Source organism: Melanerpes formicivorus, unplaced genomic scaffold (genome assembly GCF_026170545.1).
Source record: "Melanerpes formicivorus ecotype bairdi unplaced genomic scaffold, bMelFor1.0.p_v2 SCAF_29, whole genome shotgun sequence".
In the NCBI taxonomy this organism is placed as follows: domain Eukaryota; kingdom Metazoa; phylum Chordata; class Aves; order Piciformes; family Picidae; genus Melanerpes; species Melanerpes formicivorus.
In genome coordinates, this window is record NW_027142381.1 from 8,267,893 (window position 1) to 8,336,968 (window position 69,076).

The 69,076-nt window shown below is 53.4% G+C and overlaps 1 protein-coding gene across 1 annotated transcript; it reads right to left on the reverse strand.

The window, feature by feature from the left end:
• Positions 1 to 2,844: 2,844 nt before the first annotated feature.
• On the reverse strand, positions 2,845 to 30,516 carry WSCD1 (WSC domain containing 1). Its single transcript, XM_068154883.1, has 9 exons — positions 29,979 to 30,516; positions 20,927 to 21,574; positions 16,616 to 16,730; positions 15,717 to 15,901; positions 12,229 to 12,350; positions 8,647 to 8,791; positions 6,786 to 6,950; positions 5,940 to 6,140; positions 2,845 to 4,657 (listed from the first exon to the last, which is right to left on the reverse strand). Exons 2-9 carry the CDS (start codon positions 21,351 to 21,353, stop codon positions 4,305 to 4,307), a joined length of 1,713 nt encoding a protein of 570 aa, XP_068010984.1. The 5' UTR covers positions 21,354 to 21,574; positions 29,979 to 30,516; the 3' UTR covers positions 2,845 to 4,304.
• Positions 30,517 to 69,076: the final 38,560 nt, after the last annotated feature.

Consider the following 69,076-nt stretch of genomic DNA (forward strand, 5'->3'; position numbering starts at 1 on the left):
CTCTCCACTATGGTCCACACCAGAAAACTGTTGTCCCTTTCAACAACTGCAGGAGCTTGCAATTGCCCAGCGTCTCCTGCCTGCAGCCCTCAGTGCTTCCCAATAGCTACCGCAGAAGGCAGCGGCAGGCAGGCAGGTGTTACTCACTCTGCTGGGGCAGGACCTGTAGCAGCTCTCACTAAGGCTTTGGTGCGCCTGGAACCCCAGAAAAATCCCACCTGCTGTCCTCAGAGTGGGCTGGAGCCAAGCTGGTGGCTGCAGGTTATCCTCTCCAGGGCAGGGAGGGGGTGAGCAGGCTCCAAAACTGGGGAGGGAGACAGCTCCGTGGTAAAGGGGCAGGGGGCAGGGGGCAGGCTGCTTGATGACATTAATTAGAACTGGCTTAATGAAAAGCCTTTGTGCCTGGCACACCATCTCAACCACTGCATGAAACATTTTGTGTTAATAATGCACTTTAGTTGGATCTCAGTTATTGGAGTGCTTGGTGCCCTTTCACGTGACCAAGAGCAGCCTTTCGTTACAGCTTGGCCAAAAATACACAGCCCCAGCAAAGGCCATGCCCTGGGTGTGGGAATGAGAGACGTCCTGAGGTGTGTCCTGCATTTCCTCGGATGTTTGCATGGGAAACAATGTTCTGGTGACACTTGAGAGGCCTGCTGACTGCACCTGGCCCGCGGTGTTTGGCTGGTAGGCTGAGCGCTGCAGCAGGAAAGGCTGCTGAGCCAAGACCCGTTAATTGAAGCTAAATAGAAGCTGTAAGGAACAGGAGCAAATGCTGAGAGAGAGATGTTTTTGCTGCTCTGAGTAGGAAGGAGGCTAAAAAAGGCCTTCCTGGGAGACATTGTGGTTCAAAGGGGAAGAGCTGCTTTACACTCCATTATAATTTGTACATCTGGAAATTTCTTGGAGTAATTAAATGCTAATATAAAAGGGAGATTCAAAGGGATAGCTTCCCTTAAAGATTGCTTGCAGCTCCCCAGGGTCAAAAGTAAATGATTAGTAATGTAGTGGAGAAGTTGGATCCTTCTGGCTGAATAAATGTCACAAGTGAGAAAAGTGGTAGCTCAACTGTCCAGATCTGAGCAGCTCATTATGGCTGAGGCCTTTGAAAGGCACATTAGGTTCCAGGGAGGTGACACCTCAGGTCTCACGCTGATAATCCATCCTTTAATTATTTTATGGAGGTTAATGTTGCTGTAGTAGAGCAGGAGCTTGGTCTTAGCAGTGAATAATAGGGTTTAGTAGGAAAGAGTTTAACGGGAAATGAACAAAGTGGTGCAGCAGGGCTGAGGTGCAGATGGAGGCTGCCGGTGACGTCTGTGCTTTGCCAGCAGGGCTCTGAAGGCTTTGTTCTGCACTGGGCTTCCAGGAAGCAAACCTGTTTCCTCTCTTATTCTGCCTTCTGCTCCTGGGCACCCTTGCCTTTTTCAGTTTTCCTTTTTTATTTCCCCCCTGCCCTCTCCAGAAGAGTGCATGAGAGGAGTGTGTGGATCTCTGCCTGAATAACCAGCCCCGGCTCTGGGTTCTGGACCTTGCCTTCGACAGGAGAGAGGAACTTGCTGTCCCTGTCTTCAAGCCAGGTTTGGCTTGTGCCATCACAGAGTGTCTGTAAAATGTGCCTGGTCTGTAGGGAACATGTCCACTAGGGTCTTTGGTGAGGCTACCTTGAGCCACCAGGCTTAGTGCTGTTGGGGTGCCTGGGGAATGCTGCTCAGTGTAAAAATCACAGATGCATAAATCCTAGAAGGGACCTCAGAGATCACCTCCCTGCCATGGGCATGGATGCCTCTCAGCTGGACTCAGCTGCTCAAGGCCTCATCCAGCCTAGCCTTGGAACACCCCCAGGGAAGAGGCAGCCACAACCTCCAAACCAGCCTGAAGTAACCAAGCTGCCACTCAGCGACAGGATGGAGCTTGGCCAGGCTGCAGAGCGCAGCAGGGCAGACCGGAGCTGTGGTTTAGCAGAGAATCTTGATTCCTACTCGTTTGTTGTGCCAGTTGTTCACTTGGAAGGACTCAAGTGTTCATCTCCCCTCCTTTCTCAAACGGAGCATCTCTGCTTTGTTCTGGCTGCCTGCTTATGACTCATCATAGCCTTAACTTCCTGAAGCAAATGGGAAGCTTGAGGGAATTGCAGGCATGGTTCTGCTCCTAATATGCTGCTATTGAATACAAACTAAGAGAGATGTACGTGGAGTGCACATCAACGTGGCTTTTAATGGCATGAGAGCTGCCTTCTTTCCCCCCCACCCCCCCCTTTTTTTTTCTTAACTAAACATCCTGGTTAATTAAAGCTCACTGTGCTAAGCACAGAGCTCATGGAGTGCAGGGAAACCTGCCTTGCAGGGAAATTGCTTGGTGGGTTGGTTCTTTTCCTTCACCTCCCCCCTCCATGATCCATTAAAATGGGGCAGCAATGATGAAAATCTAACACCCAGCAGCAAGCTGCTGCTGTGGGACACTCCCCACCACAGCTTGCTGGTTGGAAGGCACTGTGCTCTGTGTGTGTGTGTTGGGTTAGAAGTGTGGCCACTTGTGCTATTTAAAGCCAGCACTTCTCTGATGTTCTTCCCACCTGCCCTTCTCTGGACTTGCAGCATCCTGACTCAGTTGCTGCTCTTCAAGCTCTGCCACCTGCAGAACCAAAAGATCCCAGCTTCCCCTGAGAGCCAGCTCAGACAACCCCCATCCTGTGCCACTTCCCTGTGGCCCCCCAAGGGGCTTTGCTGCTGGGGATTGGGATGGGGAATGAGAGCCCCCAGCGAGGCTTGTGCCAGCCCCAGGGCCCCGAGCAGAAGGAGAAGCCACACGTGGAGCACAAACAGGGAGAGACTCAGGCCAAAGTGTGCTCTGTGTCCTGTATTTTTTAAAGCACCAATGATACACAATCAGAGGGAGTCCTGCTCCCTTTACAGAAACGTTTTGTTTTATTCAAACTAGGCCTTTCAATCAAGTCTTTGAGGAATCCTTTATTTCACACCAACAAAAGCATCTTGCAGCAGGGCAGCCCCTTTGCCTCTGTGGTTTAACCACCTCAGACCTGCTCTGGCAGCTCCTGCCTGCAGGCAGAGCCACAAGGCCATCCCACACTGTGCTCCCACCACACACAGAGCCCAGCATGGGATGGAACAAACCACAGGAACCACAGTGAGAAGCAAACCACACTGCTGCTGGGGGTGGCTCTGCAGAGCAACTGTAAGCAGCTTAATGCTTTTCAGGCTGGGCTGCCAGTCTTCCTCCATGGGTGGCAGGTGGCATCCTGCCTGTGCTGGGGCTGGCAGGGCTGGGGCTGATCCCCTTTGCCCTGTGACCAGGCTCATGTCACTGCTGCCTGGCCACAGCTGCTTCTGGCACCAAGTGCACCAAGCATGGCGACATTTGGCCCCAGTGTGACCCACCATGGCTCTCCTGGTGCAGAGATGGAGCCACAGAAACCTGTGCTGAGCACAGCATGGAGGCCAGTCCCTCCTCTCCCACCCCTCTGGGGCCAGGTCCTGGGCCTGTTTGGGACTGGTGACACACAGGGGTTTGTTTTCTCTCTGCTGGTCCCCAGCCATGCACCTGGCTGTGGGGGGATGCTGTGCCCCCACCTCCCAGCAGAGCTCATCCGGCCCTGGCCATGCTGCTCCTGCAGAGGTGCCTGGGGGTGGTCCTGGAGCACTTTTCTGCTCAGCATCCCAAGTGCCTTTGCCCAAGTGGTGCTTTTCTCTCCCTGCCCCTCTGGCACCGCTGTGGCAGGCGACCCAAGCAGCAAACCCAGCAGAAGGAAGCTCCTGGGCTGCAGCAAGCAGCTGAATTTTTTAACAGCTCTGATGGAAATGGTTGATCAGTGCCCAGACTTCTCCCCTTCCTCTGGGTACACCCATTTTAGCAGAGCCCCAGCAGTCCAGGCAGGTGTCTGTGGTGGCAGCAGGGGCAGAAGGCAGGGTGGGTGCCTGCTGCAGGGGCAGGGCTGCTCCCTGTGAGGCTCTGTGCAGGGAGGGGCACAGGCAAGCAGACCCCAACAGCTTTTTGCCTTGGTTTTAGCATCCCAATTTCCATCCTTCATTCCTTGCCTCCCGGGGCACTTAGTGCCCTGAAGAACACCCAGGAGTGGAGGGAATTTGCACTGCTCAGCAGCCTCCACAAGCATCTTGGCTTTCACAGCTGTAAAGCTCTGGGCTTGGTTGGGTTTTTTTTTCTCTTTTTTTTTCCTTTTTTTCCTTTTTTTTTTGTTTTGTTTTGGTTTGGTTGTTGTTGTTTTTTTGTTGTTTTTAGAAAAAGATGATGTTTACTTTTCAACACAGCAGAGTGCTGCCAGGTCATCATCTTGGCACATACTCTCTGGGCAGCCCTGTGAAGTTTCTTTCCCTCAGGGCCTCATCCACTGTCAGGATGTAGCTGTTGATCAGATCTTTCATTTCCGGGGTGAATGGCTCAAAATCCTTCTGCTTAGCCCCAGACCGTTTGAAATTCCCATCCCTGTTGTTCTCCACGCAGAGCAGTCTGTCCTCTGTCACCGTCACGTTCAGGAACTCCACCATCTCCTTCAGCTTGGGGATGAGGCTCTGCTTCAGGTCCTCGTAGTGGACGACCAGCAGGCGCTTCCCGTACTTCAGCCAGTCCAGGACGTGGGAGGCCCACCACGAGGCGTAGCTGTTGACAAAGTCAGGCCACTCTGGGGACAGAAAACAGGACAGTGGCACCCTGGGAGCCACGCTGCCTCGCAGCAGCTTCCCGGGCTCCATCCTGCGCAGCCCGGCTGGCCCTGCCGCGCCGGTGCGGCCGGCTGGGGGCGTGCTGAGGCGCGGCGCGGCTGGCTGCTGGGGGGGCAGCAGCTCGGCTTGGCAGCTCCAGGCGTGGAGACAGATGGTGCTCAACCCTGCTGCCCCCCAGTCACCTGGACCAGGCAGGCTTCAGAGGCCTTGCCAGGAGGCTGGATAAGGAAATAGGATTAGCAGGGAAGATTGCTCTGTTCCTGGCAGACGGGAGGGATGTGAGGTCAGCTACCAGGACCATGGGGACAAAATTGACTGAATTATTTCCCCACCTTTGCCTTGGGCACTGATGACACCTCGATCCCTATTTGCTCTCTGGGATAATTTAATTTCCTGAGGATCAGGACAGTTGTAGCTAAAGCTTTTGGGCTGGACAAAGAGAATTTGTGGCTTCAGTGTAACAATTTGTAGTCTGCAGCGCAGGAAAGCCATTCCCTGCAGAACGTCTCTCTTTTCTAAGGGCTACTTTGTCTGGGTTTTGATGAATAGGTGTTGAGTTGTGACTGATGAAAGATGATACTTGGGAAAGAAATCTGCTGTGACAGAGGAGGCTTCCCCCCAGCCCTGTGCTGTGTGGTTTGCCATACACAGCTCTAACTCCGAGGTAGTGCAGGAGGAGAAATGCAAGAGCCTCTGCTCTGCTGCAGTGGGGAGGTCACAGCTGCCCCATCCAGCTGGCCAGGGACATGCACAGTGTGGGGCTGGCACCTTCTGAGGTCTCTGCAGGAGTTCAAGGACTGCTGAATCTCAAGTCCCCTTACTGCCATTACCTTTATTTATCTGCAGTGCAGTAGCACCTGTGCAGTGCTGTAAAATTCCTCTCAGGGCAGGCTGTGCTCCACTGGCTGCTCCACATCTTGCATTGGATTTCTCATGCCTGCTGCAGGGGCAGGTTTTCTCCACCCCACACAGGCTGGTGAATGGCTATTGCACCTGGAGGTGTTTGCTCTGCCACCAGCACCATGGCAGCAGCAGTACCCCTGCTGTGCCACCCTCCTTTCCCTGGTGGTGGATGCAGAGCAGAGCCACAACCACTCCTATGCTGCAGCTCTGAGCGCTTTTGGCACCGACCTCAGCTGCCAGGGGGCTCCTGCCACTGCAGGGCCACGCTCAGGCCTGCCCCTGGCACGCTGTGAGGGCAGGGTGTGAAGCCTGCAGGGGCAGCCCGGGGCCCAGGCTCACCTTTGCTGCGCCAGGCGCGCTCGGCGGCATAGCCCAGGTGCCCGGCGTACTTCCGGTTGAACTCGGCCACCAGCGACTTGTAGGGGTTCCTGATCAGCAGGATGGCAGAGTCAAACATCTCGATCTCCGTCCTGCCACTCTCGTGGGTCTTCACACAGATGGTCCTCCTGCTTCTCCAGTGGTCTTTTTCCCCTTTAAAACCTGGTTTACAAGGCAGGGCTGTTGGCTTTTGCACCGGACTGCACGCCTGTGCCTGCCGCGCTCTGAGTCCTTCCCTACAGGGCTGCCAAGCTGCTGTGAAAGTCCCACTCGAACCAGGGGTAGGGCCAGGGCATGGGGCACGCCTTGGGAGCTTGGCTTCCCTCCCCTGGGGATGGCTTGCTCAGCACCTCACTGCAACAGGGCTGCTTCTCACAGGGCCAGGGCTGGGTGGCTGCTGAGTGATGCAGCTCCTCGGGGTGCTGACCTCTCAGGAAGGCTCCAAAGTTCAGCCCTTGTGCGGCTGTGGGATCTCACCCTCAGGGGTTAGTGTCGACTGCTTTTCATCAGCTGGCCCTCAGGACCAGCTTCATGGCTGGGAGTTGTGCACATGCCCAGCAGCATCAGCACAGGGGATGGGCACAGGGCTCAGGTGGAAGCCTGGCTGCAGGCTGTGAAAGCAGCTGCCAGGCTCAGCCTGGTACTGGAGCTGGCCCTGTCCTGTCTGTGCCAGGTGAGACCATGCTCAGGTCCTGTCCCATGGGGACAGGCTGTGCCGGCTCCAAGCAGATGCCAGGGGGAGTGAATGAGTGAGCAAAGCCTTGAGCCTGCTGTGGACTCTGCATCCCACCCCTCTGGACAGGCTACCTTTGTTGTAGAGGGCTCCATCGAAGTAGTAGCTGCCGGTGTAGTAGCCTGTGGCGTGCTCGATCAGGTGCCGAGCCCAGGTGTTGCCAGCCCCAGGGAAGCTGGACAGGGCAACAAAGACTTTGGACTTGGTAGCCAAGAACTTCCTGTCCGTGCAGCGAGTGTCTGTGAGCACAGAGGGTAAAGAATCATAAGAGTGGCTCAGGTTGGAAGGGACCTTAGAGATCGTCCCCTCCAACCTCCCCGCCATGGGCTGTGACACCTCTCAACTAGCCTCAGCTGCTCCAGCCCTCATCCAGCCTGGCCTTGAACATCCTCAGAGAGGAGGCAGCCACAGCCTCCCTGGGCAGCCTATTCCAGAATCTCACCACCCTCCTACTGAAGGACTTCTTCCTCAGCTCCAGTCTAAACCTGCTCTGCCTCAGCATCAAACCATTCCCCCTTGTCCTGTCTCTAGACACCCTCCTGAGAAGTCCCTCTGCAGCCTTCCTGCAGGATCCCTTCAGGGACTGGAAGGCAGCTCCAAGGTCCCCCTTGGAGTCTTCTCTCCTCCAGCTCCTTAACCCCCAGCTCCTTCAGCCTGTCCTCATAGCAGAGCCGCTTCCAACCCTTGGATCATCTTTGTGGTCCTTCTCTGGGTATCTCACTGTTGGCACAGTGACATTCACTGATTCCACTGACAGCTTTGGGTTGCAGGGTTTATTGCTGCTTTTTTTCTCTCTTACAAATACAGGATATCAATTCAAGCCCAGTTGTGTGTCAGCTGTGTCCCAAAGTTAGTGCAGTCAGGAGAGCCTAAAGAGCCTCCCTTCAGAAGAGGTTTCTGCTGGCTTTGTGTGTGGCAAACCCCTGCCCTCACCAGCAAGTTGTGATGCAAGCCCCTGGCTGCCCCCTCTCTAAGGGTTATTTCCCTGGCAGGCTGGCTCCTCAGTGAAACCCTGACCATGCCATTACACCTAGAAGCAGTGAGATCTGAAAGGAGCTGGGCTTCAGCTACAGCCCTGTGCTGCTGCTCCTCTCCCAGGGGCCGGGCAGCCAGCAGCCCACACTGCATTCCTCTCCCAGAGGGGTGAGACGTCTGCTTCCCACCCCTCAATCCTAACCTTATCTCTTAGTGTGCCAATAAAAGCAAGGATAGGATGAGAACCAGTGCTGATCCTCTGTGATGACTCAACAAGAAGCCAGGAAATAAATTAGGAATTGCTCTCCTCATTCTTCAAAGCAGCCTCTGAATGAAACCATGGCTAGAAAGTTCCAGCACAGTCCAAGGGAGGTTGTCTTCTGCCACTACTGATCTACACAGATGTGGGAAGTAGTAGCAAGCTCATGAAAGCAGGTGTTCTTCTTGCATGATCTTTTCATGTGCTAGTGTCTGCAGTCTACCTCTGAACTGGGAGATGGAGGGGGAGGAAAAAAGGGTGTTGAGTCAAAGCAGCAAGCCAGGAAAGCACTGCATTTGTTTAATCTTGAGCCTGTGAGGAGCTTCTCTCAGGCCTGGGCACATCGCTGCGTGGAGCAAGTTGCCGCTGCCACCTAAGTGGTTTGCTGGATTGGAGCCTTGCTCTCTGCTTTGTTTTCTGGCTTTGAAAGATGCACACAGATGACTCTTTTAGAGGAAGATGGGTGAAGCAAAATGAGAGTCTGCAGAGCTGCCTTGGTGGTTGTGTGCCCCAGGTGTGTGTAAGGAGCAGAACCGGAACCAGACCATGGGGTCCCCAGGGTGCTGCATGGCTCGGGGTATGCCCGCCCAGGCTCTGCCTTGTCTCACCTGCACAGCAAGTGCACTCCTGGGGCAAGGGGGTTGTGCTGCTTAAAGAGAGAAGGGGAAGGTGCCCACCCATGGGTGAGGCTGGGATCCTACCTTGCACAGGTGTCTGATAGACCTGGCAGTACCCAGCCTGGCCGGCGCTGCAGAGCTGCACATCGGCACCGTGGCGCAGCGGGAAGCGCCCGGTGGGGTACCCACAGTAGCACTCCTGCCCTGGGATGACTGCCAAGGGAAACTCCTACGGAGGAGAGAAAATAGATCAGTGCATGGATGGCACAGCAGCAGCAGCAGCAGCCCAGGGGTGCTGCTGTGCAGACAGAAATCGATCTGCGCCCAGCCGCTGGCGAGATCAAAGCTGAGCCTCAGCTCCTGCTTCTGACGCTGCTGCTGCCTCTGCACACAGCAGGCTCTTAACAGCTGGGCTTCAGACAGAGGCCTTGGAAAGCTGGAGAATTCCCAACATTCTGGGTTTTTTCATTACTCATAATTTTATAATAGTCCTGCAGCACTGAGCTCATAATTCCACCTGGAAAACCTGTCCTCATTTACCCCCCAAAAGCAGCCTGCTGAATTGCAGCATCTGTTAAACTTCCACTTCTCTTCCCCCAAACTGAGGGGGCAGCTGTCCAAGGCTTTGCCTTATGCAGCTGATTTTACCAGAGGTTGTGTGAGGGAAACTTGCCCTTAAATGTGAAGAATTTAAGCCAAGAAGGAAATTTAGACCCAGCAACTGCTGCAAGCATGTCTAAAAATAGAAAGAAGTCAAACCATGGCAGGAGGATGTCAGCCAGCCTGACTTCTCCAAGGTCTGCAAAGCATCAGTGTGTGGAGTGGGGCTGACAGAGGGCCTGAGAGCTGCTCTGGTCACTTTTGGACAAGCTCTTTAGAAACATGATGCCAGGTCCTCCTGGCACACCCATCCCGAGGGATGAGGGCAGCCAGAGGGCTGCAGTGCCTAAGGCTGGGTTACGAGGTGGGTTGCCAGTCCCCAGGCTCTCTCAGGGGTGCTGGGGTGTGCTGGTGTGCAGGGCCTGTAGTGATAGGAGGAGAGGCAATGGCTTCAAACTAGAGAAGAGTAGATTCGGCTTGGATGTTAGGAGCAAGTTAGGAACAGGTTGCCAAGGGAGATAGTTGAGGCCCCTTCCCTGGAAATAGGAAAGGAAAGGAAAGGAAAGGAAAGGAAAGGAAAGGAAAGGAAAGGAAAGGAAAGGAAAGGAAAGGAAAGGAAAGGAAAGGAAAGGAAAGGAAAGGAAAGGAAAGGAAAGGAAAGGAAAGGAAAGGAAAGGAAAGGAAAGGAAAGGAAAGGAAAGGAAAGGAAAGGAAAGGAAAGGAAAGGAAAGGAAAGGAAAGGAAAGGAAAGGAAAGGAAAGGAAAGGAAAGGAAAGGAAAGGAAAGGAAAGGAAAAGGAAAGGAAAGGAAAGGAAAGGAAAGGAAAGGAAAGGAAAGGAAAGGAAAGGAATTAACCAGGATGGAAAAGACCTTCGAGATCATCAAGTCCAACCTCTCACCCAACACCACCTAATGAACTCAACCATGGCACCAAGTGCCTCATCCAGGCTCTTCCTAAACATCTCCAGTGATGGTGACTCCACCACCTCCCTGGGCAGCACATCCCAATGGCAAATCTCTCTTGCTGGGAAGAATTTCTTCCTCACCTCCAGCCTAATCCTCCCCTGGCACAGCTTGAGACTGTGTCCTCTTGTTCTGCTGCTGGGTGCCTGGGAGAAGAGACCAACCCCCACCTGGCTACAACCTCCCTTCAGGTAGTTGTAGAGAGCAATGAGGTCTCCCCTGAGCCTCCTCTTCTGCAGGCTAAGCAACCCCAGCTCCCTCAGCCTCTCCTCACAGGGCTGTGCTCCAGATATTCAAGGTGAGGCTCGACAGGGCTCTAAGCAGCCTGATGTAGTTGGGGATGTCCCTGCTGATTGCAGAGGGGGTTGAACTGGATGACCTTTGGAGGTCCCTTCCAGCCCAGCCTATTCTATGATTCTGTGACCAGCACAGCCAGAGAACAGCTGAGGGACACCTGGAGCTCTTTCAGAACAGCTGAGGGACACCTGGAGCTCTTTCAGAACAGCTGAGGGACACTTGGAGCTCTTTCAGCACAGAACATCCCATTCCACCTATTCCACATCAACACTTTCTGCCTTTTAAAAGTCTTTTGGAGTCTGAGAGCACCTGACAGGACTGCTGAGCAGCTTATCTCTCCCTCTTCCCCACGTGTTCCTCCCCTGATAAGGAGTCAAATCCAACACATGTGCCATCTGTGCCCAAACAGCCAACATTTGCTTAGTGAATGAGAGATGACATTGTCAGGAACTATTTACAGATTCGATCCAAGGGCAGAAGAGTTCAGTTCCTACCTGCAAACAGAAATTCTTTCCTTTACAACAAAGCAGCCTTCCTCTGTCTGAGAAATCAATCAGCATCCTGGCCCTCAAACACAGCCCAGAATAAAGATGTACCTGGTGCCTCATGCCAAGTGGCACCTGCAGGCACCTGGCTTCTCTGGAAGGCTGGAGGTTTGGTGAGGAGCCCTAAGGAGCCACTGCTCCCCTGCTGGTCCCTGGTGCTGGTGGCTCTGGTGCTCTCAGCTGGAACTCTGCTGCATCTCTGGGCACTTACTCTGAGTCCTGTCCTTTAGAAACTCATTTACAAATTCAGAGCTCCAAGGCACTACTCTCTCTGCTCTTCCCTCAGTAGATTAACATTTAAAATAAGGAAGGGGAAGGGGGAAAAAAAGAAAGAAAGAAGAAGAAGCAAAGATCAGCAAATTTGCAGATGACACCAAGTTAGGGGCAGATGTTAGTCAGTTAGAGGGTAGAAAGGCTCTGCAGAGGGACCTCGACCGACTGGACAGATGGGCAGAGTCCAACAGGATGGCATTCAACAAGTCCAAGAGCCAGGGGCTGCACTTTGGCTACAACAACCCCAGGTAGTGCTACAGGCTGGGGTCAGAGTGGCTGAGAGCTGCCAAACAGAGAGGGACCTGGGGGTGCTGATTGACAGCCACCTAAACATGAGCCAGCAGTGTGCCCAGGGGGCCAAGAAGGCCAATGGCATCCTGGCCTGCATTAGGAATAGTGTGGCCAGCAGGAGCAGGGAAGTCATTGTGCCCTGTACTCTGCATTGGTTAGGCTGCACCTTGAGTCCTGTGTCCAGTTCTGGGCCCCTCAGTTTAAGAAGGACATCGAGAGACTTGAAGGTGTCCAGAGAAGGGCAACAAAGCTGGGGAGAGGCCTTGAGCACAGCCCTGGGAGGAGAGGCTGAGGGAGCTGAGGTTGTTTAGCCTGGAGAAGAGGAAGCTCAGGGGTGACCTCATTGCCCTGCACAACTCCCTGAAGGGAGGTTGTAGCCAGGTGGGGGTTGGGCTCTTCTCCCAGGCAAGCAGCACCAGAACAAGAGGACACAGTCTCAAGCTGTGCCAGGGGAAGTTTAGGCTGGAGGTGAGGAGAAAGTTCTTCCCTGAGAGAGTCATTGGAATGTGCTGCCCAGGGAGGTGGTGGAGTCACCATCCCTGGAGGTGTTCAAGAGGGGATTGGATGTGGCACTTGGTGCCATGGTCTAGTCATGAGGTCTGTGGTGGCAGGTTGGACTCAATGATCTTTGAGGTCTCTTCCAACCTTAGCGATACTGTGAGACTGTGAAAGATGTGAAAGGAGAAACTGTCCTTACTTTCTTGGAGCAGAATTCAGAGCACATCTCCACCGTCACATTGGGCTGCAGCAAAGAGGCTGGAAAGGTGGCTGTTAGATTTTCTGGAGCTCTAAAGCATCCTCGATAGATCACGTTCCTCCCTGCAGGGACAGCAAATAGGTTTCTCTTGAGGTAAAAAAACAAAACCAATGCCCATAGTATCCTGCCTCTTTCACAGAGAACAGTGTTGGGCTGAGGAGGTAAAACCATAAAATAAAATAAAATAAAAATAAAATAAAATAATGAAATAAAATAAAATTAAAATAGAATAAAATAAATTAAAATAAAATAAAATAATAAAATAAAATAAAATAAAATAAAATAATAAAATAAAATAGAATAAAATAAAACAAAACAAAATAAAATTAAATTAAATTTAATAAACTAAACTAAAATAAAATAGAATAAGATAAAATAAAATTTAATAAAATTTTAAAAAATAGAAGAAAATAGAATAAACTAAACTAAACTAAAATAGAATAAAATAAAATTTAATAAAATAAAATAAAATAAAATAAAATAAAATAAAATAAAATAAAATAAAATAAAATAAAATAAAATAAAATTTAAGAAACTAAACTAAAATAAAATAAACTAAAATAAAATTTAATAAAATAAAATAAAATAAAATAGAATAAAATAGAATAAACTAGACTAAAATATAATAGAATAAAATAAAACTTAATAAAATAGAATAAACTATACTAAAATAAAATAGAATAAAATAAAATTGAAATAAAAATAAAATTAAATAAAATAAAATAAAATATAATAAAATTAAAATAAAATAAAATAAAATAAAATAAAATAAAATAAAATAAAATAAAATAAAATTTTTAAAGAATCAAATAACCTTCCAGAAGAATAAAACAAATTCCACCTCCCAAATGCTGTAGCCATAAGAGGAACAGAACCAGAGGAGCCAGGAGATGAGGTGGAGAGCCTGTGGTACTGCAAGGAGCCCAGGCCTTTAGCTCTGTGTGACCACTGAAAGCAGGGCTGCCAGCAAAAGGCTTTCAATTAAATTCCACCAGTGGAGGGCATTGCCATTGTCTGCAAGTCCCAGCTTTCTTTTGAGGAGATGCCTCCCTCTGAAAGACTTCCAAAGCCCCGATAAAAATCTGCAAAGCTTCCCATGATCTGCGCCAGGAAAGAGAAAGGATTCAAAGGAGTCCCAAAAGCCACCCCGGGGACTTGTCCTCCTGCCCAGCTGCTGGCTCCCTGAGCTGCCCCTCTCCTCTCCCCCCTCGCTTTCTTTTCAGGCCAAGGGACTTTGCTGCAGCTTTCAAAACCTAAACCAGGCTTTTGTAAGCTGCTCAGGGAGAAGAGCTCCCTTCAAGTCCTTGGCAGCAGCCTCTGATCTCACCTGCTCCTGTATAAACACCACTGAGCTTGCCAGAATTGCTCTGGTTTGTGCATCACTGTGACTGAAGCCAGGACGTGGCCCAAATACTCTTTCCAAGCAGCAACACAATTTTCCTTCCTGCCTAAGGGAGAAATGTCCCTGCCAGAGCAAGTCAAAGCCCCAAAGCCACCATGGAACTCACTGCCCCGGGTGGGGCTGTGCCCTGGCATCGTGTGCAGCTGGACTAGGGGTGGTGACAAAGAGAAGAACCTCGGGTGGCTGATGAGGCAAGGACAAAGTCTGTGTGTTGTAGGACACTTCTGAGGACTGTGGGCTCTAGGAGAGTGGAAAATGCCTTCACTTCATCCCTCTATACTGACTCCCTGCTGTGACAGGATTTGCTGAGCATGACCAGCAGGGAGGAAGGTGGATTGGGGAATGAAGTTGGGTCTTCCAAGTGCCACTGGCTACCTTAAACCCCTCACCAGAGCTGCTGTGGGAAATATGTTGGATGATAGCAGAGAAGAGGCGCAGTCTGGAAGGGAAAATTTGGTTCTGCATAAATTTCCTGGCAGAAAGGCCCAGATTCTCCACTGGGAGCCAACACCAACCTAAGGAGGAGCAGCTCGTGGTGCCCAGGAAGCCAGGCTGGGAAGGGAGAGGTGAGGGATGGAGAGGGGAACTGGCAGGCCCATGGCTGAGAAGGTTCAAATGGAGATGCCACTGGATCTGCTCTGGGGAGGTTTTAATGGAGATGCCACTGGATCTGCTCTGGGGAGGTTCAAATGGAGATGCCACTGGATCTGCTCTGGGGAGGTTCAAATGGAGATGCCACTGGATCTGCTCTGCACAAGCAGAGGCCTTAGTGAGCTCTGCTCTCTGTACTGCAGAGTAAGTCAGGGATGCTGCTGCAGGTCCAGAGTTACTTTCCAACCCTCTTGTTCATCGTGATTAATGCTTCTGTTGGTCCCTCAGACAGCTTGTGTCAGTGGGATTCTTCAAACAGTCAAAAATCAGGTGTTACAAAAGGCAAACAAAACACAAATCTAGCTCCAGGCTAGATTAATTTGGTGACTAATTCATTAATACTTGAGAAGAAAGAGGGGAAAAAAAAAAAAGAAGTGGTGGTGCAGCCTTTTCCTGTGCAATATGGATATAGATTTTATGCTGAAGACTTAAACAGTGATGCATGTCTTGGGAAACCTGCCAACGTGCCTGTCAGCCTGACACTAGCAATTTAGGTCTGTGTACCTTTGATATATAATTTATATGTAGGTAGGTGGATTTTTGTACAAACCTTGACTTGTCTTTAAGAAGAAATGAAGTACCATCAATACTGGCACAGCCTAAGGTCTTGGTGCTGCTTCTCAGCAAATAACATCTGTAAGGTCTGGTGAGCCTGCCAAAAGTAAAGGCTGCTCAGCTGCTTAGATATTTTATGTGCTTTGTGTTGGCCCAAAGCTTTATCTCCCATGGTAGCTAATTGAAGGACAAGCAGAAGAAGTGTTGTCATCTACAGATGAAAGAAAAATCCCAGCTGTCACCAGGAGTCCTTGGAAGAGCAGAACTCTGTAGTGCAGCTTCCCTCACTTAGAACAGAGTTTGCTGTGTCCTTCTCGCTGGCCTCTACTCGCTCTCCTGCTGCAGCCACATAGAACTGGCTCTGGTTAGGGTCGTTCCCAAGCCCAGGGTGGTGTTTATACAAGGGCTTCTCTGCCCTCCCACTGTGAGGCACCCACGTTCAGGGCTGTTTCTTGAACGCAGGCAGTTTTGTTCCTCTGCAGTGGAAGCAGAAGGGGGTAGACTTGCAGATGAATTTCTGCTGCTGTTGCAGCCACTGCACTGGGTTTTGTTTCCTCCCCGGCGACACGTGGCAGCCCCAAGGCAGCGCTGCTATTTCAGGGAGGGAGCCAGGGACCCGACCAGCAGCAAACGGACACTGTGCCCCACGGGCACCTTTGTCCTTTGCTGTTTCCAACTGCGGTGACAAAGGGAGCGGGGCGAGCCGCGGGGCCAGCCCGCACCGCCACGGCACCTCCCCGCGGGGCGCCCGGGGGAAAGCGGCAGCCTCTCTCCGGCCGCCTCCCTCCCGCCGCCCCGCTCTGGCTGCACTCTCACTTACGTCTCCTGGTTGCTGCCCGCAGCTCCTCCACCCTGTAGACCGAGAGCCGGTTGACCCCTCCGCAGACGGAGCCCTTCTCGCCCTTGCATTCGCTGTTGCACTCCTCCGGCTTGGCGGCGCTGGCCGGCAGCTGGTTCCCGCAATAGCATTCGGCTCCGTACGCCAGCCCCGCCAAGGCGTACGCCCTGCGGGAGCAAAGCCGGGCACCGTTGGCATGGCTGTCCTCTCGGTCCCCCAGTTTACACCAAACAAAGGCATGAGCCTGTCCCTGTGTGTGGCTCCAGACACAGGCAGCCCTGGGGACCAGCGTGGCCTCCTCCAGGTCAGGCTTGTGCCCTTCCTGCCTTTACCCACCCGGTGCCACAGCCATGATGGCCCTGTCGGTGGAAGTGACCCCAGAGCTACCCCTTTGGGTCTGGAAACTGTCTAGGCTGGTTTAGAGCAACAGAGAAGAAAATCCCCTCCCAGAGGTTCTGTTAATTGGGTGTTTGGGGTCCAGACAGGCCATTGCCAAATGCCCCAAGCCAAGGCAAAGCCACTGCTGGAACAGCTGGCACAGGGCACTCTGCCCCCACCCGTGGCTGGCTCCCTGCCTCTATGCCAGCTCCAGGAGCAGGCACCACAGGTTGCCAGTGCCTCCTGTGACCAAAGACTTGGGCTAGAGGGCAACAGCTGACAAATACCTAACAAAATAGTGATTTTTGCTTGGTGCAACAGGTCCTGGACCAGAGCAGCGCTGAAGCAGTGACTTTCAGCCAGGCATTGGAGCTGAAGGTATCAGACCATCCCTGCTCTGGCAGGTGCTCCGTGTTTAACCTGTGCATGCTTTTGCCAGTCCTAATTCAGTTCCACTGACTGTCAGAGTAGAGAAAACATGGAGTGGAAGGCATGCCACTCACCTCTCGGCACAGGCTTCCTGGCAGTGGGACACTGTCATTTTCCGTAAGTCGTAGAACACAGCTCCCTTCAGCGTCCTCTCCCTCGAGTCATCGCTGAAGCATCCCACGTAGGTGCCTGTGTGCATGCCAGAGCAGAGATGGGGAGAGGGCAAGCCACCCAGCAGCTACCCAGTGCCATATGTCTCAAGCAGGGCTCTGCTAGGTCTGCCAGAACCTGCCAGACCCCAGGGTCCTGCTGCTCTGCAGGCCGGGCTGTGGGACCACCCCTCTGTAGGCACAGTCAAAGGGGCGAGCTCAAAGATCCACTGCAAGTGAGCAGAAGGAGTATCAGACTCAGCTCTTTGCTTTGGGTTATTGGGGGCACTCCTGCCTTTGCAGAGCCTGCAGCCACCCTGGAGCCCCCATTGCAGCTCCATCTCTTTGGTGGCAAAGTGTAGAGGATTTCTGAGGTGGGGGAGGAGAGAGACTTCCACAGGTGAAGGAGGAGGGAGCCTTCCACAGGTGAAGGAGGAGAGAGCTTTCTACAGGTGAAGGAGGAGGGAGCCTTCCACAGGTGAAGGAGGAGGGAGCCTTCCCCAGGTGAAGGAGGAGGGAGCCTTCCCCAGGTGAAGGAGGAGGGAGCTTTCTACAGGTGAAGGAGGAGGGAGCTTTCTACAGGTGAAGGAGGAGGGAGCCTTCCACAGGTGAAGGAGGAGAGAGCCTTCCCCAGGTGAAGGAGGAGGGAGCCTTCCACAAGTGGAGGAGGAGGGAGCTTTCTACAGGTGAAGGAGGAGGGAGCCTTCCCCAGGTGAAGGAGGAGGGAGCCTTCCCCAGGTGAAGGAGGAGGGAGCCTTCCACAAGTGGAGGAGGAGGGAGCTTTCTACAGGTGAAGGAGGAGGGAGCTTTCTACAGGTGAAGGAGGAGGGAGCCTTCCACAGGTGAAGGAGGAGGGAGCTTTCTACAGGTGAAGGAGGAGGGAGCCTTCCACAGGTGAAGGAGGAGGGAGCCTTCCACAGGTGAAGGAGGAGGGAGCCTTCTACAGGTGAAGGAGGAGGGAGCTTTCTACAGGTGAAGGAGGAGAGAGCCTTCCACAGGTGAAGGAGGAGGGAGCTTTCTACAGGTGAAGGAGGAGGGAGCCTTCCACAGGTGAAGGAGGAGGGAGCTTCCTACAGGTGAAGGAGGAGGGAGCCTTCCACAAGTGAAGGAGGAGGGAGCCTTCCCCAGGTGAAGGAGGAGGGAGCCTTCCCCAGGTGAAGGAGGAGGGAGCCTTCCACAGGTGAAGGAGGAGGGAGCCTTCCACACAGAATAAACTTGGAGAAATCTCCTTGGATTTCTCCCAAGTTTTCCTGAACCCCCCTGGTTGATAATGAGCTGATGCAAGAGGAAATATTTTACACAATCAATTTTCTGTGGGTATGAGGAGTTCTATTAAAGCTATAATGGAAAGATAACTTCAGTCTTAAGTAGGCAGCACTCTGCAGCTATCACATTGATCTCTCTCTCTCTCTCTCTCTCCAGTGCAAATGACTCTCTTAAAATATGTTTTGCTTTACTTAGCATATGAAAGATAAATATTTTCCTTAGACTGCATCCTGGGCTAGGCCTCCTTTTCTGGTTGGTTGTTTTTTTCCTTGTTTTGTTGTTGTTGTCATGAACAAAATACTCTAAAAACACAGTCCCCATTGTTGGGGTTGGTTTTTGTTTGGCTAATATATTTGGAAGGATGATGTGGAGTCCCCCACCCCCACCCCCACCCCTGCTGCTATACAGCAGTTGAGTGTATGTGAGTATATTTTATCATTAAAATACGAAGGAAGAAAGGAAATTTGATTCTGGAGGAGCAGCACTGAGATGATAACACAAGGAAATGAAATAACGAGCTGTGGACAGGAAGAGAGTATCATGAGAAATGAAAACATAAAGCATTGTATTAACAGTGAAATAATCCACAAGGGAAAGAGGGGGGGAGGGGGGAAAAAGAGAGAGACTTCAGGCTATTCCAGGAGAGGGTTTTTTTTTGGAGGCAGGTTAATAAATCAGACACTTCAGTGTTGCAAACACCACAGCAGATCTCCAGACCTGCTCGCTGGTAATTTGCAAACATGCAATTAGAAGATTCCCAAGCTGTGAATGCACACCCACAGCACACTGCCGAGGAGAGGGGAGTCCCACACCTGCAGAGCCTGCTGCAGGCTTGCCTTGCCGTGGGGAGGCTTTGATTCAGAGCAGTAGCAGCAGAGCGCTCAAGGTGTGGGGCCCAGAGCTGGGCGGCCGGGGCGGCCCGGTTGGCACACCGGTGTCACCCTGCTCCCAGCATCCCTCCCACGCTGCTGCCGGCCCTGCAGCAACATCTCACAGGTGTCCTCTTGTGAGGACCCACCCAAGCTGCCACTCCTCTGCAGTGTGGAGGTGCAACTCTCAGGGCATCCCATCGTGTGCCCTGCTTTACCACCTGGAGAAGAGCAGCCTGAGAGGGGGTCTTATAAGTGCACGTAGGGTGGAGGTCATGAGGATGAGGGCAGACTCTCCTCAGTGATGCCCAGTGACAGGACAAGGGACAAGAGGGACAAACAAGAACCTGGGAGGTTCCACGTGAACAGGAGGAGAAAACTCTTTGCTGTGAAGCTGCTGGAGCCCTGGAGCAAGCTGCCCAGGAGTATCCTTCTCTGGAGAGATTCCAAACCCCCCTGGCCTTTGTGATCTGAGCAAGCTGCTGTGGATGCCCTGCTTTAGCAGAAGGGCTTGGACTGGATGATCCTCAGAGGTCCCTTCCAACCCTGTTCCATGATTCTGTGATTCCATTCTATGATCACATTGCTCTCCCTTGCATCTCCCCAGGCAGCACCTCACCTGGGCCCCTCCTTCTCACATCATCAGCCCCCACTGGGCAGCTGAGACCAGGCTGTCTGCTGAGTGAAGCAGCAGTGCTGCCAGAGAGCTGGCAGTGCCTGTGTCCAGCCCTTCCCAGTGGGGACAGGGATGGGAATGGTGACAGAACAGACAGCCCTTCCCCAGGGCTTTCTGCTCCCCTACACCAGACAGTCGCTGGTGTGCAGGATGCAGTAGCTGCCACCTCACGTTTCATGCTGGTGCAGGGGCTGTTCTTCGGCTCTGAGCAGCCAGGCTATGTGCTAGGGGCATGTCATGAAAGGCAGTGGGGTTCTCTGGGAGACATCTGCACTTTGCAGCCTGTCTCCTCAGCTACCAAAACCTGCTACTGATGGGATGTTTTGAAGTGCCAGTGGAGCACTCTTGGGAAGCTCCAGCTTGGCGCCTCAGGTAACTCCAGCAGTTAGCCTGACTCATGCTGTGTGACTCATCTTCCACACACCATCCATCACCCTCCTGTTCCCCTTTCTGACAATTCCCTCAGTGGGAGGCAAGAGCTGGCACCCATTTTGTGGGATTTTTGCAGAAGGTGCCCCTTTGTTTGGGTAAATTTATTCAACAAACTAAAGAGCAGCTTAGCAATGTGGTGTCTAGTCATCCAGATCCCATTCCTTTCTCACTCTCAGTGCAACTTCTCAAAGAACAGCTCTTCTAAGAGGCAGTGGATCAAAGATTGCAAGCTGTGGTTTGATGCTGCAGCCCTGAGAGCACAGGCAGTCACCTAGCTTGAGACCTCCTGCTGTGTTGGGCTCCTCAAGGCGGCTTGTCAGTGGTAGAAGCCTCATCCCTGGAGGTTTTGAAGGCCAGGCTGGATGTGGCTCTGAGCAACCTGATCTAGAATCATAGAATTGTTAGGGTTGGAAGGGACCTCAAGGGTCATCCAGTTCCAACCCCACTGCCAAGGGCAGGGACACCTCACACTAGAGGCCAAGCTGGATGAGCAACCTGATGTAGTGTGAGGTGTCCCTGCTCATAGCAGGGGGGTTGGAACTGGCAGATCCTTGGGGTCCCTTCCAACCCTAACAATTCTGTGATTCTGTGGCTGTGTGGCCCACACCTTGTCTCCCTAAGGGCAGTGGTCACAGAGGGCAGGCCGGGGGCAGCAAGTGTGTTTGCAATAGCAGTATTTAGTATAGGAAGCTTTAGCAGCAGAGAGGCACTTCTGGGCTTCAGAGAGGCTGTGGTTTTGGATGGCTCATCTAATAAACCCCACTTTGAAAGTGTTCCCTGTTCTGAGAAAGAAAATCAATTAACCAGTGTTCATCTCTGCCTGCTTGAAGAGAAGATAATTCAAATTAGGGAAATGTATTTCACTGTCTGGGCTTCCACTTAATCAATAACACTTTTGTGGAGCAGGTTACAGCTCAGGGAGGTCAGGACTGGGCTTTAGGGCCGTGCAGACATCAGAAGAGGTTTGAAACGGGGCAGGGGCCTGTGCCTTACCTTTGTGCTCGGCAGTGTGCTTCATGGCTTTAAAGCCCACTGTCTGCATGGGCTCCTGGTCGCTGATGAACCTGTGAAACCACCTCCTCCTCAGCTGCCTGAGCTCCAGGTTGCGGGAGACGAGCCACCGCGGGCTGTGCCACTGCTCCAGGGCTGGCTCCTGCAGCGTGTCCATGCCCACCAGCAGCCTGGCACCGTGCCGGGGGCTCTGCAGCGTCCTGGGGTCTACCATCCCGACCCCGGCCGTCCCGTCCAGCACCGGCAGGGCCTGATTAGCAGAGGTCCCACGTGAACCTTGCTGGATCACCAGGCGGGTGCGCTGCAGCAGCAGCAGGCTGCCAGCCATCAGGTAAGCTGCCGTGAGGAAGAAGAGCAGGAACTGGGTCCGACGGAGAAACTTCTGTAGCCTGAAGAAAGCTTTGGCCATGCCCTTGCCGAACCCGGGCCCTTCACGCTTCCCGACAGGCCCCCGGATCTCCTCCCCTAAGTTCAGCCCATCCCTTTGGTGCCTTCTTGCCGGCTGGTGGTGGCAGAGCGAGGCGCTGGTGTGGCGCTGCCGCTGGGCTCAGGCGCCCGGCTGGCCGCAGGGCTCCAGGCGCTCCCATGGCGATGCCATCCTCGTGCTCTGCCCAGCGGCGATGCTGACACCTGCAAGGCCAAGGGGGGAGGTTGGCTCACACCCAAAGGAAACAATACCCCTCAGCAGGGTGACCTTCCCACCCCCCACCCCCCCAGCTTCTGCTGCTGAGCGGTTCTCCATCTGTTGTTTCTAGTGATGCCCTTTAGAAGCTGTAATCCAATGGGAATGATTGATGAAGCAGAAGCTACTTTCACATCTTCAGCTTTACTTCCTCCCCCCCTTTTTAATGTTTTTTTTTCCCTTTCTTTTAACTTGGAACACCCGAGAAAAGCCTTTATGGAGAGGTTATTCCTCTGGAGATGCTCAGGAGAAAAGTTGTTTCTTCTGTCAACAGTCAACATCTCCATCCTTTGCCAGGGGCTGGAGCAGGCAGCCGCGGTGCAGGCATCTTTTGGGGAAGGTATTATCAAATTCCTTCCTTTCAGCTGAACAGTAGCTAAGCTACCAATGCAGATCAGAAGGAAACAGCAGAGCGAGCGTGTGGGGAAGAAAGGAACTGCATCAGCTCACAATAGCTAATAATTGTTAATCTCTTTGCAGCACAATCAAGGCAGGCTTTGTGCTGGGAGGGGATCTGGGGCTCCTGAACTGACAGGGGTGCTGTCCCTGTTGCCTTAAAGCAAACCGCAGCCCCTGGCTGTTTGGTTTAGTAGCTTTCTGTTTCCCAGTGTCGAGGCGAGGATGTGCAGGGGCAAAACCCAGCCAAGGCTGTGACAAAAGTTAATTTCAAGTTTTCCCAGCCATCTCTTGACCGCTTCTGAGCTTGGCAGAGCTCAGTTGTGCTGTTGTATACCATGATGGGATTGTCTGGGCAAGAAAAGCTCCTTTGTGCTCGAGGGAACCTTTAACCTCCTGCAGCAAACAAAAGCTGGCATCTCCCCACAAGTTCCTGCTCTCCCAGTCAATCACTGCTCTGTGGAGCCAGACAAGTGTGGAGAAAAGATGCAGAGCTTTCCAGAAAAGAAAATGTTATGGCTCTTGCTTAGCTTTGCAGTTGGGGCACACTCTTGAAATCCCCAGTCCTGGCAAAGAGTCACCCATGCCCTGCATTCCTGGCTGCAGCATCTGATGTAGCTTTGTGGGTAGCCACCAATGCCTCCCTCTTAAGTAGGTGCTACCAATTAAGTCCTCTTTTCCTTCAGCTATATCACAGTAGCACAACATCACTATGGTTGGAAGAGACCTCGAGGATCATCAAGTCCAACCTGTCACCACAGACCTCATGACTAGACCATGGCACCAAGTGCCACAGCCAATCTCTTCTTGAACACCTCCAGGGATGGTGACTCCACCACCTCCCTGGGCAGCACATTCCAATGACCAATGACTCAGTGAAGAACTTTCTCCTCACCTTGAGTATAAACCTCCCCTGGCACAGCTTGAGACTGTGTCCTCTTGTTCTGGTGCTGGTTGCCTGGGAGAAGAGACCAACCCCCACCTGGCTACAACCACCTTTCAGGGAGTTGGAGAGAGCAATAAGGTCTCCCCTGAACCTCCTCTTCTCCAGGCTAAACAACCCCAGCTCCCTCAGCCTCTCCTCACAGGGCTGTGCTCAAGGCCTCTCCCCAGCCTCGTTGCCCTTCTCTGGACACCTTCAAGTCTCTCAATGTCCTTCTTAAACTGAGGTGCCCAGAAATGGATTGTAATCCAATGGGATTCAGTTGTGCAGCTTCTTTCTACCTCAAGCAACAATCAAAGCCAAAGCTCAAGAAACTTCTAGGCTAGAAATCTACTGAAGTTCAGCTGGGTCTTTGCCAGCTGAGCCCCAACTCCTTCTGGGTGACCTTGCAGCTTCAGTTGCCACAGGGGGCTGGCACAAGGCTGGGTGGTTCGAGGACCTGATTTAGGTGCTTTTTCTGCTAAAGCTCATGCATGCTGCTCTCAGCTCTACAGGGCTGAGTAATATTCCAAAGCTATTCTGTGTGTCCATCTCCCCCTCCTCCCAGAACTTGGGGGAGGAAGCAGGTGCCAGGGGCTGGAAATGAAGGAGACTTCCTCCGCTGCAGAAGACAACACAGCTGCCTTCTGCTCAGCTCCCAAGCCAAAGCAAATGCATTGATTTACACCAGCTGGAGAGCTGACCCTTAAAAGTTAAATTATTGAAAACTCTCTGATCAATGTTGTGAGCACTGAGGAATTACAGTGGAAGGGTCAGGAGTAGCTCGGCAGATGAACAGTGAATTAGTCATAATTAGATAGTGCAGGTTGTTACTGCGCTGATTTATCTGGAGAAATCCTGTCTGTCACACAGGTACTGTCTGACTCACCAGCTGTTCCCACCACGGGGCTGCTGGCAATCTGAGCTACTCCCACAAGAGTCCAGCCTAGAAGAAAGATGGGAGGGAGGGTGCAGCCGTTCAAGGTGCTGACCGGGCAGCGGCCGAGGCGAGGAGGCAGCCGCCTGCCTTGGTGGCCGATGCCCAAGTATGCTGCTTGAGTTCTCCCCTGTGGTGCAGAGGGATGCCCCCTCTAAAATGCTGCTGCAGTGCCTGGTGGGTGAGATGAGGGTGGCTGCAATCCCACAGACACTCCAAAGTTTAAGGCTCTTCTCCACTGCCCCCTGGGATAGGCCAAGGGGCAATGGATAGAAACTCCAGCACAGGAGGTTCCACCTCAACATGAGGAGGAGCAACTTCACTGGGAGGGTCACACAGCACTGGAACAGCCTGCCCAGAGAGGTTGTGGAGTCTCCTCTGGAGACTTTCAAGACCCATCTGGATGCGTTCCTGTGTGCCCTGTGCTGGATGCTATGGTCCTGCTCTGGCAGGGGGGTTGGATTGGATGATCTTCAAAGGTCCCTTCCAACCCCTAACATCCTCTGATCCTCTGATTTTTTCCCCCCTACCAGCAAGATGAGGCTAGGCAACTTGATCAGACTTGCAGTCACCTTTGCCCAGCTGTAGCTCAGGGTTTCCCAGCTCTTTGGGTGTGCTCACAAAGGGATCAAGTCACAACATTAAGAGGTGCTTTGAGCCACAGCTTGACTGGAGAAGGCCATCCAAGCTGTGTAGCTGAGCTTGGGAGTTATGCCTGAAACTACATCAGTGCCACTGTGTGCTTGAGCAGCTCTCAGTTGGTTTCGCTGTGATTGCAGTGATGCAAAGTGCAGCAGCTTCAAGCTGCATCACCTCCATCGGGAGGTCTGCCTGGGCAGTGTGTGGTGATACCTCCCCGGGGCCAGGTCTGGCCACTGCCTGCCCAGGGTGCAAGGTGCTGCCTCCCGTGCTGGCAGGATGAAAACCCTGCTGTGCACAGGGGAACTGCCCAAGATACCTGAGCCCATTTAAGTGTGCAGCAGGCTCTGCATCCAAACACCAAGAGCCGTTTGGGATCTGCCTTTCCCTCTTTCCCAGGGAGAAGCTGCCCTGGGGGCTCTAAAGGGCTAACTCTGCCTTTGGCCAGGGGCTAGGAAAAGTTTGAGGAGCAGCAGCAGCAAGGCAGTTTTACTGCAGTCAATATGACAGATATAAATTACCTCCAGATGCATTCACCCTCAGTGCAGTTGCCATGACAGTACATTGTAGTAAAACCCAACCAAATAAATAAGCAGCCTCTCCGCCCACAGCAACTGCTGCAAATCAGCAACTCAAGAATTAAATGTTGCTTCTTAGTAGGGGAGAAGCAGCAGAGTGCTGCTGCCAGAAAAGAAAAATAATGGCAAAAAAAAAAGAAGAATTTGGTGGGTTTGGGGTTTCCCTCCTCCCCCAAACTGCTTCTTGCAGTATTGTCAAAGTATGCCTAAAAGAATCGAAGTGCGTCACTTAGAATCATGGAATCAAGAAGGTTGGAAAAGACCTCAGGGATCAGCAAGTCCAAGCTGTCACCCAGCAACTCCTGACTAACTAAACCATAGCTCTGAGTGCCACATCCAAGCCTTTTTTGAACACCTCAAGGGATGGGGACTCCACCACCTCCCTGGGCAGCACATCCCAATGGTTAACAACTCTCTCTGGGAAGAACTTTCTCCTCACCTCCAGCCTAAACCTCCCCTGGCACAGCTTGAGACTGTGTCCTCTTGTTCTGGTGCTGCTTGCCTGGGAGAAGAGACCAACCCCCACCTGGCTCCAACCTCCCTGCAGGGAGTTGGAGAGAGCAAGGAGGTCTCCCCTGAGCCTTCTCTTCTCCAGGCTAAGCAACCCCAGCTCCCTCAGCCTCTCCTCACAGGGCTGTGCTCCAGACCCCTCCCCAGCTTTGTTGCCCTTCTCTGGACACCTTCAAGTCTCTCAATGTCCTTCTTAAATTGAGGGGCCCAGAACTGGACACAGGACTCAAGGTGTGGCCCAACCAGTGCTGAGTACAGGGCAGAATGACTTCCCTGCTCCTGCTGGCCACACTATTCCTGATGCAGGCCAGGATGCCACTGGCCTTCTTGGCCACCTGGGCACACTGTTGGCTCATGTTCAGCCTACTATCAACCAGTACCCCCAGGTCCCTCTCTTCCTGGCTGCACTGCAGCCACTCTGATCCCAGCCTGTAGCACTCCATGGGGTTGTTGTGGGTAATATGTGTAGAACCTGGCACTTAGATGTGTTAAATCTCATGCCCCTGGACTCTGCCCATCTGTCCAGCCTGTCAGAGTCCCTCTGCAGAGTTCTCTTTCTGAGGATGAGGATGTTAAAAGGGAAGAAGGAAGGAGGATATGAACTAATATCTGGTGATGGCAAATGTTGCATTCATCCTTTTCACACATTTCACTTGAAATGAGTGCAGTGAAACGGAAAGCAAAGCAAAGTCTTCTGTTCCTGTTTATCAGTTCTCACAGCCAAAGGGGGTTTTAGCACTGTATTAATTGAGAGTTAGTGAAAGTGATCGTTGAAAGGAGTTTGAGGAGGGCAATGTTCAACAGCAGAAAAGATCTCCAGGTGAAGAGAATGAGGGAAAGGTTAACACTGTGACCCAAGAGAAAGGAAATCGTTGGCACTGGGGAGCTTCACTTCACTTCTCCAGGTTGCCCAGGGAGGTGGCTGAGGCCATCTCCTGCCCTGGAGATATTCAAGGGGAGGCTGGACAGGGCTCTGGGCAGCCTGATCTAGTTGGGAATGTCCCTGCTGACTGTGGGGAGGTTGGATTGGATGACCTTTGGAGGTCCCTACTGGCCTGGACCATTTGTGGTTTAGTTGATTAGATAGAGTTGGGTGATAGGTTGGACTGGATGATCTCAAAGGTCTTTTCCAACCTGGTTATCCTATCCTATCCTATCCTATCCTATCCTATCCTATCCTATCCTATCCTATCCTATCCTATCCTATCCTATCCTATCCTATCCTATCCTATCCTATCCTATCCTATCCTATCCTATGATTCTGTGATCTCCACTGTCTCTGCAAAGGCAACATCTTAAAAGGACAACCCCTCTGACTCAGGCATGACTTGCTGGCTGTAGCCACGTTTCCAGACCACTGTCCCAGCGTTGGGGAATCCTCCTGAGCACTGCTGCAGGGAGTTATTTGTTGATTCAGGGTCTGTCAGGACTCACTGAGAAGTTGCTATAAGGAAGAGCAAACCAGTACCTTGCTCCCCAAAGGATCTCACATCTGGGACAGATGTCAGACCAGGCAGCTGCCTCAAGAGAGGTGGAAAGAGAAACAGAAGGAGGATAGTAAAGTTCTTGGGAATTCACTCTTCCAGCTAAGGAGTAGCTACAGAGTTTCAAGGGAAGGCTGAATACTTTCAGTGATGCTGTGGAAGCTGGGAAAGACTGAAGACAGCAAAGCTCAGCCCCTGACTTGCAGGTGAAGAGTTGCTCAGTTGAGGGCTGTCCCTTCATAGGCTGCTGAGTGCAGAAGCTTGGGGCAGGGCCGCAGCGATGGCTGCAGCTCATCCCCAGCTGCTCTGGTCCGAGGACCAGCAGGATTCTGCACATTCAGAGCTCTTGGCACAGAAGTAGGATTGTTGTCTGTTATAAACTGAAGGGAACTGGATTCACAAACACTATTTTTAGGGGAAATAAAACTCACTATCCCTCTTCCATGCTTCTCCTCTCTTTTGTCAGCTCTCCTTGAGGACAAATGTCAGTTAGGACCTAGCTGAAGGACTTGGCTCGCAGCCTTCCTTTTGGATACAAGCTGCCATTTTCTGCAGGCTGTTTGGAAACTCCAAGCCAGCATCATGCTGCAGGAATGAACATAGTAAAAGTCTTGAGGAGCTGCACATTTCGGGTTGGGATCCTGTCAAATATTTGCAGTTCCCTTCAGTGGGATGGCTAAGAGCATCCTGAGTAACCCAGAGTAGCTGCAAAGGTCTGTCCTGGGATGGCCAAGAGCAAGATCTGGCCTTACTGAGACTGAGAGAGTTGGGGCTGCTCAGTCTGGAGAAGAGAAGGCTCTGAGGAGACCTCATTGTGGCCTTCCAGTATCTGAAGGAGACCTACAAGAAAGCTGGGGAGAGACTTTTGAGGGTGTCAGGGAGTGATAGGACTGGGAGGATGGAGCAAAACTAGAAGTGGGTAGATTCAGATTAGATGTCAGGAAGTTCTTCCCCACAAGGGCGGTGAGAGACTGGCACAGGTTGCCCAGGGAGGTGGTAGAAGCCAAATCCCTGCAAGTTTTTAAGGCCAGGCTGGATGTGGCTGTGAGCAACTGCTCTAGTGTGAGCTGTCCCTGCCTATAGCAGGGGTGTTGAAACTGGCTGAGCCTTGAGGTCCCTTCCAACCCTGACAACTCTGTGGTTCTCTGGTGCTTGCTGTCTGGGCTTTCAGAAGCTCTTCTTCCCACTTGTGAAGTTTTGCTTGCTAGAGGATGGCTCTGTGCCGGCTCTTTGCACCTGCCTCCTCCTCACGAGCAGCTCCTCCCTGACACAGCACTGCTCTGAGTGTCACTGCAAGCACAACACAAGCTCTGCCAACACACCAGAGCCGAGGCAGAAGCACCACAGTTCCTCCACACACTGCAGCCTGAGAGCTTTCCAGCAAGTTTACCATCATTGCCTGGGACAAAGGTGCTTGCTGCGAGATGTGATCAGGCTGCAGAGTTCTCTTTGATGCTGATACTGGGTTAAAGCTGTCAAATATTGGTGAACTGTGATAAATATAGCAGGGGCTGGGGGAGAAAGCCCTCATGGACAGCAGAAAGATGGAGAAGAACTCTGTAGTCCATAAACTAGTCAGATCAAGTTGCAAATACCCAAGTTGGAAATCCAGGTGATAGCCACTGTGGGGAGTCTGAGGGGGCTGACAGCTGACAGGTAACTCAGCTTTGGAAGTGAAAGAAACTGGCAGAGAACAGAGCTGCAGCCTGAGGCTGGAGAGTCAGTGCCAACTTGTGCCAATTTGGTCACAGCAGCTCTTTTCACTAGATATTTATTTAGTTTTTGGAGGCCAATTTTGCACACAGGTAGGTGTAGAACTCGGCAATAATTCTGTTGGTGAAGGCAGCAGCCTGTGGTGAGGGATGCAGAGGAGCATGCAGGAGGCAGCTGGCCCAGGAAGGTTTTGTGAGACCGAGTGCTGGCTTGGAAAGTGCTCAGTGATGGTGCTTCAGGAAGCACACCACGGTGACAGGGCACCTCTCCCATTAACTGCACCCTTTGTACTTAGCTCGGTGACAAAGAAGTGATCAGGAGGACTGACTAAGCCACTCTGGATGCCCATACCTGTATTTTCCATACATGGAGATGCATTCTGTACAGGCAGGGATGGGTGCTCTAAAGGTAACCTGCAATCTGCTGTCACCATCCCCTGACACGCTGAGCCCTATCAGCAAACTGCACCCTTGAGCCTCGAAAGTGTTTTGATCGATAGTACCACCGTTTGTGCACACTGTAGGTCCCTTTGATATTAAGAACTCAGCCACCCAGCAAATGATGCCTTATCTGCAATTCCTAAAAAGCCCAGCATGGTTCTGTGGCCAGAGGCTGAAGTTTTGCAAGAGACTGTTGTAGAAAATGTACCAGGGATTGATTTCTGCCTCAGCCCACGGTAGCCAGGGATCCCTTCCTGCCTGCTAGGAAACCTACTGGGATTAAAATGCCACGCAGATCTGCATCTCAATCACGGGTATTTTAAACACTTCTGTCACGAACCCCTCAGCATCCCCATTTCTGCAGCACCCAGCTGTGTTTATCCAGCAGGATGCACCTCGGGGGCTGCTCAGGGCAGCGGGCACCCTGCCTGCCCAGCTTGTTCCACACACTCCCTCCTCGTCCCTGCGACTCTCCGAATGCGGTGCTCGGGGCCTCGCCGAGGGGACACCTCCCGAGCAGACCCCAGCCGGGGGAAGCAGCGCGGCCGAGCTGCCGAGGGTGAGCGCAATGGATCGGGGCTGCGGCGGGAGGCGATGCCCAGCCCCAGTCGCCGACTAAAAGTTGTCTGGCGATGCTGTCAGAGCCGACTGACAAACAGCCTGCAGCGGTGGATCGTGCGGGGGGAAAGAGGAAGAAAGAGGAGGAAAGGGGAGGAAAGAGGAGCAAACTCACCGTTCCGTCACGGCCGAGGAGCTCCCGCTGCAGCCAGGCACAGCCCCAGCCAGTCCAGCGCGGCGCGGCAGCGGCTGCAGCGCATCTCCGGCGCCGGTAAATCCGCTCCCTGCCCTTCCCGCTGATCCTCCTGCTGCCTCCCGGCTCCAGCGTACAGCCCCAGTCCTGCCGGGATCGTCCCTGCCGCCGCTGTCGACAGACCTGCCCGGCCCCGCACACGCTCCCGGCTCCCCGGTGCCCGCGGATCAGCGCGGCGGGGCGCGGGGGTCCTGTGCCGTGCGGGGGCTGCCGGGGGGGCCTCGCTCCATGGCCTCCAGCTGCCCCGGCGCTGCCGAATGCCCGGGCCGGGCGCGCACTCGCCTTCCGTGAGGCTCCGATTGGTGCAGCGGAGCCGGTCCGTTACCGACTGCTGGGCGGTAGGGCTCCGCCGCCGCTTCCCGAGCGCTGCGCTCGCCCCGGCGCACGGCGCGGCCCCGGCTGGGGGCGGAGCGGCGGCGGGAGGCCCCGGTGCGATCAGCAGAGCGGCTGCTCCCGGGGCGCTATCGCCGAGCCGCTTCCCACTGGGGGCAGAGCTCTCGGGAGCCGCTCCTCGGGATGCGCGAACCCTTCCCAAGGGCCAGGGGGGCCCGGGAGAGCGAGGCTCCCGCAGCCTCCCGCCACCGGCCCGGAGGTTTCGGGCAGGAAATTGTTATTCCGGGCACAGGTGGAGAGAAGTAAATTATTTATAAATGCCAGAGCTGGAAGGCGCTTTGCTCGGTGTCCTCAGCCTGTGCTGCGCTGCTCTGTCTGTGCTGCTCTGCTCTCCTTTCCTCTGCTCTCCTCTGCACTGCTTTGCTGCTTCGCTGCTTCGCTGCAGCCACGGACTCCTCTCTGCTGCTGCTTCCTGCGGAGATTGACCTGTTTGTAATGATTCTTTATTATGCTTTGGCATCTGCATTTAAATGGCAGTAGGCTGCCCACCGGGAGCTCCGTGTGGTTTTGAGGCTCCACATCGCCTTTCCCTCTTTATACGATGCCTGAGGACGTTGGTCTCTTGGAGACAAAATTGGGATGCAGTTGTGGGGACCTTGGTTTGCCTCCTGCCCTGAGGAGGGGGAGGTCAGCAGTGTCAGAGCCAGCCCTTGCCTGGCTGTCAGGAAGCAGCACTCGGGGGTTTTCTTGGGTCTGAGATGAAAGAAGGAATTCGGATGCCAGGTGGGCACTGACCGTGTTTCCCTCCTCTGCTGCACCAGGACTCTGGCTCTGGCTATCCCCCCGCGGGGCTCGGTGGTTCTGCGTGCCTGGGGCTCTCCATACAGAGGAACCTGCCCCGCAGTGCCAACCAGGGCCTGAGTTACACGTGGCCTTCCCTTCTCCACCTAGTTTAAAAGAAGACCTGTTGGTTCATTTCAGACCTCTGCAGACGTGCTGGTGAATTTCACAGTCCCCTAGTCACGAAGCAGGTCTGTATTAGAGATGTACCCCCAGACGAGGTGGAGACCACCAGGACAGGTTCCACAGACTCATCTGACTTGTCACCACCTTGCAAAGAAATAGCACAGGGGTGCTGGAAGTGTTCAATCGTTACTTGGTGCCGACATTAAGGGGTGAATTTCACCACCATAATGACAACTGCAAATCCATTCAGCCACAAGACATGCCTGTCTTTGTCTAGCAGAAAGCAAATTGCAGTTGCTGGCAGAAGATCCTTCTATCAACAGTTTTGCAGTGGCTGCAAATAGTTTTCCCGTGCAGGGATCCAGGCAGGAAATGTAAAGAGTTGCAGCACTGACATAATCCTGAAGATCCTTAGTGAGAGGTGAAAATGAGCAGCTAAAATATTCTTGCTCTTAACAAATGCTTTCCTGGGACTGAATGTATTGGCAGGAGTGTAATTACACAGCAACCCCCCGACTTTTGGTGAAGAGAGAACCCCGAGCCTTAGCAATCTAACATTCAGCCTGTAAAGCACTGATCCCAGGGTTGTGTTTGCATCCTGGGGAGTTGTGCCCCCCCCCTTTAGGTTGCAGCCCACCCAACCCTTATGAGTGCACACAGCTTTAAGGCTGCAAAACCCAGAAAGTAATTTAATCTGACTGAAATGAAATTAATCAAGTGTTTAATGTAATGACATCTTTAAATGTTGTGCTGGACTGGGGCCTAAACCAATAGAATTACAGCAATGGGCCCAGGTGAAGCAGGGGCAGAAATGAGCAGCATGATCAGGGGGAAAGCGATGCTGAGAATGCCCCAAAATGCCCCCAAATGCCCCAGTTTTGGGGTCTGCTCTGCAGTGTGTGCCCAGGATGCTGATGGCTCAGCCAGAAGCTGTGAAGACAAAGCTCCCTGCCCAGCGTTGTGGCAGCAACAGATCCTTTCATGGCTCCAGAAGTGGCCTGGGGGGTGGCTGAGTTCCCCTGGGAGCTGGGGCAGTGCCATAGGGCAGCTGGGCTGGGGGGGTGCCCACGAGCTCAGCTCTGCAGCCTCTGGGCAGCTTCTGAAGGCACTGGCAGACCTGCATGGCACAGCGAGTGCACCCGGGGAGGTGCTGGCACCTTGATGCATGATCTGCTTTCATGGGTTTGACCTGAAAACAGCCACTGCCCTGCAGGGGCTTGGAGGAGCTCTGCCTTGGTTTCTGTGTTCAGGCAGAGCCCAGGCTGCCAGGTTTCACCCAGCACCAGCCCCGCTGTGCTGAGCTCCCTCTCATGCCAGCTGTGCTCAGGGTGTTGTGGACAAGTTCCACGTGGGAACTTGCAGAGCTCGCTGCAGCCATGGGCAAGACCCCTGCTGCCACAGGGTGACATGACCCAGGGGGTTATGGGCTGTGGTGGCCATGATCTCTCCACTCCCTAATTTCCCATCTGGTTAATAATTCAAATAGTCTCCCACTCCCTGGGGAATGTTTCTGTCCCTCACAGGGAGCAGAGGCTGACCTTGTGGCATGCACTCTGCCACTGAGGTGATGACCTCTGTTCAATCCAGCCTGACTGGAGGGGAGGTTTGCCTTTCCATTTTGTTCCCAGTTGCAGTTTAAAGTCCTTAAAGAGAGATATCTGCTCCGTGTTTGAAGCTCTGGCACAGGCTTGAGTATGGCAAAGCTGAGCCATCGCTCTGGGAGGTGAGCTCTGGAAGGCTGGAAGGTGGTTGTGAGTAATGAGCCTTCAGCATCCATCTGCATTAGCCCCTGTGCCACCCCCTTGGACAGGGCTGCTGGGGGAGGAGGAGGAAATACGATGTGCTGCATGGAGAGAGACAGGAGTGGTGTGGATTGTGAAGGATGATGTGTGAGAGCATTTCTCATGTTTTCAGACTCAGACCTACAGGACATTACTCTTGTTTTACCCACACTATTTTCTCATCTGGGCCACCCTGTTGCCCACAAGAGTTCTCCCTTGACAAGCCTCCTGTCACTGCCTGTTGCAGCTCCTGCTGAAATAAGAGGGAGATGGTTCCGATTGTGGATTCAAGGGATGAGCTGGGGTTTCACACGGAAAAAATAGTGTAGGAATAAGCAGGGGGAAGGAGAGAACAGAGGCACAGCTAGGGAACCAGAGCAGGTCGGCATGGTGGTTGTGTTACAGCAGTGCCTGAGGGAGTGAGTGGCGGCTGGAGGCATCCTGCACCTGGGAAAAACCCTAAGCACTTTCTCTCTCTGCTTGATGGTTCTCCTTGATTGTTGCCCAGAGATGGTGAAATGAGTGCCATTACATTTAGAATCCTGTTGTGGGGAGCAGTTCTTGTGCTAAATGACTCGAACTTTCAGTCACTTCAGACCTCAGGCTCAGTTGGAAAGGGAAGGGCAGCTCAGGAAAGCGACCCTTGACGCTGGCAAACCCCCGGGTGGTTTCCCAAAGGAATGCAATACAGCAAATAGCTTTCTTGTCCTTTTTTTGTTTAATAATCCTAAATCCTCAGGGATTAGCCATCCCGTGCAATGCTACCTCCCCTTTTGCGGTGCTCTCATGAAATGACAGAGCCGAGCAGCTGCTGGGGGCAGTGCCTGGCAGCATTCTTCCCCCACAGCGCCTGGTTTCATACCGTCCCCACCACGTGGGGAACTCTCAGCTCTAATACAACTGTTGGCAAGAGTCCAGCTGATTTCAGAGCACCCAACGCGTCAAACACCATGCACAGAGCCTCTGGGGGAGGCTGTGGGTCAGTGAGGCATCTCAGGTTCCTGAGGCATCTCTCAGTTTGCTTTAGCGTCGTTTCATGAGAGTCAGGCCAAATGCTGTCCTCAATTCAGTGGCTTCTGTGCGTGAAGTTGCAAGCACAGAGAGCAGCAGAGAGCAGCAAAATATTCTTGCTGCAAAACAGACAATACATTAGAATGGAATGGAATGGAATGGAATGGAATGGAATGGAATGGAATGGAATGGAATGGAATGGAATAGAATAGAATAGAATAGAATAGAATAGAATAGAATAGAATAGAATAGAATAGAATAGAATAGAATAGAATAGAATAGAATAAACCAGGTTGGAAAAGACCTTTGAGGTCACCAAGTCCAACCTCTCACCCAACACCATCTAATCAACTCAACCATGGCACCAAGTGCCTCATTCGGGCTCTTAAACACCTCCAGGGATGGGGACTCCACCACCTCCCTGGGCAGCACATCCCAAGGGCCAATCTCTCTTTCTGTGAGGAACTTTCTCCTCAGCTCCAGCCTAAACCTCCCCTGGCACAGGTTGAGACTGTGTCCTCTTGTTCTGGTGCTGCTTGCCTGGGAGAAGAGACCAACCCCCACCTGGCTACAACCTCCCTTCAGGGAGTTGGAGACAGCAACTTCTCCCCCAGCAAATTCTCCCCCAGAACTCCTGCTCCTGTGCCTGTTCTGCCCAGACAGATGCTGAGGTGGTGCCAAGCTGCAGGGCAGCGCTGCCTGCTTTAGCACCGGGGTTAGGCTGCTCCACCTGATCAGACAACGGTGGAGTGTTGGTCAAAGTGGTAGGAAGAGGCTGCCCAGTGTGGGAAGTTGTAACATTTGGCTTTCACAAGGGGAATTGCTGGGGACTGTGGGGTTTGATCTTTGGGCTGGTTGGTTGGTTGTAGTCTGTGTTCTGTGGGGTTCCATTCTCGTGCACTGGGAGAGAAAGGTGAGGCACCGACTTGTCTGAAGACTGAAGTCAGAAGTGCAGGTTTTGTCCCAGCCCTGATGGAGAGGGGTGGGAGCATGCTGGGGAAAGGTATGAATGTGTCTGTCTGACGTCTGTACAGGTTCAACTCGTGCTGTTATGGTGCCTCTAGCAAAGCTGCTCTGCGCCCAGCGCTGCTTTGCCTTTATTTTATGACAAACTGGTTGTGTTTAACATTTAGCAGCGAGCTGGTTTCTCACACCAGGGAGTTAGCTGAGGCCCCATCCCTGGAGATACTCAAGATCAGGCTCAACAGGGCTCTGGGCAACCTGATCTAATGGCGGATGTCTCTGGACTAGATGACCTTTGGAGGTCCCTACTGACCCAAACCATCCTGTGAAGGTGCAGCGCAAATCAGCCCCCCTGGGTCTGGAGCCTCCGGCTCCTTTCCCACCATCACTGCTGCTAAAGTGGGTTGTAGTTTTGGAAGCAGCTGTCTGGAACTCCCCTTGGGGCTTTTTGAGGTCTGAAAGGCCAGGTGCTGTTGCCAGTAATAAGGGTTTGAAAAAGCAGCCACTTAAAAGATGGGTGAGCAAAAAGGGCAGCACAGATGAGCGGCTTGAACACGTTCCTAGAGCCCAAACGGAGGTGAAATCACATTCAGCAATATAAGAGATGTAATAAAGGAAAGCCAAGTTAATTTCCAAACTCAGGAGGGATTTGAAAGGTGCATCAGGGAGGATTGCTGTGACCACAGCTGCTCCTGCTCTCAGCTCCCAGTTATTAAAGGCTGAAGTAAGCTGTGGTGAAGGAGCAGGAAAATATGATGAGTTTTGCTAGCCTAAAGGTCAGGGTTTGTGAAGATTTTGTTTCTTTCTTTAAGATGGCATCAGAGGAAGTGGTGAGAGGAAGCCTCCAAGCAATATAAAGTGGGGGCTGTTCTTTGCACTGCCTGTAATTGGGCTGTGCAGCTCCTTGCTGCTTCAGTAACCATCACCTGGCACTGGCACAGAAACGTGGAGCCGGTTGGATTCAACTCCACGTGGGAAAGGTTTGTGGAAAGCAGCTCCCCTGAGCACAGAGCTGGCTCAGAAGTGGGCATGGAGGGAGTGCTGGCAAAGCAGAGGGAGAGGAGCAGCCTTGCAGCACTTGTGCAGGGCTTGCCCCCCCCAGCCCAGCCCTTTCAAAGCCGGTGAGCTGGTTGATGCTGCCTTACTTCAGGCGTACATGCTGTTGTGCTCTGGTTTTTGTCATGTTTCATTTACACTCTCAGGAGTTCCACAGATAGTTCAATATTTTTTGAAGGAGTGCCAAGTGCACAGATGGCAACTGCACATTCTGCTCCACGGGAAGGTACTGCCACTGTGGCTAGCAGCCCTGGGAAAAAGAAATGCAACTGGTGGGACAAAAATCAGATGGTGAGATGACTTCTCTGGGCTGTTGATGAGGAAGAAGGCAGCTAGGAGAGGATGGAAGGGGACTGGCTGCAGGCACTGGGCAGAAGAGGCACTGGAGCAGAAGGTCTGGGGGAGAATTTGCTGGGGGAGAAGTTGCTGCCTACAACTACCTGAAGGGAGGCTGTAACCAGGTGAGGGTTGGTCTCTTCTCCCAGGCAACCAGCACCAGAACAAGAGGACACAGTCTCAAGTTGTGCCAGGGGAGGTTTAGGCTGGATCTTAGGAAAAGGTTCTTCCCAGAGAGATTGGCTATTGGGATGTGATGCCCAGGGAGGTGGTGGAGTCACCATCCCTGGAGGTGTTTGAGAAGAGCCTGAATGAGGCATTTGGTGCCATGGTTGAGTTGATTAGATGGTGTTGGGTGAGAGGTTGGACTTGGTGACCTCAAAGGTCTTTTCCAACCTGGTTAATTCTATTCTATTCTATTCTATTCTATTCTATTCTATTCTATTCTATTCTATTCTATTCTATTCTATTCTATTCTATTCCATTCCATTCCATTCCATTCCATTCCATTCCATTCCATTTTCTATTCCATTCTATTTTCTATTCCATTCCATTCCATTCCATTCTAATTTATTGTCTGTTTTGCAGCAAGAATGTTTTGCTGCTCTCTGTGCTTGCAACTTCATGCAAAAGCCACTGAACTGAGGACAGCTTTTGGCCTGACTGCTATGAAGCGATGGTGCTGCAAAGGAATTGTTTCTAGATGGCTGCTAAAGGGAAATCTGCTGAAAGCCCCACTCAGAAATTCAGCCCCAGATGAAGAGCAGCACTTCTGGTTGGGGATGTGTTGAGCTTGTTGCAGCGTGTGTGCAGAAGCAGGTGGGGTACCTGCAGCCTCTGAGGTGACCTGGTTGTGATTTGGGGAGTAATGGCCTCAGTCAGGGGAGCTGGTGTCTGGAGCAGCACAGCCACAGGGCACAGCTGTGCTGCATGTCACTGGGTGTTCCAGGGTCTGTGCTCTGCAGGGAGCTGCAATAAATGGGCTGCATTCTTTTGGGCCTCAAACTCTCCTGTAGTCCTCTTTGCTCTGCCCACATTGTTTCTGTTGGCCCATGGTGCCCACCTTCCTTTGCCTCAGTAGAACTTTAAGCTCCTGGGGTGGGCACATGCCAGGGGGATGCACTGCCCCTTTGCTCTGTGGGGTGTCTCCATCAGGGCCATGCCTGAGCCTGGCTGGACTCACCACAGCCCCTGGGTGCTGGCCCTGCCCTGGCCCGAGGAATGGAGCCAGGTAACATTGGCAGAGCGTGGGCTGGGCTCGTTGGGCATCCTGGGCACGAGTGGGCACACACAGAGGTGTGTGAGGGCAGAGGAGCAGGGGGGAGCTGCGTGTCTGCAGCCACACTGCCTGGCGCCAGCGCTTCCTGCCGCTGAGTGCCTTCAGCTGCCCCTCAGCTGCGTGTGTTCCTTCCTGCCTTTGTGTCCCTGGCTGTGGGATCCCTTTGTGCTGGGCTCAAGGGAGATGGACAGGCCCTGGCCAAATCAGCTTCATATCTTTGTCCTTCCTGTTTGAGTGGTGTTCAGCCTCAGCAAACACATTTAGCTTAAAGTGCTGGTGTTTCTCTGAGTGCTGCCTTTTGATGTTCTTGACTGGTATTATCTTTTAAATGCAGCTGCTTGCTGAATAGAAGAAAGGGCAAGGCACCTGCAGCTTCACCAGCGTCTTGCTATCATAGCCACTGCTGTCTTGGTTTGGTATGCTGTGGGTTGTGCACCACACCAAGCTCCTGAGGTGTGGCTTCCCCCCACATCCAGCCCCAGTGCTGGATTTCAAGGGGTGTTGCACTGGGGCTGCCTGGCCAGGCTGTGTGAAAGAATGATGTGGATGGCAAAGCCTTGCAGTGCATTAATGCCAAAGCCACACCAGCTAAAGCCTTCAGCCAGGTAAGCCTGCTTTTTTTTGCTGCTCAAAGGCTTGGCCTTTTGATGAGTCCTTTAGTTTTAGTGGACCATAATAAACCTGAGGGGATGGAAAGTCACCTGAGCCATAAGCACTGAAGGTCTTCAGTGTCTGCCTGTCTCATAAAGCAGCAGCAGCAGCACCTCTCAAACCCCTGCAGCCTCCCTGGCAGATTGCATGGAGGAAAGTGAGTTTGTCAGAGCATTAGGATGGGAGGGCTGTGTCCCATGCTGGCTCAACCGTCCTTTACCCTGGATGACAGTCAGTGAGCTGTGGACAGGCAGCACAACCTGATGAGATTCAGACAAGCCAGGATCCCCTGCAGAGCTCTTTGCTGACTGGCCTGGCGGTTAGCCCTCACCCACCACCTTCCCCAGCTTTGAAAGGAGACGGGTTGCCCGGGGAGGTGGTTGAGTCACCGTCCCTGGAGGTGTTCAAGAGGGGATTGGACGTGGCACTTGGTGCCATGGTCTAGTCATGGGGTCTGTGTTGATAGGTTGGACGCGATGATCCTCGAGGTCCTTTCCAACCTAAGTGATACTGTGATACTGTGAAGTAGTTGAGTCATGGCAAGCTAGCCAGTGCAGTTTTCCATGGCAAAAGCTGCCCCCTTCCAAGTGCATCACAAACAACAAGCATGGCAAACCCTCAGAAGTGAATCCAGAGCCAGGGGTGAGGAATGAAGCACAAGGGCAAGAGCCCAGAGCAAGGCCGGGAGATGAGTGAGAGAGAAAGTGAGAGCTGGAGGTGCTCAGTTCATTTCTCATGCAGCACCTGAACAAGCAGCTGCTCAGCGATGCTCAGAAGTGAGTTTCAAGACTCTAAAAGCTGTTTGCACAGTTGCTGGTGGCAATGCAAAGAGGGTGAGAGATGTTTGTGTGAGAAATAATAGCAGCCCCATTAGCGACAGCGAACGGCACGAGGAGGAGCAGCGCAGCCAAACCTTTCTGTCCTCCTGCCCACAAATCACTTTGCTGTGTGTGAGTGGTGGGCATCAGTGACAGGATTCTGGGCTCTGTGGACAACTGCTTTATGTCCCCAGTCCTGATTTCCTGCGTGATGAGCAGATGGAGATTGGCATTTTTGGTCTTGGCACCCTCGGCTGTCTTGTACCACATTTAATCTCTGTCCTCTGCTAATGCTTCAAGCTGAGATGTTTGAAGCCAGAGCTCAGCTCCAGACAGCTCAGGGCATTTGGGGGACACAAAAAGGGAGGATGTCTGGAGCAGTGCAAGGCTGTGAAGGTTTGGGGCCAGTTCCCTTTCACCAGATGAGTGGAAATAAAACCCCTCAGCTCCTTTGTACAGCTCGGATATGAGCTCAGATTTCTGCCAGCTCAACTCATAGCCTAAATTAAGCACATGTTGTGCCTAATTCTCATTTAGAACAGTAATGGAGGTAACAAAACAGCTTGTGGATTAGGTAAGTGCAATGATATCCTTGTCTGGAGGTACCAGGATAAAATGCTGAGGAGCTCTGGACCCAGCCAGAGCTGTGATAGCTTTGAGCTGCTCCCAGGACCAGCCTTGCAATGTTGGGTCCAGGGAGGATTCCTTTTCTTCTTCCATTGTTAGATCCCAGAGCAGTACAAACCCCTGCAAAACACTTCAGTGTGTGTGCAAAGTGTTCACTTTGGAGTTTTGCTTCCCTTAGTTTTAGTAACAGACAGTAAAGAATGCTCAAGGTTACACCCACATAAAACTGCAGCTCTTCTGCTGCACTCATTTGGTTTATTGCAGCTTTTCCTCTCTCCCTGTTCCTCACCAGACTCTCTCAGCGAAGTGCATCCTTTGCTTTTCCATCCTCATCACTCAGAGCTGTGTCTGGAGCAGGGGCTGAGAAGTGGCTGCTTCCTGCGCAGCATCCTCGGCTCCGCACCCTACGGCCTGAGCCTGCTCTGCCCGGGGCCCTCCCAGCGCCGGGGGAGGGCTGCAGGCTTTGCCCCCTCCCCGAACTGGAGGTGCCGCTGGCAGCAGAGCAGGGGCTCAGCTGTTGCTTGGTAACTGCAGCCACGTTTCAAAAATGTCCCCTTTTGCAGCCAGCTTCCCAAACTAACAAGGCACAGTTGTTCTTTCAGGAGCGTTTGCGTTTTGTTCTTTCTGTGGGGAAAAAAAGGGAAAGGGGGAAAAAAAGGCAAAAAGAGCCTCTTTCAGCCCCAGCCTTGCTTTCCTTCGCTGCTCTCTGTCCTCGCATCTGGTCCCACAAAGCCGAGCAGTGTCCCGTGCCCGGGAGCGAAGCTCTTTCATCCTCCTCTCCTTGGGCTCCAGCCGCTCTCGTTCCTGAATTCCAGCCCGAGCGGAAGGAAACTGCGAGGAGCTTCCCACAGCCTCTGTGCTTCTCCTGCCTCTGCTCCTCGGCGAATTTTCCTCTTCTAAGGGTTATGCATCGTCCCTCTTGAGGGAGGACGAGTCGTTAGGAGGTGGGACTGGTGCCGCGGGAGTGTTCAGGGTCTGTTGTCAGCTCTCGCCAGGGTTTGCTGGCTGGGACACGAACTGAACTGCTGCCATCTGCTCCTCTTCACCGTAACGGGCACCTCTGTGTAAGCCACTGCATCACTGCCCCAGGTGAGCCTCCGTGAGGAGGATCAGTGGGCTTGGCTTTAATCCTCCTGCTCCTGCCCGTGGAGCACCTCGCTGTCGGGGGCTGCGAGTGCTTTGATCTCGGTGGGAGCAGAGCAGCCACCGTATGCCACTCACATTGCAGCTATTCCCAAAGACACAGAGCAGAAATGTTGTCAGTAATTAATTGCCACCCAGTCTTAAGTTTTTATATGGCATCAGTATCAGGACATCTTCCACATAATTGCATTTACAACGCTGGTAATAAATAGCAGAAGATGATCACTCAATCCTGCTCCCTTGATTAGCAATTAGGAACCTTCCAAACTCTGCCCACAAGGGTGCAAACTCTCACACCCATGAAATTGCTGGGGCTGGAGAAGTGGCTCTGCAAAATAATCAGAGATAGAAACCTACATCATCAGAGCAGCGAGGAGGTCTGCTTGGTGTGCTCATGCAAGGCAGGTTTTGCAGGGTTTAATGATGGTTCCACAAGCTGTAATGTTCCTTGGCTCTTCCTACCTCTGCAAACATCAAATGCTGCTGCTGCTGGTTTGAATTTCAGCCCAGCCTTTAGAACAGGATGTCACAGGGCAGCAGATGAGAAGGAGCCACGTTACCAGCGGGAGGGAGTAGCAGCGAGGTACCTTGCCTGTGCTGCTGGCAGGAGAGTGTCTCGTTGTCTTGGCCAAATCCAAAGAGAGCCAAAGCAGGCTGTGAGCATCCTGATGGCCTGCAGGCTGCTGCAGTGCTTGCTGGGGAGGTGTAGCCATGCATTTGCAGTGTGTGGGACACCCAGGCAGTGCTGTCTTGCTCCCACTTGCAAACATCAGGGCTGAGCCTATGCGGGGAGGGGGGGGGGGGGGGGTGGGATGGGGCAGGCTCTTGGTGCAGATTCCATGCTGGCTGACTGCTGGTCTGAAGAGGTTGGGGGAAGGGCCCAAGGTCGTGCCCTGTGCACAGAACCATGCACCTTGCCAGCCTGTACAAGTTGCAGCAGTTCCAGTGTCAGTGGTGTACTTCTCTAGAGACTTTCAAGACCTGTCTGGATGTGTTCATGTGTGACCTGCTGCAGGTGATCCTGCTTTGGCAGGGGGGTTGGACTCAATGATCTTTGGAGGTCCCTTCCAGCCCCCAACATCCTGTGGTTCTGTGATTTTGTGCTATGAGAAGGCTCCTGAGCACAGGGGCACAGCCCCTTCCCAGCAGTGCCCAGATCACTGACTGGCAGCAGCTCTGGTAGGAAACGTTGGGTCCTCTCCTGTGTTTTAAACAGCCTACGTCTTGGGCTCAGAGGTCAGCTCCAGCAGTCGTGCTAAACCCATCTGAATCGCGCTAAAGTGCATCTGAAGAGCTGCATTCAATTTGTGCCAACTCCATCTGCTTAAAAACTGAGCAGGCAGTGCCTTAACGACCCTTGATGTGCCCTGTCACTTTTTATTTCCCCACCGCCCTCCTGTCAGCTAGAAATACACCGCAGCTGCAGAAGGAGTGGCTACCGGTGCGGGGGACACGGCTCTGAGCCACGTCCCCAGCCTGAAATGTCAAAGCAAACACAGCCAGCTGAGCACCACGCTCAGTGTGGTGCTGGAGCCAGGGATGCCCGTGCTGGGCCCCGCGCTAGGGCTGGTTTCAGATGGCTTTGTCCCTTTTGAATGTGAGCACCGAGGCAGGTCCTGAAGGATGGCTTAGGACTACCGGTGAGCTGTTTCAAGTGCCTGGAGCTGTCTTGGCTCTTTGGAGGCCGTCTCAGGGATGAGATGTGTGAAGACAGCTGCCCTGCAGGGTGGTGGCCTCCCTTTGGTGGTGGTGGATGAGGATTCTGTAGCATTAGTGGCTAAAGTCTTCTTTGCTGTTTCTTGCCACTCCTTGCCCTGTTTGTCCCCCTCTTAGGAGACACTCTGCTAACGTGTTTGCTTGTGGAATCTGCCAGAAGCTCTCAAAGAGGTGAAGTGGGCTGAGGGAAGAGATTTTTCTAGAATAAACTGCAGGAGAAGAATCTTTCCCTTGGTGCTTTCCTTGGATTCTATTTCCTTCCTTCCTTCCTTTTTTCCCCCTCTTTTTTTTTCCGTGGACTTCATGGTGAAGAACAAATCCATACAGACTCTCCATGCATCAAAAAAAATGCCAATACATGAACCAAGAGTGCTGCTCCATAACACAATTAAAAGCAGGTATAATTCCAGCAGCATCAATACTCTCTGCTGCCTTACAGATGCAGGCACCAGCAGCACATTTATAAACAGCTGTCAGAGCCCTTCCCTGAGGCAGAGGGAAGTGGCATCCAGCACAGCCTCCTCGCTGAATTTGTCCTGATTTTCACAACTGTGTATGCACAGCACCCAGCACAGCTCCTTCCAGCAAACACCATCTTGTGCTTTAATGCTTTGCTGGGCACTGGGCTGGAGGAGGGACTGCCCACATGGTCTTCAGCCATGCCAGGAGCTGTGATTAACACCTTGGACACCACCTGCCAGATCTTTCTTCATCCACTTGTGTTTTCTTGTGTCCCCTTCAGCTCAAGCCCCTTCTACCCCTGACCCTCTGTGCTCTCCATCAGACCTGGCTGGGCTCTGACTCTTTAATTATCTCCGTGTGGCCCCATGCCCATCCCTAAGATTATTATTCTTTACAGCAATCATTAGGCTCATTGAGGTCTCCTCACTTGTTTTTCTACTGCAGGATGGGGCAGAAGGAGCCCTCTGAAGCTCTCTGTCCCCTTGGCACCGTTACCCAGTCACATTTCCACACCGATGCACAGCTCTCCCAGAGCAGCGTTCAGGACATCTGCTCCTACTCCACGCTTTGTAGCTACCTTTTGTTCACATAAATATTAACCATGGTCAGTTGGGTGTGGAAACAAAAACCTCAGCCTGTATTAGTCATGTTTTTTTTTGCTGATGTCCTCAGCCAAGCCAGCTAGATACACAGAATGCTGAAGAAGAACGAGGCAGGGGAATTGCAGCCTGGCGATGAAAAGCGGGCAGGGAAACAGGCTGCTTGCAGAGTGACACAGAGAGACCCAGGGGAGAGAGCTGGCAGGATGAGCTGGGCAACGTGGGCACTGGGAGAGCTGGGCACAGACACTCAAAAGCTGGGATGATGAAGCTGGTGTGACAACAGAGCCGGTGGCAATCACCTGGAGAGGAATCCGTGCTGATAAATATCGCCCTGATAACAAAGCCAGCCCGGGCAGAAGGTGTGCTCACCTCCTCCTTCAGCAGCAAGGTCAGAGCCCGGTGTTTGCTGCTGGGTTTTGTTCTGCCTGTTTGCTTTAAATGCCTGCTCCTCCGTTCTGGATGGCTGCAGCCACCTGAGCCTTTGGTTGCCTTCGTGTTTCAGTGAGCTGGGCACCAGGAGGCCGTGAAACGTCTGTCGCCTCTGACAAGCGTAAAGGGGTTGGAAGTAGGTGATGGGCAGGTGGTCGTCTTGATTCAGCTCTGCACCAGCGGAGGGAACACCACCGACTCCCTCTGCCTCCACTCCCCCCTCCCACACCCCCTCAGCTGAAAGAGAAATCAAAGCCATTTGCATTTGCAAACCCCAGCCAGGATTCCCTCCCCTTCCCCATATTCCGGATGGATGACAAGAGCTTTCCTGCCGCTTCTCAGGCGGATAAGGCTCTTCAAAACTTAAGCACCGCCGCACTGAATCAGAAAGCCAACCAAGAAGCGCAGACTCTGGGGCCGGGAGGGCGGCAGGCAGGCAGCAGCGGAGTCCGACGGCAGGCAGCTCCGAGCCGACGCCTGCGGAGCGCCGGAGTCAGAGCTTCCAAGCCCACACTTAGTGTCCTTTTAGGGGCCGCTCGTTCCTCAGAGTCTTTCATGTGATGTGACAGGGAACGATATTTACGATGCTTTTAGCTCCATTTGGGACTTCTCTCTCTTTTTTTTTTTCCAGTACTACTTCTGGGATGTAAATTATTTAAAACTCATCAATTTAGCTCTTTCTGTGCGAGAGATGAAAAAGCTTAACCCAACAACAAGGAAAAAAAAAGCTCTCCTCTTCGGGGCAGCCTTAAATCCTGCACTATATATTTTTTTTTGCTTAATTGAACACCTAAGGAAAAGAAAAAGCTTGGCCTCATCACATTTTCAGGGGAAGTAAATGTTAAGATTTATTTAGCCCCATTGACTTTTGAAACACAGCCGCTAATAGCATCTGCTTAAACGTTGTCCTCCGGAATGGATGGATGAAACCCTTTTATGGCTGGGCATTAAATCCACCAAGGGAGCGTTTATATGTCCCTTCCTCCTCCCCTGCACAGCTTTCCTGGCAGCTCCAGCTGTGGATTCCCAAGCTGTGAGCGTGGATGGAGGAGCTCCCACAGGGGAGGTGCGTGGCATGCAGCTGCCCAGCTCCAGAGGGAGCTCCCCAGAGAGAATCATGGAATCAGTAAGGTTGGAAAAGACCTCAGAGATCATCAAGTCCAAGCTGTCACCCAGTACCTCATGACAGCTAAACCATGGCTCCAAGTGTCACATCCAATCCCCTCTTGAACACCTCCAGGGATGGGGACTCCACCACCTCCCTGGGCAGCACGTTCCAATGGTTAACAACTCTCTCTGTGAAGAACTTTCTCCACACCTCCAGCCTAAACTTTCCCTGGCACAGCTTGAGACTGTGTCCTCTTGTTCTGCTGCTGCTTGCCTGGGAGAAGAGACCAACCCCCATCTGGCTACAGCCTCCCTGCAGGGAGTTGGAGAGAGCAAGAAGGTCTCCCCTGAGCCTCCTCTTCTGCAGGCTAAGCAACCCCAGCTCCCTCAGCCTCTCCTCACAGGGCTGTGCTCCAGGCTGTGGAGTCTCCTTCTCTGTGGAGACTTTCAAGACCCATCTGGATGTGTTCCTGTGTGACCTGTGCTGGATTCTATGGCCCTGCTGTGGCAGGGGGTTTGGACTTGATGATCTTTGGAAGTCCCTTCCTAGCCCTAGCATCCTGTGAGCCTGTGAGTGGGGAATGGAATGAAGCTGGAGGTGGGGAGATTCAGGCTGGAGGTGAGGAGGAAGTTCTTCCCCAGGAGAGTGGTGAAGCCCTGGAATGGGTTGTCCAGGGAGGTGGTTGGGGCCCTGTCCCTGGAGGTGTTTAAGGCCAGGCTGGATGAGGCTCTGGCCAGGCTGATCTAGTGTGGGGTGTCCCTGCCCATGGCAGGGGGGTTGGAACTAGATGATCCTTGTGGTCCCTTCCAACCCTGACTGATTCTATGATACTATGAGTGGGTGAGGGGAGCAGGCACCCTACTCCCGGGGAGCTTTGGGTGCCCAGAGCACAGCTGCTGCCCCGGGTGCATTTCTTCCCTGGATGCCAGCAGGGTGCAAGCTGCTGGGCACAGCAAGGGCTGTTCTTCCTCCCTGAGTGGTGGTACTTTAGGTTGCTCTGGTTCTTTTTTCCTGGTGAGTCTTTGAAGGAGATACCTGGAGCAGTGTTTAAGAGGCCCTCGAACGGGGGGGCAGGTACACAGCAGATGTCAACAACCTCAGAGACCAAAGGGAAAGGTGGTTGAAGAGTCTGCAAATGGCAGAGGTCTGTGTGGGCACCGCTTGCCCCTCCGAGCAGCAAGGACCCCACACTACCCCTCGGGAAGCAGGCAGGGGATGGAGCCCCAGAGCTGGCTGCTGCTGGGAAGGGGCTGCCCCTGCTGCACTGGAGAGTTGCAAGGAATGGTTTTAACATTCTTTGAAATCCCAAATCTGTCATGGAGGAGAGCCTGAGAGCTTGCTAAATATTCATGAGTCTGGATTCTCTGGTGCTGCAGCGAGGCACGGGCAGGGTGGGACGTGTCTCCCCTTCCAGTTGTGTCGGTGCAGATCCGGGGGCAGCAGGACACGTTTCACATCAGGGTGCCGTGCTGGACTCTAACCTTAAAATCGATTCAGGAATGAGTTGGTGGCTGCAGGTGAGCGTCGGGGGGGATGCGGCGCAGCCCCAGGGCTTGCCCGTGGCCATTAGCATTGATCCCGCTTCCAGCTGGGGGCTTTGTTGTCCATGAACTCATTAAGCTGGGGACCTGCAAGTGAGACTCGCGTTTATGCTGTGGAGCAGTCAGCATATTTGCTGTGGGTTATTGTGCTCCTGAGGCCGGAGTTGTTTAAATGCATGTGAGGAGAGGGCTGTTTAGAAATATTTCAAGTAAGAACTATAAAAGCAGGTTCCAAGGGTACTTTTTTTACAGCCAGAATCTGTTCTCTCGCCTAAATGTGACATACTAAAAAGGCAGCACTCTGTTCATAAAACCAGCCTGGAATCTCAATGCCTGCACTCATTGTTCCTGATGAATAGGGGGTGGCAACAGCGCTGATGGAGCTTGCTCGGAGCTTGATTTGCCTCAGTTATTGCTTTCTTTAGGAGAACTTGACTCTTTTTCTTTCTTCTTCCACCCACCCCCCCCCCCCCCCGCATTGACTTCCAAGTGATGCTGGAAAACTCAGCTCCAGCACGAGGTGCAGTGCGTCCAGCAGGGCTCTGCCGAATCCCACCGGAGCCCCCGAGTGAGTGCACCCATGAGGACTTCTTGGTGTGGGCTCTCCTCAGACTAAGCTCCGGGAGGGAGGGGGAAGAAGCAGTGCTTGAATCTGGCTGGAAGTGAAGAGATGTGAAGTGAAGAGGCAGCCAGGAGGGCCAATGGCATCCTGGCCTGCATTAAGAACAGTGTGGCCAGCAGGAGCAGGGAGGTCATTCTGCCCCTGTACACTGCACTGGTTAGGCCACACCTCGAGTACTGTGTCCAGTTCTGGGCCCCTCAGTTTAGGAAGGAGGTTGACTTGCTGGAACGAGTCCAGAGAAGGGCAACGAAGTTAGTGAGGGGCTTGGAACACAGCCCTGGGAGGAGAGACTGAGGGAGCTGGGGCTGCTTAGCCTGGAGAGGAGGAGACTCAGGGGTGACCTTATTGCTCTCTACAACTACCTGAAGGGGGGTTGTAAACAGGCAGAGGTTGGTCTCTTCTCCCAGGCAGCCAGCACCCGAACAAGAGGACACAGTCTCAGGCTGCGCCAGGGGAAGTTCAGGCTGGAGGTCAGGAGGAAGTTTTACACAGAGAGAGTGATTGCCCATTGGAATGGGCTGCCCGGGGAGGTGGTGGAGTCGCCTTCACTGGAGGTGTTCAGGAGGAGACTTGATAGGGTGCTTGGTGCCATGGGTTAGTTGATTGGGTGGTGTTGGGTGATAGGTTGGACACGATGATCTTGAAGGTCTCTTCCAACCTGGTTTATTCTATTCTATTCTACTCTAAATTGAGATGTCTTTGGCCAAAAGGGGTGAGGAAAGGAAGGTAATCTTCATCCAAGAGTGGAGGCAAATAAACTCAGTTCTGAGACGAGAACCAGCACACAGGCTGGGCCTGACTGGGTCAAGCCAGGTTGTGAGGGGGAAGTGCTGAGCACAGCAGTGCAGGCATTAAGCCAACCCGCTGCAGAGCAGCGCTGGGTGGAAGGAATCTGTCCTGGGCTGTTCCCTAAGCCTAAATTATTTCAGAATTCAGGGGGTTTTGTTCCCTGTGCTTTGAGGAGCACAGAGAATAAAGAATTCAAATGGGGTGAAGCCAGAAAGCACCACAGGATCATCTTAGAGCAGCGTGAGGGTGCTGAGGCAGCTGGAAAGTGTCCCCCTGAAGATTAGTGTGGTGTGGAAGTGCAAATAGCTTCTGCTGGAGCACTTCCTAAGCCAAAGGGGAGAGAAGCTCTTAGGAGGAAATGAATCTTGTTGTCCTTACACACGTTGGGCCCTGGGATCTGACTGTCCTGTGTCTTCTTTTCCCTCCTGAGCATCCTTGTGTATGCTCTTTACCGACAGATGCAGCTCCACAATTGCTCTGTGCTGTATTGTCCTATCCCCTTCTCCTTTATCCTCTTTCCCCCGCTCCTCGCTTTTAATCCTGGGCACTGTGTCATGCTGAGAAGGTTTTTCTTTTCTTTAGAAGCCCTTCAATTTGTTTCAGTTGATGAACCAAGGACTCAAGCTTCTTTTTTTAAGCGCTAATTGGGGGTGTGCTTTGTCCTTAACAAAGCAAAACGTGCTGAGCAGCCTGGTGCTGAGGACATTGATGTGACTTGTGGTCCTTTGTGTAGCGGCAGCACAAGTTCTGACCCCGCTGTCAGGTGGGGAGAGCAGCAGCTGTTACCCAGCCCGCTGCAACTCTCAAATGAGCCAAGCCACGATCAGGTTTTGTTTGCAATTCCGGAGCCCTGCTACGAGTCCTTGTAACTGCTAATGAGGAGCTGCCCTAGGGGCAGGGATGGTTGGAGCAGCAGAGGAGTCACTGCTGCCTGGTTCTGCAGGCCGGGTCATCACCCACGGCATGGGCACAGGGTTTGGTGTGGATCACACACTGGTGATGCTCACTCCCACTGCTCCCTCAAACTCCTGAGCTCAGCTTTGGGTGAGCAGTGCTGGAGCACCGTGGCAGCTGAGCAGAGATCGATCAGCAGCTCTGCAGAGCACAGCAGGGAAGGAAATACTTCAGCAGCATTCCTTTTCCTACAGCTTTCCCACTCCAGCAGCAATTAGCCGAGGTTCTGCTGGGAGTTCTCTGTTTATGTCCTGCCTGGGAGCTTTGATCTAGATAAATTCCAGCCTTTGGTGGCAATTTCTTCTCAAGTGCAGTTTGTTGGGTGAGCAGAGGTGCAGGATGCAGCCCTCCCTAAGGCTGGCTGCTGAAGCTGTGATTAAACTGGACCCCCAAGGGGAATGCAGTCAGAAATGAGGCTCAGCCACCTGCCTCCTGCAGCTCTTCCTTCCAGATGACTTCATTTCCCTGCCTGAGCTCTGAGGGCTGCCTAACTTCAGCCTCGTGTGGCTGGCAGGTGGCTGAGGGGGTCCTGACCCAGTGCTGTCAGCTCTCCCATGTCCTCTGGGAGGATGTCCTGCACTTTGCTGGGGTCCCTGGGTTTGGGAGGCCTTTTGTAGCAGAGCTTCCCCATGGTGAGGCAGTTGTCCCCAGCATTCATCAGGGAGCCAATTAAAACACTGCACTGCTCCTTAGTGAGAATTCAAAGCAACTTTTCAGCTCAGTTTTTGTTTGCTTAGTGATGCACACAGGGACATGCCCAGCATGGCTTCAGAGGACCAAGTGCATGGCATGGGCCAGACAGAGCTCAGGTGCTCTGCTCCTCCAACCATGACTCCTCAGGGCAGCTGAAGAGCAACTTACTGATTCTCAGGGGAAATATTGGTAAAGTCAAGAAGAAATTAGCACAGGGTTTGTCTGTTGCTCCTGTCACAGGTGGCTCCTGGGCACTGAAGTGGGACTTCAGTTAGAAGGCTCTGCTGGTTCTTCACAGCTCTGATGGACAGACCCTCTGCAGGGTTTAGTTAGCCAGAAGGTGTTGGGTGACAGGTTGGATTTGATGATCTCTGGGGCCTTTTCCAACCCTATTGATTGATGGTTCTGTGGTGCTCTTTCAGGTGGTCTGTGCTTGTCAGAGGTTTTGGTGATCTCTGTAGCCTGACCTCCCCTCAGTGGTGGGACCCAGCCCCCTTGGGACCTGTGTTGGCAGGGCCCACACTGCACTTTCTCTGTGAGCTTGGCTTTGGTCAACTCCATCAGGACAGGGAGGTCATTCTGCCCCTGTACACTGCACTGGTTAAGCCACACCTTGAGTCCTGTGTCCAGTTCTGGGCTCCTCAATTTAAGAAGGACATTGAGAGACTTGAAGGTGTCCAGAGAAGGGCAACAAGGCTGGGGAGGGGTCTGGAGCACAGCCCTGGGAGGAGAGGCTGAGGGAGCTGGGGTTGCTTAGCCTGGAGAGGAGGAGGCTCAGGGGAGACCTTCTTGCTCTCTGCAACTCCCTGAAGGGAGGTTGTAGCCAGGTGGGGGTTGGTCTCTTCTCCCAGGCAAGCAGCACCAGAACAAGAGGACACAGTCTCAAGCTGTGCCAGGGGAGGTTCAGGCTGGATGTTAGGAAGAAATTCTTCACAGAGAGAGTGATTGGCCCTTGGGATGTGCTGCCCAGGGAGGTGGTGGAGTCACCATCCCCGGAGGTGTTCAGGAGGAGTCTTGATGGAGTGCTTGGTGCCATGGTTGAGTTGATCAGATGGTGTTGGGTGATAGGTTGGACTGGATGATCTTGAAGGTCTCTTCCAACCTGGTCTGGTCTGGTCTGGTCTGGTCTGGTCTATTCTATTCTATTCTATTCCATTCCCATTCCATTCCATCCCATCCCATCCCATCCCATCCCATCCCATCCCATCCCATCCCATCCCATCCCATCCCACTCTGTTCTATTTCAGAAGCTGTAACGTTTTGGCCTGCTGATAGTTTGCTTTCAAAAGTGGTTGGGAGTGTGAATGTAGCCTACTTACTTTTGATGTCCAGCAAGGCTTTAGGCAGCAATTTAATCATTATTATTGCTATTGTGCAGCTGCTCTCTGGAGGAGCTTAAACCATGTCAAAAAGGGAAGCAAGGTAATGAGTCTGACAGAGTTTCCCAGGGAGTGATTAAATTTAGGATAATGAGTCCTGCTGAATTTTTAATGTTATTGTAGCAGTTCACACCACTGCAGCCTCTTCATCTCTGGGCTCGAAACTGGAATGTGCATGTGGGGATGGGGCTGTGCCAAGAGCTCCTTCTCCTGCTCAGCAGAGAGGAAAAGAAGCAGCGAGACAAGAGGCACCCAGCGAGCGCCTGGGTGCTCTGAGAGCTCCTGCCTCCACAAACCCACAGCTTGCTGCAGGCAAACTTCCAGCCCAGGGCAGGGTGTGGGTACCTCTGGGTGAGAGGCTTCTGAGGGTGTCAGGCAGTGATAGGACTTTGGGGAATGGAATAAAACTGAAAGTGGGTAGATGCAGATTGGATGTCAGGGAGAAGTTGTTGCCCAGGAGGGTGGTGAGAGACTGGCATAGGCTGCCCAGGGAGGTGGTGGAAGCCTCAGCCCTGGAGGGTTTTAAGGCCAGGCTGGATGTGGCTGTGAGCCCAGTGTGAGGTGTCCCTGCCCATGGCAGGGGGTTGGAACTGGCTGATCCTGGAGGTCCCTTCCAGCCCTGACAGTTCTCTGATTCTTGTCAGTCTGGAGAGCATCCCAGAGCAGTTTCCAGTTGTGTGGATCATTCTGCCTTGGGAAAGCTGCTGCAGCTCTGCACCCCAGCAGCTCCAGCTCACTCTGATGGGGACCAGTGTCCCTCCAGGGTGTGCATGTGGCAGTGGGAGGGTGCTGAGGGCTGGGACCCTTCTGGGTGGTGCAGACAGATGTGCAGCCTCACCCCCAGCCCCCATGGCAGCTGCTGCCTCAGAGGGCTGCAGGCAACTCCTGCTCTGCCAGGCCTGCTGTGGGTCCTTTCTGCTCCTTTGACACTGAGTTGTTTATTCAGCTCTCTTAGCAGCCTCTGAACAAAGCTTTTATCTCTTCCTAGTCGGCTTTCAATGAGCTCTCCCTGCCTCTGAGCTGCAGCAGCCCCTTCTTGCTTTGCTGGGTCAGACACCAACACACAGATTCACTTTGTGAGCTCCTGGCTGTGGAGTTTTCAGCCTCCATGGTGACTCCAGAGATGGGAAGCAGTGCTCCAGTGACAAGTGTGTATGTGTGCACTGCAGCTGGGGGGTGGCAGGGCAGGAGCAGTGCCCAGGGAGGTGGCTCACTGCCCCTGGCAGGGCTGTAGGCAGAGTTCAGAGCTCAGAAGTGCTGACAAAAGGCAGCTTGCAGTGGTGAAGCACAACTTCTGAGCTGGGTTGCCCATTTCTCTCAGCCTCTCTCTCTTGACAGGCATGGCAGCTCTCTGTTTGGTGTTGAGAACACTAATCCCCTTATCTTGGGTGTTGAACAATGTGATATAATTAATAGAAGTGATGACAATTTGTTCACTGAATGCCAATTAGTGTTCAGCTTTCTCGGGGAGTGGAGATTGGGAAGGGAAAGCTGAGCAGGTGGTGCCACAGGAAGAAATGATTTCTCTGATGTAAAAGACATTAAGAGAGTGTTTCATCCAGGGGAGGATGAAAAACGAAGCAAGCTTGATGGAAACCATAAACATTTTCATCTGTCAGTGGCTCATCCTTTAATGGAGACCTGAGGGAGCAGAGTTCAGCATCAAACCCCTCCCCCAGCTCATGGCCTGAAATGTCAGCACCTCACTCACCAGGAAGCTCTGCTCTGGAGAGGCTGTTGCTGGGTTTCTTCCCTCTGAGGAGAGGGAGGCACTGGTGACAGAGAGCAGCTCAGACTTATGGCACTCAGGCAGGAGCAGCAGCCCCAGATGCTCTGGTTTTAATCAGCCCACCCTGCTGCTCCTGCCTGCACAGAGCAGCAACTGCTGAACCCATCTGTGAAGTGTGGCACTGGGAGCTGCCTGGGCTGGGAGAGAGCAGTGTGTCTCCTGGCTGCTTCAGCTGCTCTCTGTGGGCTTCCCTTTCTGCATGGTGTGCTGAAATGCCAGGGTGGAGTCTGAAATGCCTCGTTTATTAGCTCACTCTTAGGAAGGGTAAGGATGCAATTAGGATCTGGGAAAATTAGGTTAAATACCCATTTCCTGATGCCAGAGATGTTAAGGCTCCTCCTGTTTCACATTAAGATCCAAACTGGAGGGCAGCCTGGCCAGCAGCCCTCTAATTGGTGCAAATGACACAGGACATTCTTGGAAGCACCTTGGGATTTGAACTTCAGCTGATCTGACTCGCAAAGGGCTGCAGGAGGCTCTTGGATCCTCGCTGCAAGGTGAATCTCCTTTGTCCTTGGTTTCCTTCTTCAGCCAAGTCCTGTTTCCAGCTCAGCTCTCACCAGCTTCTGGGTAGATTGGATGCTCTCCATTGCTGCCTGTCCTGCCTCACTCCTGATTCCTCTCCATCCTCTTTCTCAGCCTCTCACTCATCCCTCAGGAGCATCTCTATGCTCTGCTGCCCTGGCACCAGAGGAGACCTGGTCTCCATTGAGGGAGGTGGCAAAGTGCTGCCAGGTCAGGGTCAGCCAAGCACTCCCTTCTCCAGCTGCTTTCTGGGTGCTTCTCTTAACTCCCCTGAAGCACCTGATCTGTTTGGAGATGCCATAACCTGTCTGAGCAGAGAGTGGCAGTGCTGGGCTCTGAGCCTTTGAGCCAGGCTGGGAGCTCCTGGGGTAAGCAGAGATGTGCAGGGCAGAAGTTCTTAAGCTGGTACCACTGATTGTACATTGGATATTTGCAAGGAGGCAAACCCTCCCAAACCCAACCATGTCCCTGTCCCCTGCAGTCTCATGAGGTGACTTTGGAGCCACAGGTCTGCAGCTGGGCACCAGCCTCGGTTAGTGTATCCACGGCTTTTCCTTTGGCAAACGATGCCCTGGCCCAGCACTGGGGAAGTTCAGCAGCTCACTGCTCCCCAGAAGAATGTTCTTCCCAGTAAGGCAAGGCCTTTGTCCTAAGCAGCACTCTTGGAAACCCAATTTTGCCTTAAGAAAAGGCTTTCCAACAGCTGGGGGCTTGCCACTGCACATCCCCCGGCACGGGGAGCTTGGTGCTCTTCGGAAAGCATCCTCGGGAGGGGAGCCCCAGGTATAAACATGGTTTCTTGACAGAGGCAGCTTGCCTTGGAAAGCCTTTGCCTGGTGGTAGATTGGGAGTAATTAAGTGCAGTGTAATTTAATGACTCAAAACAACAAACAAGCCTTGGTGCAGCTCTTTACGAGCTCGCAGCTCTCCTGGGGGAGCCTCCGGCGGTGACACCGGCGCAGAACGCAGCTTCCCAGGGGCTGCCTCTGCCCTGGCAGATGGGCAGGAGGAGCATTGCTGAGCTGCTTGTGCCACGCAGAGCTGATCCTGTCCTGCAGGACACCAGCCCCGTGGTGCTGTGCTGGCAGCTCGTGGTGTGACAGCTGTGCTTGTCCCGATGCGCTCGGCCTGATCCTGACTGCAAGGTTCCTGGGCTGCAGGCTACCAGGGCCCTCAGGCAGCTCTGGTTTTGCTCTGGGGTTGTTGGTCTTGGTTGTTAATCTGAGTTCCTCTTGTCACTAAGGTTGCCACAGATCCTCTCTATGCACCTCCTAATCCTTTGTGTGCTGCTAAGTCTGAGTGGTGGAACTCCTGCACCTAAACCAAATGCAGATAAATGTTCTTTCCAGGGGGCTCCAGGACACTGCCTGAGAGTCCAGCACAGAGCCACAGAGCTGCTGCAGGCAATGGAACATCTCCCTGTGAGGCCAGGCTGAGGGAGCTGCGGCTCTTGAGCTGGGAGCAGAGGAGCCTGAGGGCTGCCCTCATTGCTGGGGATAAAGATGTGCAGGGCAGTGTGGGGAGGACAGAGCCAGGCTCTGCTCAGGGATGTCCAAGGACAGGACAAGAGGCACTGGGGGCAAGCTGGAGCAGAGGAGGCTCTGTGGGAACAGAAGGAGAAACTTTGTCACTGTGAGGATGGCAGAGCCCTGGAGCAGGCTGCCCAGAGAGGCTGTGGAGCCTCCTTCTCTGGAGACAATCAGAGCCTGCCTGGATGTGCTCCTGTGTGACCTGGCTGAGGTGGTCCTGCTCTGGCAGGGGGCTTGGACTGGGTGATCTTTGGAGGTCCCTTCCAACCCCTAACCTTCTGTGATTCTGTGACAGGGGAGGTGAGGGACACACAGCAGAGCCCTGCAGGTCCTTTGCTCCCGTGGTGCTTCTCAGCACCTCTGAGCTCAGCAGTTCATTTCCATGCCTCCTCTGTAGCCCCTTTGTAATTAATTCCTCTGAACCAGTTTGGAGGGTTTTTTTTTGGTGCCAAACACTTCAAGACTCACATGTAAATTATCAACATCTGAAGCCTCCTTTCTCTGAGAAGAACAGGGGGCAGCCATCAGATAAAAGTCATTCCAGATTCAGAGCTATTCTGCTCCACTGGCAGTAAAACATTCTTAGGGGAAGGTGACCTTTTTACAATGGGCTTGTTAATGTCAGGGCTTCAGAGCTGTCTTTCCTCATTACAAGTCTTACCAAAGGCAAAAAGAAGCCCCAACCACAAACCCCCTCACATTAAAGAGAGTGAAGTTTATGATCTTAAAGATGTGTCAAAACACCCCCATGAAAGACATCCTCACAGAGTGTTATTGAGATAACCCAATTTATTTTGGGGTGGTGGGGTGGGGTGTGTTTTGTGTGCCAGGCATTCTGAGCCTTGCACTGAGCTCCACCTCTGTGGCTCCCTGCTGTTTCTGACCTGTTCTAGGAGTTCCAGCTCTCATGCCCATAGGGCCTCCAGAGGAGCTGGACTCACCCAAAGCGCTGGGCTGCTGTGAGGAGCAACTGGGGGACAGTTTAGTTTCGGAGGGGAGGAAGCAGGGAGTTGCTCTGCCAAGGTTGAAAAAGGAATTGAAAGGTGAGCTTAACAAAAGAGCTGCTGGTGCTGTGAGGAGAGGCTGAGAGAGCTGGGGCTGTTTGGTCTGGAGAAGAGAAGGCTAAGAGGGGACCTTAGTCATGTCTGTAAGTATCTGAGGGGTGGGTGTCAAGGTGAAGGTGCCAGGCTCTTGGTGGTGGTGCCCAGTGATAGAGCAGAGCAGAGCAGAGCAGAGCAGAGCAGAGCAGAATAGAATAGAATAGAATAGAATAGAATAGAATAGAATAGAATAGAATAGAATAGAATAGAATAGAATAGAATAGAATAGAATGGAGTGGAGTGGAGTGGAGTGGAGTGGAGTGGAGTGGAATGGAATGGAATGGAATGGAATGGAATGGAATGGAATGGAATGGAATTAACCAGGTTGGAAGAGACCTTTGAGATCATCAAGTCCAACCTGTCACCCAACACCATCTAATCAACTCAACCATGGCACCAAGTGCCTCATCCAGGCTCTTCCTAAACACCTCCAGGGATGGTGACTCCACCACCTCCCTGGGCAGCACATCCCAATGGCCAAGCTCTGTGTCTGTGAAGAATTTCTTCCTAACATCCAGCCCAAACCTCCCCTGGCACAGCTTGAGGCTGTGTCCTCTTGTACAGGTACAAGGTGGAGCCCAGGAGGCTCCACCTCAACACCAGGAGACTTATTTTTGGTGAGGGGGATGGAGCCCTGGAGCAGGCTGCCCAGAGAGGTTGTGGAGTCTCCTTCTCTGGAGGCATTCAAGCCCCCCCTGGATGCATTCCTGGGTGATCCTGCTCTGGCAGGAGGGTTGGACTGGCTGATCTCTGAAGGTCCCTTCCAACCCCTAACACTCTGTGACTCTGTGGCCTGGCATGGGCTCACTGCAGCCCATCAGCCTGGGCTGAAGCTCTGCAGTAAGGCAGCAATCACATTTTCATTGCCTGGTAAGTGCTGGGAGCTTGTGTCTCCAGAAGTGGTCTCAGTGACACCCAGAAAGCTCCCAGAAAGAGCTTGGGCAGTGCTTAGCAGGGGTGGAAGGTTGGTACAGGAGGAGTCCAGGCTCAAGGCTGGGGCTTGCATTTTATTCTGTTTAGTTAAATGCACTGATTCATGAAACTGTTGTAAGAGTGGAAAGGATGCTCTGAACCATTTTAACTGAAGTGTGTGACAGCAAAGGAACAGGGAGGTGGAGAGAGAGCAAACTGGGACTTCATTTGCTAAATTTATCTTTGGAAACATTGCTGAGACTGGAAGGTGAACCTATCCCCCCTGTGAGCTGCAGTGATGCACACAGGTGACAACTTGACAGGTCTCTGTCAGCAAATCTTCTGCTACAGCAGCAGAGCCTCAGCTCCTTCAGGTGTGAAAACCTTTCTGAGCTGTTGTGAATTTGTGCATGGAGCTGAGGGTGGCTCTGCTGAGACTCCAGCCCAGGAGTAACCTTTGCAGGTTGGGCAGATGAGCAGAGTCCCACAGGATGGCACTGAACAAGTCCATGTGCTGGGGGCTGCACTGGGTCACAGCAACCCCAGGCAGTGCTACAGGCTGGGGGCAGAGTGGCTGAGAGCAGCCAGGCAGAGAGGGACCTGGGGGTGCTGGTTGACAGTAGGCTGAACATGAGCCTGCAGTGTGCCCAGGGGGCCAAGAAGGCCAAGGGCATCCTGGCCTGCATCAGGAAGAGTGTGGCCAGCAGGAGCAGGGAGGTCATTGTGCCCCTGTACTCTGCATTGGTTAGGCTGCACCTTGAGTCCTGTGTCCAGTTCTGGGCTCCTCAGCTCAAGAAGGACATTGAGAGACTTGAAGGTGTCCAGAGAAGGGCAACAAGGCTGGGGAGGGGTCTGGAGCACAGCCCTGTGAGGAGAGGCTGAGGGAGCTGGGGTTGCTTAGCCTGGAGGAGAGGAGGCTCAGGGGAGACCTTCTTGCTCTCTACAACTCCCTGAGGGGAGGTTGTAGCCAGGTGGGGGTTGGTCTCTTCTCCCAGGCACCCAGCACCAGAACAAGAGGACACAGTCTCAAGCTGTGCCAGGGGAGGTTTAGGCTGGAGGTGAGGAGAAAGTTCTTCCCAGCAAGAGAGATTGGCCCTTGGGATGTGCTGCCCAGGGAGGTGGTGGAGTCCCCATGCCTGGAGGTGTTCAAGAGGGGACTGGATGTGGCACTTGGTGCCATGGTTTAGTTGTCAGGAGGTGTTGGGTGACAGGTTGGCCTTGATGATCTCTGAGGTCTTTTCCAACCTTATTGATTCCATGATTCTGGTTCCCATCCTGCCCTGGCATGGCCCTTGCTGGAGCTGCTGTGACAGCAGGAGCCCAGCCCCCCCTGATGGTGCTTGGGCACCTTTCCAACACCAATATTTTAAAGCAAGTGGAATTATTCCTCCCTCTGGCCCCCTGGTTCCTGCCACGACAGCCTCAATACTAACACAATCATTGAGCCTTCATCCCAGTTGCTAAGGAAGGCATTGTCTCCCCACACAGAGCAAACTGGACTGCAACCAGGACAGCTGAACATGGAGACAACTTCATGTGCAAAATGACCACTTAAGGACAAGAGAGAGGGAAATTGCTTATTCCAGCAGCGCTGTAAGTAAAAAGCCAAAGCAAAACACAACCTGAGGGCACTGGAAAGAGGGCAGCCCAATGCCAAATGCTTCCATTGTACTGCTTTTCCCACTGAGCATCATCCTGAGAAGCCCAAAGCAGTGTGTTTGCCTAGGAAGTGAGATTCCCTTTGGGTAGGGGATGCAAGTGGGGGTTGGGGATGGGGGCTGGAGCCAGCTGCTGCAGAAGGGAAGCGGAACAGAGGTCGCTCGTTATGGATTTCCCCCAAGGTTGCCAGCAAAGCAGAGGAAGGAGCAGGACCCCTGGGATTTCCCAGCTGGCCAAAACATCCTCCCAGGCTGCTTCCCAAACAGACCAGCAAACAGAGGGGGAGGGCAAGGAAACAGTCCCCAGAGCCCTGCCCCGTGGTGGGTGTCAGCAGCGTGTCGCTTTGCACTCCGGCTGCTCTCACCTGGGATAGAATCTCAGCTGTGTCTTTCCGGAGCAAAAGTTGCCTGGGGGCAAGAACTGCCTCTACCAAAGGCAGCTCAGGCAGCTCTCCTTCACTCCTCCAAGGCTTCTGCTGCTCCTGGTCACATCTGAGTCATTCCCTGGGAGGCTTGGCCCCTGCTGGATGCAGAAGGCAGGAGCTGTTGGTGGCTTTCACTGATTTACTGCCCCCGCAGGCAGATGAAGTCGTGTCAGGCTCCTCTCTCTCTCTTGGACCATCTCTAGGTGATCAGCTTGATGATTGACTCAAGGCAGAGTGCTCTGTCCAGACCTCACATGGCCTTTTCTGGGTGTTGCTCACACCATGCACTCACGTGGTGGCAGAGGTGCCCAGTGTCATCTCTCAAGTCAAACAGGAGGTCCCACAGCACAGGCAAACCCACCACAGGGGGAGAGCCTGGAGGCCTTTTTCCCCCAGAGCCATCTCTGAGCAGCCCTCATTAAGCTCTGCTTAATTACCTCTTCACTCCCCAGAGGTTTCCCTGCTTGCTGTGATTTAGTGGCTCCATGGCTCTGCACCTGGAGCTCCCAGATCTCAGCTGCTGGCTCTGCTCCATGTTTTTCCCCATGGATCTGTGTTTGATCACTGCAGGCACAAGGTCCTGGGCGCTCACTTCAAGCCCACTGTCCCCCTCAGGTGGCTGCTTGCTGTGGTACCTGCTCTGGCTGAGTGCTGCTGCTCAGTTCCAAAGCCTGCTCCTGTTTGTAAGCTCTGGCCTGGAGAAGGCAGAAGGCTTTGCAGCACTGTGTTGAGTCTTTAAAAGCATTTCATTGTCACATCTCCAAATCCTCACATTGAAGCAAGAAGGGGAATGAAATCCACTTCCTCTGGGAGGCATCCTTTCATCTGAGGGCTTTGCCTTTTGCTTTCTGCTGGCAAGTGCAGCTCACAGCAAGTGGAGAAGTGCCAGCTTGCACAGGCATGGCAGCACCACTCTGCTCCAGTCACCTCCACTCCTGCTCAGGCTGAGGCTTGCCGGGCACAGAGCCCTCAGCAAAGCCAGCACCACGCTCCCAGCCCAGGTGACCTGCAGCTCTGGAGGATGCCAGCCCCTCCTCAGCACTGAGAGGGCTGGGGCCTCCCCCCAGGGCTCTCACCCTTGTGAGCACCAGCAGCTGGGGGTCCTGTGGGAGCTGCCCCAGCACCAGCTGCTGCCTTAGTGCTGCAGAGCAAAGCTGCTGGAGCCGTGGGAGGGAGCTGGGTCAGAAGGCAGAGACTGCTCTTGAAGACACAAATATCGCTGCCTGCCCACGGGGGGCAGGTCCTGCAGGGCCTCTTGTGCTGCCAGGGGATGAAGGACCTTGATTAAAGCAATCACACCAGGGCACACCAGGGCTCTGTAGTTGCAGGCAGCCTTGCCATTGCCTTCTGAGCAAGGGGAGGGCACATGATCCATGGCAAACTCACTGCCTGTTACGTGGCCTTCATCCTGCCTTGGTACTTTAGCCTAGGCAGGAAAATTCTCCCACAGCAAACAAATCCTTCCTTTTCCCTCCCTCTTCCCCTTCCCCTGCAGGTTTTGGTCATTCTCCCTGAGGTGATCTCTTGGAGGGAGCTGTTTGTTGCTCTCCTCCTTCTGTGCACATTTCATGGTCCTTTTCTCTCTTTTTTTTCCTGCTGCTCTTTATTTCTCCTTGGAAGGGAAGCAGAAATCAACCTGAACCACTCTGCTTGGTTTTTCTCTGAGGCAGCTGTGCTGGGACAGAACCCATGGCTCAGGTCTGTTACCTTTTGCACAGCAGCAGTGAATTCATTCCAGGGCTCTCCCCTGGCATCCTGACTCTCACCTGCAACTGCTCACATGAAAGATGAATGACAATGAGGTTCTTGTTACAGCTTTGATCAATTAGCCTTTGCCACTTCACTTCCAGCAGAGTCTACCTCGTGCTCAGCAGCCTCCTTTAGGTTTCTTCCCATTTTCTTCCCCTCTTTGAGTTCCAAGAGGGCTGCAGCACCTCCCCTATGGGGACAGGCTGAGAGAATTGGGGTTGTTCAGCCTGGAGAAGAAAAGGCTCTGGGGAGACCTTAGAGCAGCCTTCCAGTGCCTGAAGAGGGCTCCAGGAAAGCTGGGAAAGGATTTTTCTCCAAGGGCTTGTAGTGATTGGATGAGAGGCAATGGCTTTAAGCTTGAGGAGGGCAGATTTAGACTGGAGATGAGGAAGAAATTCTTTCCAGTGGGGGGGGGGAGACACTGGAACAGGTTGGCCAGGAGGGAGGCTGTGGATGTCCTCTCCCTGGAGGTGTTCAAGGCCAGGCTGGATGAGGCCTTGGGCAACCTGATCAAGTTGAGAGGTGGAAAGCTTGCAGGTGAGGCTGAGCAGAGCCAAGAGTTCTGGAGTCCTGCTGCTTCTAGTGCTGGGCATCTCTCTCACCTTCCAGCTGCCTTTGGGAGGTGCCTGCTGGCTCTTTCCCACCAGTTGAAGCTGAGCTAGAGGCAGGAGGGGAAAGTGCAGGGCTTTGGCTGGGAGCTGCACAACCCTTTGTGCCATTCCTGTGGCAGGGGTGGGACGGCTGAGGAGGCAGCCCCCACGCCCCCACATCTCCCTGTGGGAGAGACCCAGCCCTGAGCAGGCTGCAGCAGAGGGATGCTGTGTTCCAAGGGCACAAGTGCCACTCTGCCAACCCATCCTGTGGTGAGAGCTGAGTGGCTTTGCTGGGTGATTGGGAAAGGGGATTGTCTGCACCACCCCCTGCCAGCTGCTGCTTTGCAGAGGCAGAACGTTGTGTTTCTTGCTCCTGGTTCTCAGCACTTGATCATGTCTGTTTGCTTCTACCTTCAAGTGTCAACACCTTGATCAATTTTATTGCACCTGCCCATGGTCAGAATGTTACTAATGGCTGCTCTGATTGGTGCTGAGGGACAGGGATAAGTCAGTGATAATGACTCCTGAGTGCAAACATCAAAGCACCAGCAGAAAGATAGCAGCCAGAGCACCAAGCTGTCATTATTTATGTGCCAGTGGCCACCTCTACATCTTTTCTCTCTGTCCTGATCCTTCCCAGGCCAGGCTTGCTTTGCTGCCTCCTCTTGGGCTGAAGAGCTTTGTGTGTTTTGGAGGTGCTCTCAGGACAAGGAGCCAAGGCAGAGTGATGGTGGTGATGAGCTGGGGACTCTGCAGCAGCAGCAGTGCCTGCCCCGGCCCTGTCCTTGCCACTTCCCCCTAGAGCAGCCCAGGAGGAGAGGGCAGTGTCAGTCTGAACCTCCCCCACAGCTCCCTGCCTCCATGGGGATGCTTCCCAGAGCTTTCCAGGTCCCTTGGCTGGCTGCTCTGCAGCTCCTTTTTGCTGAGGACAATAATGTGAAACAATTCCTGTTCTGTATAGCAGGGAGGGAGGGGTGGGGGGGTGAGGTACCAAACTGGGGGGCATGGAGCACATCTGGGGCCCAGCTGCAGCTTTGAGGGTTTCAGCACTCGTTCAGGATCTCCTGAGAGCCTTGGGGGGGGGGGTCAGCACAACTGGCCTTTGGCTCATCAGCCATTAAAGCCTGGCTGGAAGTGCTGTGGTGGGAGCTGGGCTGGGCAGGCAGGAGGCTGCTCAGCCTCCTTTGGTGGCTGCCCGTGCAGGGAATGCTGTCCTCAGCTCTCATTCCAGGGCAAGTTTCCCTTCCTGCTACTCCAGCACTTCTCCAAGGAGCTCTCCTCAAACTCCTGGGCAACAGCTCAGTGTCCTGGCACATCACTGCTGCTCCAGAGTGCTCTCATCCCTGAGAGCCCTTGAGGGCCTCTTCTCCCCGCAGTGAGCTGCCAGGACGGGAGAGCCCCTTGGGAACTTTGTCTGCTCTGCCTGCCAGCTCTTCAAAGAAATCTCTGCTCTCTCCAACCATGAAATAAAAGCCAGCAGAACACCAGTGAGCCATCTGGCCACGGAGCAGCCTGCTGTGGAGGCCTCCCTGCTGTCTCTGGTGCTGATTATCAACGCAGCTTAGAGCAAAGCTGAGCCTCCTAATGCCCAGAGCATGATGCACTCCCCTGACCTTGGGCACTCCTACTGCCTTGGCTGGCTGGCTGCAGGTTGCTGGCTGTGAGCTGATGTAACAGAAGTGGTGGAGAGAGCTAATTCCAGCGGCACACAGAGCTCTCCTCCAGCACATGGGAGCTGTTAACGTCTTGAGCTCTCATTCTTGTGCCCTGGGGGAAACTTTGATGCTGCAACTGGTGCCACAGCAATTCCTTCAGCCACTGCTCCTGACAGAGCTTACAGACAGTGCCCCTGCCCATGGCAGGGAGGTTGGAACTAGATGATCCTTCTGGCCCCTTCCAACCCTGACTGATGCTATGATACTGGCCTGGTGCACGTGGCCCTGTGGCCCTGCTGCCTGGGCTCCTCTCTGAGGTTCCTCCCAGCAGCTGGGGGGAAAGGACCCAAGGTAGAAGAGAGGAGATTTAGATGAGACCTTAGGAAGAAGTTGTTCCCCAGGAGGGTGGTGAGAGCCTGGCACAGGCTGCCCAGGGAGGTGGTGGAAGCCTCCTGCCTGGAGGTGTTTGCAGCCAGGCTGGAGGTGGCTGTGAGCAACCTGCTGTGGTGTGAGGTGTCCCTGCCCATGGCAGGGGGCTGGGACTGGCTGAGCCTTGGGGTCCCTTCCAACCCTGAGAGTTCTGTGATGGAGGAGAGCAGCCAGCTCTGCCAGATGGGCACAGCACAGGGTGCTCAGCCTGGAGCAGCTCCCTGCCTGGCCTCAGAAGCCAGCCTTGGCTTCACTGAAGGTCACTGAGCCTCCAGGCTCTTGCTTGTCTTTATTTCCTCTGAAATGGATGTTTCCCCCTAAGCCAATCTCTTTTAGAGCAGCCCTAACAGGTTTCCAATTACTTTCCATCACATTAGTCTTCTGTTCTAAAAATTCCTCTCTGAACATTGAGTCCATTTGGAGAACTTGGGGAAAAAAAGCTTGGTGGATGGTTGGGTTTTTTCTTTTCCCTTTGTGTTCTATTTCTGGCAGGTGCTTGTGCTCACCAGAGAGCTTTCCAAAGCCTCTCCTCTCTCCACTTAAGCAAACCCTGGTGAGTTGGGCAAAAATAGGACCAGGGAGGTGCTTTCACCTGCTCCCAGCCTGTGCTCTGGTGGCCCTAGTGTGGCAGCTGTGAAGGCTCTGGCTTAGCAAGGTGTCTAAACAGATGAGCTTCAGAGGCAAGGAGCAGTGCCTCGTGGGGAGCAGGTGCTTCACCTCTGCTCCAGACCCCAGTTCAGCAGCTCTCTGAAATCACACAGTGCTAGGGGCTGGAAGGGACCTCCAAAGATCACCCAGGCCAACCCCCACCCCCTGCCAGAGCAGGTCACACAGGGACACATCCAGGCAGGGTTTGAGCATCTCCAGAGAGGGAGACTCCACAGCCCCCCTGGGCAGCCTGCTCCAGGGCTCTGTCACCCTCACAGGGAAATCATTCTTGCTCCTGTTTCCATGGAGCTTCCTCTGCCTCAGCTTCTACTCAGTGCCCCTTGTGCTGTCCTTGGGCATCCCCCAGCAGAGCCTGGCTCCAGCCCCTGGGCACTCTCCCTGCACAGCTTTGTCACAGGAATGAGGTCACCACTGAGTCTCTTCCTCTCCAAGCTACAGAGCCCTCAGCTCCCTCAGGCTCTCCTCACAAGGAAGATGTTCCACTGCCTTCACCATTTCTGTGCCTCTGTGCTGGACCCTTCCAAGCAGTTCCCTGAGGTCCTTCTTGAGCTGAGGGCCCCAGAACTGCAGACAATATTCCAGATGCAAACCAAGGCTTAACAGGTCAGAAGGGATCCATGATCAGTGAAGCTCTCCTCAGTGTCCCTGGATCTCAGAGCTGGAGAGCTGAGCTCAGTGGCCTTTGGGTGGCCAGTGGGATGAAACCCATCACAGCCCAGGGGCTGAACTCCTGTGAGCAGCTCGGGGTAAAACACCACTGAATGCTCATTCCCTTGGGGAAACTCCAAGTGAAACCTCCTGTCCCAGCATTCAGGATGGAGGTCTCAGATTGAACCAAGGACTTTATCAGCTCTGTCCTTCCCATCAGCTGCAGAGCCAGAGCTAATGCCAGGAAGATTATTTTCACTACCTGATTGCTCTGGGATTGTTTTGAGCAAGCACATAAACAAGGGCTTCCCACAGCAGTCTCTTCCCATTTCCTCTCCAGCTGCAAGGGTGGGCAGCAGGATGTTGTGACAGCCTCAAGAAAGGCAGGGGGGCATGGGAAGGGGTCTGCAGCAGCTGAGGGAGGCTCCCAGGGTGCTGCTGCTGCTGCTCTCTCACCACCAGCAGCGAGGGCATCGGCTCTGGGCTGTGGCAGCTCCTGAGACACTGTGGGGCTGCAGCCAGGGGGAGATTTCTCTCCTCAGACCTCAGCTGGAGGTGAAGCTCTGGCTCTGAAGTAGTCAAGAGTGAGCTCCATCATTAGCCTGGAGAAGAGGAGGCTCAGGGGAGACCTTGCTCTCTCCAACTCCCTGAAGGGAGGTTGTAGCCAGGTGGAGGTTGGTCTCTTCTCCCAGGCAGCCAGCACCAGAACAAGAGGACACAGTCTCCAGCTGTGCCAGGGGAGGTTTAGGCTGGAGGTGAGGAGAATGTTGTCCCTGGGATGTGAGTTCCTATAGCCCCAGTGAGATGGATGTATAAATATCTAAACAGATATAGAACATTCTGCATTATGTAATTCCACCATCTGCTGCTCTGCACCAAGAGTGCTCAGAGCCCACCTCTGCTGCTCTGCAGGATGCTGACCCCAAGACAAGTTGGGGCAGCTGAGGCAGGGGGGGCCTGGGCTCTTTGTTCCCCTCCAGGTGAATGCTTCCCTCTGCTGAGGCAGAGGTGGAGAACTCGCAGAGGCTTGCAGCATTGCCCATTTGTTTCCCCCTCGCAGCCTCTGCTCTTCCACATGCAAACCAGGCAGCTTGTGTTTGCTTTGATAAGCAGCTCCACTGCTGGGTCAAGTAGAGAAGCAGAAGATTGGCAGGGAAGGAGCAAACCTTCCTTCAGCAGCAATAATTAGCAGGGAGGAGTTTGATAAACAAGGAGAAGGTGAGAGGTGAAAGGGAAGCTTCAGGGCACTTCATTGAAATGGGAAATGCAGAGCTGCCCAAAATCCCTGCAAGCATTCAGCAGATGGGGGAAGTGCTCTGGCAGCGTGGGGTTTGCTCAGGCACTGAGGGAGAGCTGGAAAGGCATCAGCCCAGGGCCAGCTTTCAGGGAGCTGTTGGTTTGTTGCTCTGAAACAGCCCTGAGGAAGACAAGGCAGCCTTTGCCTCTGCTTTGCCTGGGTTTGGAGAGCAGAGCCCCCAGAGCCCTACCTCTGCTTCCCAGTCACAGATGCCAGCAAGTGACTGAATGGACCTGACCTGCACTGCACTCACCTGCAGCTCCTGTGGGCTGGCATCTGACTGGCTGCTGCCTCCACGGCCTCCCAGGGGCTGGGGAGGGGTCTGGAGCACAGCCCTGGGAGGAGAGGCTGAGGGAGCTGGGGTTGCTTAGCCTGGAGAAGAGGAGGCTCAGGGGAGACCTCCTTGCTCTCTCCAACTCCCTGAAGGGAGGTTATAGCCAGGTGGGGGTTGGTCTCTTCCCCCAGGCAGCCAGCACCAGAACAAGAGGACACAGTCTCAAGCTGTGCCAGGGGAGGTTTAGGCTGGAGGTGAGGAGAAAGTTCTTCCCAGCAAGAGGAATTGGCCCTTGGGATGTGCTGCCCAGGGAGGTGGTGGAGTCCCCATCCCTGGAGGGGTTCAGAGGAGGCTTGGATGTGGCACTTGGAGCCAGGGTTCAGCTGTCAGATGTTGGGTATCAGGCACTGAGTTGGACTTGCTGATCTCTGAGGTCTTTCCCAACCTGGCTGATTCTGTGATTCTTCTCACCTGCACTCAGCCCCCAGCAGGCAGCAGCAGCTCCTGCTGATGAGCACAGCTCCTGCTGGGCAGAGGAACTGCCTGGAGGCCAAGCCAGCTCTCAGCTGTGTCCTATCCCCCTCTGGATTGCCAAGGGCCACAGGAAATTGGCTGAGGTGAGGCCCTCCTGGGGTGGATAAAAGTCGCGGAGGTGACTCCTCTTGCTCCTTGTCCTTGTGTGAGCTGAGTTTCTGGAGCTGGCTGAGCCTGGGTGAGAGGTTTGGGTAAGTGAGAGCTGGCTTCCTGCTGATGGAGAGGCTCTGCTTTGGGGTGTGTGGGGAGGGAGGGAGGGCTGGCACCATTTGAAGCTCTTCAGGAGTCCCCAGAAAGACTCAGCCCTGTGTCTAGAGAGCTTTCTTGCTCCTAACCCCAGGGGAACGCTGGCTTTGACCACTGGCTCATCCCCCCAGCTTCTTTTCTCTCCAAGGCTGGCACATGCTTGGCTCCTTGGGGTGGGCTGCTTTAGCAGGGGTGTTGTTGGGGGTCTGTTGGAGGGGAGAGGCTTGGAGGTGCTCCTTGGGGTGGGCTGCTTTAGCAGGGGTGTTGTTGGGGGTCTGTTGGAGAGGAGAGGCTTGGAGGTGCTCCTCAGAGGCAGAACTGCTTCTATGCCTTCAGGTTCCTGGTGATTTTCTTTTTGATTGGGAGCTGATGGGTTCATGAGGAGGTGATGAGTTACTCAGCATGTCTGCAGCACTGGGGATTGTCTCACATCAGGATGATGGTGATTGATTAGGATTTTTTTTTCCTCTTTTTCTTTCTTTTCCCTGAACTCTTCAGCAGAAGGCTTCCTGGAGGCCTGATTGCAGCAGGCAGGTAAGCAGTGGAACAACGGACTGCTGCCTCTGACAGGCTTCCCCACTTCCCATCCCCACTAAATCTTGGGCTTTAATGGCTTGCTGAAGACCTGCTGTCAGGGTGATGGAGGTGTGAGACTGTTCAATGAGGCTGTCTCCTACTTGCTGAATTGCTCTGGCCTCCCAGGAGGCTGTATTAGCTCCTGCTGACCACCTCGTTGGAAGGGAAAGCAAAGAAACTAAGAGCAAGGAGAGGGCTGCAGCATTTTTGTTCCCTACAAAGCTGTGGCAGAGCCCAGGAGGGAAGGAAGGGGAGGATGCCACCTCAGCCTGCTGCTGGCACGGTGCTGGGCAGAGCTGGCAGAGGGGGATTTAAGTGATCTCAGCATGTACTGGCTCCAGAGGAGTGTTAGGAGCTGTGGGGTGTGTGTGGAGCTCGGCACATCTGGTGTCCTCTCCCTTGGCAGCCACGGAAACGATGAAGCAGCGATTCTGCGCCGGGCTGCTCTGCGCCGGGGGGGTGTTCTGTCCCGCCCCGGGAGGGAGGGGAGGAAGGAAGGGAGAGCTGCAGCCTGGAGGCTGAGTTTGGAGCCCAAACTCGAGGCTCTGTTTCTCTGGAAACTGGGCTGCAGTTGCTATGAAATTGCTCTCTCCAAAAGGAGCTGCTGAGGACTAATTGCAGTCCCTCAGATATCTTTGGCACAACTCGAAATCCCCAAACTCTCTTTGCTCTCAGCTGGAGGGGGGGGGAGGAGGCAGAAAATAGCCAAAGGAGCAGAAATTGGGTAGGAAGGTGCTGAAAAAGGAATGAAGCAAAACAGGGGAAGGGGGAAAGGGGGAGGGGGAAATGTGTGTGAGGAGCAACCAGCACAGTAACTGCAGCTGTCCTCAGATGCCACCAGGAATGGGAAGGCTCAGAGCCACGTTCCCAAGGTGCAGCAGGACACAGCCAGCTGTGAGCCAGTGGTGGTTCTGGTCTGCTTGTTATGTTTGCTTCCTGAAGTAAGTTCTCCTGCTGGATGCCACCACAGGAGAAAAGCAGAAAGGGTTGTAGTAAGAGCTGTGTAACTTGGTGGTAAGCATCCAAGGCATGAGAAAGGCACTGCTGGAGGAGAGAAACTTCTGCTGTCACCAGGCAGGAGCAGTCACTTGGGAAGGGTGGCTGCTGCTGAGATCTGTGCTGGGTAAATGCTTCCTTGTGGGAGAACTTCCCT

What these genes read in the sequence shown, in the direction of transcription:
- WSCD1 (XM_068154883.1), bottom strand. Translation starts at nt 21,353, where the DNA reads ATGGCCAAAGCTTTCTTCAGGCTACAGAAGTTTCTCCGTCGGACCCAG. An exon ending in GCACACTGCCGAGCACAAAG is followed by an intron (nt 16,731 to 20,926) that starts GTAAGGCACAGG and finishes GCATGCACACAG; the next exon opens with GCACCTACGTGGGATGCTTC. An exon ending in GCGGGCAGCAACCAGGAGAC is followed by an intron (nt 12,351 to 15,716) that starts GTAAGTGAGAGT and finishes CTGTCCCTGCAG; the next exon opens with GGAGGAACGTGATCTATCGA.